The 50,979-nt window shown below is 35.8% G+C and overlaps 6 protein-coding genes across 8 annotated transcripts; 3 read left to right on the forward strand and 3 right to left on the reverse strand.

Moving 5' to 3' along the window:
* Window positions 1-3,436: 3,436 nt before the first annotated feature.
* Window positions 3,437-7,830, forward strand: LOC127807623 (uncharacterized). The gene is made up of 5 exons (XM_052345629.1): window positions 3,437-3,944; window positions 4,260-4,697; window positions 5,361-5,972; window positions 6,219-6,350; window positions 7,426-7,830. The coding sequence occupies exons 1-4, from the start codon at window positions 3,477-3,479 to the stop codon at window positions 6,348-6,350; spliced, it is 1,650 nt and encodes a 549-aa protein (XP_052201589.1). The 5' UTR covers window positions 3,437-3,476; the 3' UTR covers window positions 7,426-7,830.
* A 3,564-nt stretch (window positions 7,831-11,394) lies between these two features.
* LOC127807687 (glycine-rich cell wall structural protein 1.0) lies at window positions 11,395-12,410 on the reverse strand. Its single transcript, XM_052345725.1, has one exon. It carries the CDS (start codon window positions 12,408-12,410, stop codon window positions 11,919-11,921), a length of 492 nt encoding a protein of 163 aa, XP_052201685.1. The 3' UTR covers window positions 11,395-11,918.
* Window positions 12,411-15,718: 3,308 nt separating this feature from the next.
* Window positions 15,719-18,850, reverse strand: LOC127807625 (uncharacterized TPR repeat-containing protein At1g05150-like). The gene is given in 2 exon segments (XM_052345630.1): window positions 15,719-16,519; window positions 16,522-18,850. Coding segments are annotated over 2 exon segments (2,376 nt in total). The 5' UTR covers window positions 18,239-18,850; the 3' UTR covers window positions 15,719-15,860.
* A 1,567-nt stretch (window positions 18,851-20,417) lies between these two features.
* Window positions 20,418-23,550, forward strand: LOC127807626 (pentatricopeptide repeat-containing protein At1g25360). Its single transcript, XM_052345631.1, has one exon. It carries the CDS (start codon window positions 20,703-20,705, stop codon window positions 23,136-23,138), a length of 2,436 nt encoding a protein of 811 aa, XP_052201591.1. The 5' UTR covers window positions 20,418-20,702; the 3' UTR covers window positions 23,139-23,550.
* A 3,203-nt stretch (window positions 23,551-26,753) lies between these two features.
* LOC127807688 (kinesin-like protein KIN-7C) lies at window positions 26,754-35,501 on the forward strand. The gene is made up of 19 exons (XM_052345726.1): window positions 26,754-26,973; window positions 27,597-27,686; window positions 27,787-27,887; window positions 27,997-28,110; window positions 28,231-28,312; window positions 28,383-28,450; window positions 28,545-28,610; window positions 28,740-28,864; window positions 29,751-30,087; window positions 30,697-30,801; window positions 30,902-31,822; window positions 32,751-32,855; window positions 33,029-33,133; window positions 33,296-33,400; window positions 33,571-33,675; window positions 33,859-33,963; window positions 34,117-34,212; window positions 34,518-34,798; window positions 35,044-35,501. The coding sequence occupies exons 1-19, from the start codon at window positions 26,754-26,756 to the stop codon at window positions 35,360-35,362; spliced, it is 3,450 nt and encodes a 1,149-aa protein (XP_052201686.1). The 3' UTR covers window positions 35,363-35,501.
* On the reverse strand, window positions 30,705-44,319 carry LOC127807627 (protein ACCUMULATION AND REPLICATION OF CHLOROPLASTS 6, chloroplastic). Of its 3 annotated transcripts, XM_052345634.1 has the most exons (7): window positions 43,656-44,317; window positions 43,130-43,354; window positions 40,986-41,246; window positions 39,901-40,870; window positions 39,299-39,432; window positions 35,939-36,234; window positions 30,705-31,209 (listed from the first exon to the last, which is right to left on the reverse strand). In XM_052345634.1, exons 1-6 carry the CDS (start codon window positions 44,193-44,195, stop codon window positions 35,944-35,946), a joined length of 2,421 nt encoding a protein of 806 aa, XP_052201594.1. In that variant the 5' UTR covers window positions 44,196-44,317; the 3' UTR covers window positions 30,705-31,209; window positions 35,939-35,943. The 3 variants fall into 3 exon arrangements, 2 of the variants coding, with proteins under 2 accessions (XP_052201594.1, XP_052201592.1); XM_052345632.1 differs by lacking the exon at window positions 30,705-31,209 and having other exon boundaries at window positions 35,788-36,234; XR_008024764.1 differs by lacking the exon at window positions 30,705-31,209 and having other exon boundaries at window positions 36,086-36,234; window positions 39,905-40,870; window positions 43,656-44,319.
* Window positions 44,320-50,979: the final 6,660 nt, after the last annotated feature.

Raw genomic sequence — 50,979 nt, forward strand, 5'->3', positions numbered from 1 at the left:
GGCCCAATAAAATCATCACAATGACTTGTAATTATATAATTATTATTATACAAATAGTATTATCACATTATTTTAATAATATTTATTTTATATAAAAGTTATATAGGACCATCATTATTTTATTTGATTAAAACGCTCGATATCCTAAGGTATGACCAAATTTTATATACGACATTCTTTAACTTTTAAAAATTACAGTTACTTTATTTATTTTTAAATTTATATAACATTATACTCCCATATAATATTTTTTGCCATTAAATAACTATTTATAAACCCTAAATCTTAACATTCTCTACTAATGTTAAGGTTGGATTTGTGTTTCCAAATAAGTCCAAGGAAGTGACTATTATATCAGGTAAGTTTAAACTTTATAGGTTTCAACCCATAATTAAAGCAACAACCAAGTCCAAACACCACTTATTGACATCCCATTTTAAAAATCGGACCATAAGCTCATCAACCATCTATTTTGGAGAAAAAATGGGCTCAAGCCCATTTGCTCAAGAATGAAAAGCCCTTATTTCTTGCCTTAGCCATCTCTTTATATATGTTACGAGGGCTCTTCCTTTCCTTCATTAGCATGGTGCCAAAACTCTAGACCCTTTTTGTTGTGTGTGACAACTTTTGATTTTTTTTCTCTTATTTTGGCCAACCTAATTGAAGCTCTATGCTTTACTCCATTTACTGATTCTCCTTATTTTCTCTGTCTCTTCTTTTACTTATGTTCTTCGAACTCTTATATCTTAGTGATATTGTTACTCCTTTATAGACTCTACTATTTGTAGAGAATTGTGTTTGGTGAAAAGAGGCAATTGGGGGGTTGGGCTTGTTCAATGCTCGGTGGTCTTATTCTTGGTGTTACTTAAAGTAGTATTTCGGATATTAAAATTTGGGCCTTGAATACTTTATCATTATAGCCATTGGTGGCCGAAACAATAAGTTATTTGTGTTCTTTGTATTTTTTATATTTTAATTATGTTTTAATCCTTGTACTAGTCCCTGTTTTGTAAATATTTTTGCTCACAATTAACAAAAAATATTTTTAACTCTTCAAAACACCTATTTTCGTTACAAATGTTTATTTTACCCTCATGCTAAGTGACTAAAGTACATTTTTTCCTTACAAATGTCCAGAGTATAACTTCAAGTAATCTTTAAACTTTCTATAATCATTCCCAACATTGTATCTTCATGTGCATGCAATCTGATCAGCAAGAAAAGTTTTGAAAGACGCCACGAGTTGATTCGAGTAAGAGTTCTTACTTAGAGTTTGAAACAATCTTTAGGGCATGAAGTTGTGGAAAATGTGTTGTGGTTGGATTGAGTAATTTTCATTGAAAACAAATGACAAAAAGGGAAGAAATTTAATATAATTATGTCTTGTTGTGTTTGAATAGACATTGAGTGAAAAAAAAAAAAAAAAAGGAGAAATATAAAAAAATGATGAAAAAAATCAATAGATTATGCAGATGTCCTCTTTTATTGAAATACTTAAATTAAAAGGGCTTCTGGTATATATTTTATAAAACTACATAAATCCTTTATGCTCACTTCTTTGATTTATAGGGACCTCAATTGCAACATATTTACCATATAAATGTAAATTTTCGTTAATGCATGGGCATATCGTAATACTATTTTTAATTTATAAAACATAGGGTACACCATGTAATTTAGTAAAATTTAAAGCTTTAATCTCATATTATTTCTTATATTTTAATTTATTTTGTAACAACCATTAAACTCTTAATCTTGTTAAACTCCATCATAAATTTGTGATGTAACAAATACACAAAATAAAGAAAAATAAAAGATATAGAAATAGTGGTTACCAGTGGTCGCTACCAATAACTGTTGTTACAGACCTAATGGTGAAAGAAATCACCACTGAGTTCTTCTGCTTATTTAAAAATTTGGGTTGTTTTCATTTTAAAGTCACTCATTCTCCAATTTTTCCACCAAATCGAATAGGCTTTTTTTTCTATGGACCAAAATTTGATTGTAAATATATATATATATGTATGTATATTTATCATTGTTTTAAAAATAAGACCGGACCGACCGATCGAATCTGTTTAATCAGGAACCGGTGGCCTATCTGATTCGGTTTAACTTAAAAAATTAAATTTCCTCAACTCGGTTAAAACCGGTCAAAATTCGGTTAGACCGGTGAACCAGGAACCGGGTTGACCTCGATTTTTTTTCATCCTCTCACTTATTTTATAAATTTTAATTATTAATTAATTCTTTAATAACATTATAACAATTATATATAAAATATTAGTTATATATTAGTTAATAATAACATTTCTCGTATTAATATATAGAATATGAGTATTTTAAATATATATTAAAATATATATTTAATATATATTATTTAATTATAAAAAATATATATATATATGATATTATCTGATCGGACCACTCAGGTCTAACTGGTCGGACCAACTAACCCGTGACCCAATTAATAGGCCGGTTCGCTTTCCGATCTGATTTTTAAAACATTGTTATTTATACAAAATTTTCAAAATGCTAAGGGATATTTTTTTTGTGTTTTAATTTTCAATTTTGAGTATTTGTTTTAAGATTATTGAAAATGCGTTCTTTTTATTTGTAACATTTTGAAAATTTTGAGTATATTTGTAATGAAAATAGCGAAAATGATTTTTTGTTGTTTTGAACTTTCTTTACAATTTTCTGTTTTGTTTTTGAAAATATATTTTTAAAAATATAAAAATAAACACGTTTTCAATATTTAAAAAAATTAAAAATTAAAAACAATAAAGAGAACAAATTCTAAGCGATTGGGGCGAACAATATTTTAGTTAAATCGAAATAATTAAATTGAATCTGTTGAAATTGATGGCTCGATTCGGTTTAAATTATAAGTTAATTTGATTCAATTTTTAAATTTGTGTGTTTTGATCTATGTTGTATGAAAACGAAAACGGGAAACGTTTCTGATAGGAAACGAAAACGTAGAAACGAACATTTTTCTAAAAAAATAAACATAAATTAGATTCGAAACGGAAATAGGAAACGTTTCGGAAATAAAGAAATGGCTCCTATAAAGTGTTTCCGTGCAACATAGATTTTGATTATTTTGTTTCAATTCCATATTTGTATTGAGAAAAATTAAAATAATTAAACTAACTAAAATATTAAAAATCACCTTTTTTTATTTTTTCAATTTTTTAGTTTTTTTTATTGGTTCAAATTTTTCATTTTATTATTAAGCATGAGTATTTGTTCTATTAGTTCAATTCGATTTTTAGAATGGATTTGACAACCATTGTTGCTTTTTATTTTTATTTTTCTTTCTTTTATATATTTTCTTTTTTATAATTTTTTTGGGTAAAATCGAACATTTATTATCGAGTATAAAATTAAAAAAATTAATAATATTAAAATAATATTAGGGTTTAAGGCCTTGCAGATCGCTAACTTCCGATACCGACATCCAAAGAGAAAAGATGGGGAAGAAGAAATTCATCGACAAGAAGAAATCGGCAACCTTTCAACTTCTCGCCCGCGATTCGGCCGATCCAAGCTACGGCGACGGGCCCTCCGGCGATCGGGTTTTCGTGAGAGTTGACAACAATCCTTATTCAGTCAGTGCCCTCTCCGATGAGCATAGCGACGCCGTTCCAGGCGAGGGGCAACTCGGCTGCCACGGCCTCGATTCGGTGTTCGCCGACGCTCCGGACGATGACGAGGAGGAAGACGACGCCCAGCACTTTGGGGAGCGGGCTCAATCGCTGCCGCAGACCTCGGCGGCGCCTTTGCCGGATCATATTAGGAGGGAGATATTGGAGCTAGGGTTTCCAGACGATGGCTACAACTACTTGATTCACTTGAGGGATATCAAGAACACTGGGGGCGGTTCGACTTTTTTTCAGAACAGTAAGGCGAAGCTTGACCAGCTACCTCGTGATGTTAAGGTTCGTGTTTGGCAGTTCTCTTTCACTCCTGCTTTTGGTTATATAGAAATCCAAGGAGACTGTTATTCAAGATTCTGTTGTTCAGCATAATTTTATGTAAAACACCCTAAAATTCAGGTTTTGAGGTGCTTTTCAGTTTTATTTCTAACCTTAGATATTTATTGCCGCTACAACCTTGTGAGTAGATTTTTTTTTTTTTTTTTTTTTTGTGTAACGGATCAATATTTTGGTTGATTTCATCCTGCTTTCTGGGTATAGCATTGACGCTGAATGTAATTCGTGTGATTTTTATACCTTGTGTTGTGCGTTTGTCAGGCATATGATGCATCAAGAGTGGATGTTTCTAAGGTAAATGATGATTCCAATGATAAGTCAATTTATAGTGTTGCATCGAGGACTGTAGGTGTGAGGCTCCAGAAAGCAGTTGATCCCGAAGTAGCTGCATTGCTTGACGATAGCGATTTGTCTCGTTTTGGTTCTGATGATGATGAGGACCTGGAGGAGGATTTTGTGGTTAAGGCCAACCTTCCTAATGAATTGGTGGAGACAGACTTTGATGAGAAGTTGAGTTTAGTTGAAAAATCTGTGCTGAACAGAACAGAAATTATTCAGTCTAAAGCTTCTGATTCTCAAGGAAATATGCCCGAATTTGTTGGTGCAGAAAGAGACAGAAATTACCCACGAGCTACCAGTGAATACTGCACTGATGAGAAGCCAAGAGTTCGCCGCCTTTTAGATGAGCAGTTTGATTTGGTGAGGATAATTTCCCTAGGTATTTTATATTTAGTATTGCTCTTTTCCATTTATACATCAAATGTTTGTTTTTAAAGCCAAGAGTTTGTCACCTTTTTTCTTTAGGTGATACCTTTTAACTTAATAAATTAGTTAATCTTGCTCCATGAGTGTAATGTGGCATGGACAAAATGTTTAAATTTATTCTTAGCATGCATATAAAACAGAGTTTGAAGTCCTAGGCTGCTAACCTCCTTCATGATCTCCTCGTCCTTATCCATGTTCATGTTGATCTGTCTTGTTTCTTTTACATTCTACTTCCCCCACCTCTCCCAACTTCCTTAATGAGTCTAATTTGTCCGTGATTGTATAGTTACGTTCTCATTGTGAAAATGTTTCTCAAATGTTCTTAGGCCCATGAATATGCTGGAAGACTCCTTGGTAACAATGATTTGCCCACATTGTCCCTTTATTATTTTTGGTATGTGAATAAATTTCAAAGAAATCAAAATATTGCTCAAAAAAAGAAGTTGGCAGTCAAATCTGGCTGTTGGAACATTCCTGTTATGGTTAAGCATATTGCTAGTTTAGTCTTAAAAAATCAAGATCCTTTGATTAGTTATAGTATCTTGTTCTCAATCTATGTAACTGTTTTTTTTTTTTTTTTTTGTTTCAATATTGCAGCTTGAACATCAGGAATATGGTACAGACAGTGGAAATGAATATGATGATTTCATAGATGAAGAAGATGAACATCCTGAATCCCTGGCAGAAAAGCTCAATCATGCCCTTAAAGACCATGTGAAGGAAGACATAGAAATTGATGGCGAATATAAAGTTCCTTCAGACTTGTTGCATAATAAAGAGAAACCAGGAGAAGACTCAGCAGACTCTGTTGCTGATGTCATTCACAGGTGTAGGGAATATGCTGAGAAGTATGAAAATGGAGAAGAAAATGAAGAAATGGCTGTTATACTGGAAAGCAGTGATGAGTCTGAAGGGTGGGATTGCGAGACCATCATCTCAACCTATTCAAATCTTGATAACCACTATGGGAAAATTGAAGCTCCAGAACTACGGAGAAGAAAGAAATTGGCTGAAACACTATCTGGAGCCCTGACGGCCCCGGGCCATGTAATATCTCTTAAAGGAAAAGAGAAGCTTCCAGTGGACTACTTGCCTGGCTATTTGAGATCTGGTACAGGAAAGGTGAAAGATGGGAATACCATGAGAAAGGAGCACCAAAAGAGGAAGCAACATGGTCAGGAGTCAAAGGAGGAGAAAAAAGAGAGGAAGGTATCTGTTTATCACAACTTATATTGTGCATGACAGCCATGAATTTTTGGTGGTTAAACATGTGATTTTCACTTCTACATTCTCTGTAACCCCCAACCCCCCCTTTTTGGATATTCACACTTATGAGTGGAGAAGAAAATATTGTTCACTTGAAATCTCACACTTTTGATAAGTTTGTACTTGATTTCCTTGTTTTCTTGAATTTAGTATCATACATTACATGATTTTAAAATTCCTTGCAAACAGGCTGCTGTAAAGGCTGAAAGGCGTGAAGCACGTCAAGTGAAGAAAGAAATGAAAGGGCTATACAGGTGTGAAGCCCAGCGTGCTCAGCGAGTTGCCGCCTCTACTGGTCCATCATCTGTTCTTCATTTGTAGGTATGATCATTCTTTGAGATATACAAATTTTTTCATGTGAATTCACATGCTTATGCTTCTATGAGTTACCATAATGGGCAATCTTGTTTCCTTGGCATGTCACTTATTTTTTTATTTAATTGCAAACATGGCTCATTCTCAATTCTACAATAGGGTTTTTGAGGATTGTTGTGATTTTTATGAAGGTCGATTGATCTTTTGTGGATTTGTTGATATGCCAGATTTGAATTTATATTATTGGTGGCTCAGATGGATCCTACTTTCAGAACTGGCGTGCCAATAATAAATTCCTTTGCACTTTCTATTCTGATAGTACAAAGGGTCCCTTCACAATCTACAATAGAGTAGAGTATCGAAATTGAGGATTGTTTACATTTGTTTTTTGCTGCCCTACTAGTTTGAACATTCAGTTATAAATCTTATTACTTCATTGGCACGGTTATGTTAGAACTGGTTCTTGATTATTTGGTTTTGGACATACCAATAATACCATCTCTCTCCATGCACTTCAAGAATTGGGACCTTTTTCAGCCTATTATGTCAATCTTAATTGTAGTGGTTCCCACTGGAAGCTGCTCAGAATTGTCTAACAAAACTGCTATGAGGAAGTAAAACTGGTGTAAAATGAAGTTTTATTAACTGGCAACCTATGAAAGAGAAGGAGCATTGTTTGATGAAATAACCAGGTCACACCACAGAAGTGTCCAAAAGAAAGAAGAATCATAAAATAATAAACACTAGTACAAGAAATAGACTGTGGCATGCACTTGGAGATTGTAAAATGTTTTTTTGTTGGAAATTCTGGTGATTGGCCATTATGTTGACTGCTTGCTGAATCCTTCAGGGCAAGCATGGTTTTTCTTTCACTGCCCCTGTACTTATATAAAAAGAAGGGTATGGTATTAAACTAGATCTTTTGAGCATGTATGGAGGACTAAATTACAAAAAGTTTGAGAAGTATTGTTGTAGTTTTTTTTTTAACCTTGCAAATCTTCCCCCTTCCCCCTAATGGAATGCTTCATTGTTAAACTAATGGCGACTTCTACTTCCTGTCCTCTTTCCTTTCCCGACATAGGTTATTTGGCTTCTGGGGCTTCTCAAGACAAGGTGGTCTTCCATCTGGATGTTTCTTTATGATTTATGAAGTATACTTGGCGACAACAAAAATCCACGGCCAATTTGCGGAACAGGGAAGCTATGATTGTTAGCCTTGCTCAACTTGTTTAAAATTTGGAATTTTATTTATGTGATAAATAGGCTGCTAGGAGTAGTATTTGTTGGTTTAGTGAAGCATATTTCTGAATTCTGAGTGCACATTTGCTGTTATATGTATGTAACCATCAGCTTTGTTGCACAACCACGGGCCAATTAGCCAGCCTTATACACTTGATAATGACCATTGCATGGGATTATAATAGTTTCTTTGACTTGTTTATTTGCTGAATTTAACTGAAGCTGAGCTGAAACTGATTCTGTGACTTGTATTGGTTCTTGGATTGCGCTTTCCCCTTGTGCTATTTGTTCTTTGAGGAAAAGAAAAGAGAGATTGCATGAAGTTCAGGGGGATAGCCTTTATTCAATCATTTGTATTTGCTATGAAATGGTACACAAGAGTCACTCCTTTTAAGTCTCAACTGGGCTGTAGATTGAGTCGGGAACTGAACGGATGGATGCTTCTGAATGAGGAATCGGAGCGAAGCTGCCTCCACCAACGTATGGTGAGGGGCTCCAGCCGCCATAATCTTCTTGGACGATCGCTTCTCTGTTTTGATTGTCTTTGTAACCACTGTCAGGCTGAATCTGGTTTTGTTTAAGATGATGGAGATGAGGAGATGGTGATGGCAATGGTGCCAACAACGGCTGCGATGAAGCAACTGCCATGATCATCATCATGCTCGTCATCACGCAGGCTGCATTCACAACCAGGTTCGTGGATGGCATGTTTAAACTGCTTATATGCTCTACTCCTGTGCTTTGTTAGTAAATTATACTTGCAATATTGATTAATTTATAGCTAATATGAGAGCATGAAGTTTAATTAGATGTGATTTCTGCAAGAAGCAGAGGTTCAATACGATTGATTTTTGTGTTTCACACTGGTTGGATGATGCATCATGGCTTTTGCATGTGTTTCAATGGAGGCAGAAGCAGCTCAACTGTCTTTGTTTAAGGGTGTGCCCCAACAACTAGTGGTGGACCAGTTTTTTAGTCTGGATGGGTTAGGATCGAAAGTCGGTTATGGTTATTAAATATTAATAATAATTAAGAAAATAATGCATAATACATAATACACAATATATTGCTTATACATAATTCATAGGCACGACTCATGTTATAATGGCGACAAATTTTCATCAGTATAGTTAACTTAAATCCCGTAATTATATGTAAAATTAACAGCTCAAATGTTTACCCTTTGGCTCTCTTAACAAGGGCTAAATACATAAATAACGATAATTCATTGCAATAACAAGATCCTCAGTGTTTTATGTTTGATGGACTATTTATTATGTCAATGTAAATTATATAATAAAATTCAAAGCCCTTATTAAGAGAGCCAAAGGGTAATATTAATTATTAAAATTATAATAATTAATGAGAGCCTCATCTCACCCCCACTTTAACCCTTTAGCTGACTCTCCCTCTTATAATTAATGGGTAATATTAATTATTATTAAAATTATAATAAATGCATATCGTCTTTGAACAAGATGGATTGTTTTCAGTTTTAAAATAATTTAATTAATTAATAAAATTTTATAAAGTGTGGTACATTCATTATTTATTATCAATCAAGAAAAGTGTTTTTAAATTAAAAGATACAATAAATACATCTTTCTTAGAAATGAGATATTTATTAAACCTTAACTTTTACTCTTTAATTAAATATAAACTCTTAGGGTGTGAGGGTGGAATTTGAGTGGAAAGAAAATGAATTACAAGGAATTGAATTGTAGGAAAAATGAATTTTTAGAAATTAAAAATTTAAGCTGTTTGATTGGTATAATTTTTTACTTAAAAAATGATGTTATTTTCTTTTTTTATAGAATTTGATTATTTTTCTGGTATTTCATGTTTGATAGGCATTATTTTTCATGAAAAATGACACATTTTTCATGAAATTCAATGATGAAAATATATTAAAAAATATTAAATCTTGTAAAAAAAATTTAAATAATAATGTATTTTAAATTAATTAAATTATTTTCTCAAAAAATGAAACTACAAAATTAATTTTTTTTGTTTTCTAAAGAAATGATTTATATATAATTTTTGGCATATTCACTTTTGATATATTTATTAATTATTAAATTTTTAACATATTCATTTTTATATATTTATATTTATTAATTATTAAATTTTTAACGTATTCACTTTTTATACATATATTTAATAATAACCCCCCCAAAATTAATAAAGAATGACCGTCAAACAATGTACAAGTTGAAAAATGAGTAAAAAATTTACCTTTTTCATGAAATAAAAATGACTATTAAACACGCCCTTAATTCTCTCTAGAATTTTCACAGAGTTAAACTATCTTCTAGCCCTTGAAAGGGGGAATTTGCTCGTGAATGCAATCATTTCCACGGAGTTAATCTCATCTTCTTCTAGCCCTTGAGAGGGGGAATTTGCTTGTGAATGTAGAATCAAAACCTTCTTTTGGTAGGTTATGAACAAATTAATGCCACCGAACTACAGCAAAGCTAATCAAATGGCTGTCATTGTTATACCATAACTGTCATTATTCTTGACAAATCATGTTTTGTTTTTATGTGTAGTATCCATCTGTTGTTAAGAAGATGCAGGCCTTGGCCAGTCAGCTGTTTGAACCTTTATTCTTCCATCTATGATCCTAATTTTGTTTTTATTTATGGGTATGTTCCCTTAATCTAGCTCATCCTGCTAGCTGCAAATGATGCCATTCTGAGACATTGGCCTCTGACCATATCAATAATCAACATTCCCCTAAACAAAAGCGAAGTGAACTAGAACAAGCAATCGAATCCTATCTTTTAACCGAGAATAGAAATCCTATAAAGGGGCCCTCAACATAGACAGAGAGATGTTAACCATCATGGCTGTCTTCTAGCCTAAAATAGGGTATTATGACCTTAGCCTGAAGGGCCCTCATTTGATTGAGGGCAACGATATAAAGAGAGAGAAACAAATCAATCATCCAAAGAGGCAATCTTGGCAAATGCACAAGGGCATGTATAGAAAATGCATTTTCTCCACTCATCAAGCAACTGAGTGTAAGCATAAACACAGCAGCAAGAGAATACGACACTGGCGGTTAAGGCTGTGTCTGGCTTACCCTTTTTTAAGATGCTTTTTTAAGCCTTTATGTGAGGTTTTAAAGTTTGTTAAGGTTTAAGTTGTATGTGTTTAGTTTGAAAAAGTTGATAATTTATTAGAATTTAATAAAAAGATTAAAATAAATATATTACTGAATAATATAAATAAATTTTTAAAAAATATTATTTTTTAATAAAACTAAATTATAAATTAATATTTAACTAATAAAATTTTTATCATTAGATATTGATAAAATTACAAAATTTTTACCATTAAATGTTAATATAATATTTTGTGTTTAAATTTAGATTTAATTTATAAAAATATTAAATATATTAATACAATAGACATTAATATATATATGTTAATTTTTATATAGAGAGAGAGAGAAGAGTGACGATGGAGATGGAGAAGATGGAGTCGACAATGACTGCGACGGGCTGAAGGCAACAATGCTGTAATGAAAGCTAGAGAGGGTAACGAATGAAGATGGAGACAACGACAATGGACTCGAAGCAGTGATGTCACAATGAAAGTTGGAGGCAACAATAGAGGCAAAGAAAGAGAGGAGATAAAGCGCGATGGAAGCTGGAGCCAATAATAGGCTGAAGAATGTTTAAGGATAGAGAGAGTTAAAAATATTAGAGTTTTTGAAGGGTAAAATTGTAAAATATTTAATCAATAAAATAAATTGATAATAATGTTTTGAGAAAAATTTAAAAGGAAATTTTTTTAAAATGCTGTTACAATAAACGTGTAGCTAAATAATTTTTAATGAAGAGGTTGACCGCCGAACATGCCCTCAATCTCTTTATCAAAGTCTACAAATCGTCCACAATCTTCCACCTTTCGTCGAACACGATCCCGTGATTTGGCGACGCCGCCAAGACCGCCTCCCGCTGTTTCTTGTGCGGCTCCGCCACCCTCTCGTCGGCTGTTGACGACGACGACACTTCTTCCGACGCATTGTCCGCCTTCAGCTCGAGACCCAGCGCAGAATGCACAATTTTCCCAGTGTTTCAGAAAAAACAAAAATCTAGCAGTAAATTACAGAAGACGCCATTTTCAAGCCCCAATATTCTATAATTTCTATTGCTAACCCTAATGTTCAACACAGCAGCATATTACAGGGAAGAAAACAAATAAAGACGATTCAAACCCGTCGGGAAAAATGTAAAGCAACCAGCTTGAAATCCAAACCTGAAAGTGAACTCTAGATTAAGAAACTGAAACGATGGAAGACGATCGACGGCAGCAGGAAAGAGGTGGTCAAGGTCGCCGGCAGTGTGCTTTACACATGAAGCGGCAGTCGTAGAAGCAAGGCCCGCCGCAGTGAAGCGGACAGTCTAGCCTCATCCCTCTGCACCTTCCTCTCACCACGCACTGCGCAAACTGCCCAACCCTGTAATCGTTCCAATTCTCAAGCCTCGTCTTGTCGAAGTACCGATTATGCCGCTTCTCTCCGCTCCCCCGGCCGCCGCCTCTTACTCGTTTCCGGCACCCCCACCCCCACCACCCGTCTCCCCCCCCGCCGCCGCCGCCGCCCCATCCCCACCCCCACCCGCGTCCACCTCCGCCGCCGCGCCCACCTCCTCCTCCTCCTCCCCCTCCCCCTCCGCCCCAGCCCCACCCGTACTCGCCGCCGATGTCCCCCTCGTATCCGCGCTTAACTGGAGCTAAGGTTGCGCCGCCGCCAAGGCCGGTCGCTGAGAGAGAGAAAAGCAGGAAAAGCCAGAAACTAATTGTTGCGGCGAATGCCATGGTTGTTTGTGGTGCCGAAGATTAATGGTTTGGGTTTATAAAAGGAGTGGAAATGCCAGAGACAGCTAGATTTGGGACACCATTGCTTTGGTAGCACTACATCTCCCATTGTTGCTCTCTGTTCGACGCATGCGAGAGAAGAAGTGTACAGTTTACTCTTCCAACCGCCCATCCTCGCCCACGCGCCGCCCCTCCCCACCGTTTGGACCACCGCAAAATTTTCATTTTTAAGTTTTTGTTGTCTTATCAACAAGATAAGAATTTCATAGTTTGGTATGAATGCATGGAGATGTTTCATCTTTTAAAGTAATTTTAATTAATTATATTATTTAAAATTATAATAAATGTGCTTAAACCAATTTTTTAATATTCATTTAATTAAAAAAGAGTTGGTGTAATTTATAAAATATATTGATGCGATATAAGCAAAACTTCATTCAAAAGCTTGAAATAACTATTCCATCTAAAAATATAATTTTTTTCTTATCAAATAAAATCCAAATATGATAATTTTTATATTTAAAAATCTCTCAAGAGTTTTACAAAAATAATAGATACTGTTCATAAAAAATTCTAATTCTAATGAATTTTGAAATATCATGATAGATATTATCTGTAAAAATTCTAATTTTAATATATCTCAAAAAGTTTCATGCTCCACTATAAATAGATGAACTCTCATTTAAAAAAAGGTAAATTTTTTATATTGATTTTATTATGATATTCAAATATTCAGTGTTTGAATTAAGTATCGAAGTATTTGAGTGGAAATTGTTCTTTGCTCTTAATTGTTCTCTTTCTTGCAGACTCCGAGTGAATTGCAAATAATATTTTCAGTTAATAAATTTATTATTATGTTCAAGCGATAACATATAATAGAGAAATTTTTTAAAAATTAGTCTTCATAATTCAGAATTTGTATTAATTTAGTGTCAATTTGATTTTTTTTTTTATATTTAGATGATTTTTTTATTATCTATTTAGCGAATACAAAATTAGTATAATCTTTAAGTGCCTACAAACGTTGTTACTTCGTTTTTTTATTTTATTTTAATTTTTATATATGTAACTTTATAATTATTTAGTAGTGTTAAGGAGAATTTTTGAAGAGGGATTAAGTTATAATAAGATTAAAAAATTAATAATGATTATAAAATAAATTAAAATACAAAACTTAATTTATTACAAAGTATAACATTAAAAGACAAATAATGTCATTTACCTTTTAAAACATTGGTAGTATGCTATAATATAACGATATTGCATGAATGTGAATAATATATATGAAGCTAAAAATTTATGAAGAAAATCCAAAATAAACCATCGACAAACCCACAGGACCAATCCAATCTGAGAATTTGTTTGGATTCAATCACAACAGGAGTGGAAATTTGGAAAGATGAAGAAATCTTGCAAAACCCAAAGAAATCAACCCCCCAAAAAAGGATGAAATCTGGTCTATGTATGCACATATATGCAAATCTAAAAGACCATTGCAACAAGAGGATGACGAAGTTGGATTGGGATTGTTGATGGAGGTAGACAATACGACGGCACGACGACTCGCAGAGGCGACCAAAGATGAACAGCATTGGAGGCGACACCGATGGGATGAAAGAAGGGAACTCTCGCCTATAAATACTAATAGTTGCCTTCGATCTTAAAGCATGAGCAAGGAAGGGTGAGGAAGAAAATGGACTTCGGTAGCAATAGCAATAGCGGCGGAAATAACGCCGGAGGATCGCCGGTAGTGAGCAGTAGACCGAAGAAGAAAAGGGCTCAAGTGGAATATTTTTTAAAGTTTGAACTTTGTCAAGTAACGATTCTACCTCAAAAGTTATAAGTTATTACACATAGACCTGCTATTTTCAATTTATTATGCATATGACCACTGATTTCGTTCAAATTGCACTAACACCTTGCAATTTATATTTTATTAGGCACAAGACTGTTTAATTGACATATATATTAATTAAAGTTTAAAGACAGTAGGTAACATTACCCATAATTAAGATAAATCTCTTTAACTTTCACAAGCATTTCCACAGAGTTAGCTCATCTTCTAGCCCTTGAACGGGGGAATTTGCTGGTGAACGCAATCATGGTGGCCACAACTCAATAATAAAGTATCAAAACCATCTTTTGGTAGATTAGGAACAAATCTTAATACTCTCAAAACCCATCAACAAAAGACTACCTCACATTTGCTGGTCCCATCTCTCAACAAATTAATGCCACCAAACTACAGCAAAGCTAATCAAATGGCTGTCATTATTATACTACTAACTGTAATTATCATTGACAAATCATCCTTTGTTTTTTTGTATATCCATCTGTTGTAATGAAGATGCAGGCCCTGGCCAGTCAGCTGTTTGAACATCTATTCTTCCATCTATGATCCTAATTCTGTATTTATTTATGGGTACGTTCTCTTAATGTAATCAATCTAGCTCATCCTGCTAGCTGCAAATGATCCCATTCTTAGACATTGGCCTCTGACCATATCAATCAACATTCCTCTTTACAAGCAAAGTGAATTAAAATTTTAGAAAACGAAACCGAGCAACCAACTGCTATTTTTTGTATTTGTTTCCAGAAGTAATGAAAACGAAAACAGAAAGCTGAAAATAGAAATCCTAAAAAGGGGGCCCCCTCAGCATGTTATATTTAGCTTGGCTCTTGGATTAACTAACATGGACAGAGACATGTTCACTATAATGGCTGTCTTATACCCAATTGTGGTTGCCATGACTGCCATACAAAATAACTATTTTAGTCATTTTTGGAAGAAAAGATCATAGACTTGTGCCAACTCTACTTCTTCTTACATCTCATTTCAATGGCAATACATTTCTGTCTATAGGACATGGGAGATAGCCCCATCTCTGACCTCACACACGTCTCAGCTATTGTGTCTTTTCTTAGCTAAGTATGTGGATTTTTGACAACCCAGAAAATGACCATGAACCCAAACCCTCCCCCCCCCCCCAAAAAAAAAAAATCTAGCATAAAAATAGGGTATGTCCTTAACCTGAAGGGTTCTCATTTGATTGAGGTCAAGGATACAAAGAGAAAGATAATGATCCGAAGAGGCAATGTTGGCAAATGCACGAGTGCATGTATAGAAAAGGCATTTTCTCTACTAATCAAGCAATTGAGAGATTGCATAAACAGAGCAGCCAGAGATTTAAACGCAGCAATTTTTACAAACCATGGACAGGGCATTTCATTTCAGAAGAGCAACTAAACAATGCTGACAAAGCCAAAAAGAATCTAGGGAGGCTGTTAGGAGGAACAAATGAATTAGTCGTTAACTACTACTGAGGATTTATTATACAGGGGCGAAAAAGAGCCCACTGGACACAATTTACTGACTATATATTTCACACGCAACTACTAAACTGAGATGTGGAATAATACAAGATCATGCCAAAACATAAGAATCACACATCAGGATGAGGTCTTACTATGCAAATTGAACCACATACACTTATCTCGCATTGCTTCTGCCTCACTTGTATACTCTTTGAATTTATACCCTTCCTGCTTGAAGGTAGGAGGCACTTTTCCTTCGCTGTAGCATTGACTGCACAAACTGAAGTGAGATTTCATCTCCTTGAAGCGGGATCCTATAATTGGGTAGCGGCAAACAGCACAAGCATGGTTACCATGACGATTTCTGTCCACGGTTTCAAGCTTTAGTAAAGTAGACATGATGCCAAAACCCCAGTCTGGATCATCAAACATCACAAGGAATTCTGTCAAGGACACCATGGAGGCATCAGTCTCTCCATGGATTTCCAGCATTTCACTCATACCCCGGGCTGGAATGTAGATGGCTCTCAACAGTTTGATGTATCGTATTGCATCAACCTTTCTGATCTGTGCAGAACCTTCATTTACAGGCCGCCACAACAGTGCATCAAATGCAACCTGTTTTCTCTTTTCAGGAGAACCACTGCAAATAGGTGCAAGGACAGCAAAAAACATGCCCAAATCCACCCTACCTGACTCTAATTCATCCAGAACAGATAGGATTTTCTGGTTTACTGCTTTAACAGATCCCACAAAAGTTTCTGGCTTCAGGAAATTAAGCAAGCGCTGAAGAATTCCTCCAATGAGGCCTTGCGTATGGATTTCTCAGGGACGCCACTGCCAGAATATGACACTGGCGTATCATTTTCAGTCATCTCCTTCTTTAGGAGTTCAACATCGCAGCGATTAAGCCTTGTGATCCTCTGAAAAGCCCTCACATCAAGAGCACTGGCCAGGTTCTGCCTCAGAGTTGTCTTCTCGCCAACTGTCTTGAATTTTGATGGTTCTATGATAACAAATGTCTCCTCTCCATTGGCAGCTCCATTTCCTTTCTTCTTTTTCTGGAGTTGCTTCAGATGCGAAATAGCATCGTGCAACTCAACTCTGTTTGTCATTTTCAGTGCTTCTTTCAGAGCCTTCTTGGCTTCGTCGGTTTCCCTAGCACCCAACAGCGACACAGCCTTGTTGAGCTGTGCACGCCAATGGTTCGGCCACACACCCAAAACTCTAGTGTACATCTCTGAAGCCCTCTGATACCTACCCATGTCCATATAAAGCCCGCCCAAATTATACAAAGCATCCACATGACCGGGCTTCAAATCAATAGCCTTCTGGAACTCCTTAATTGCATTCTCATCGTCGCCCATTGCATGCAAAGCCGAAGCCAAGTCGCAGTGGGCATCGGCGTAGTCATTTTTCAAGTAAATGGCCTCTTCCAAGGCTTTCACAGCAGCTTTATATTCACCTACTCCGAACAGTGCACTGCCCAAGAGTTTCAAAGCCCTAAAATGGGTTGGACAAAGAATTGCAGCCTCCCTATAATGCTCACAAGCACTAATGACCATACCTTCGCCTTCAAGAGCAATTCCAAGATTAACATGGATCTGAGGAAGCAAATAATACCACTGGTTTCCACCTGCCTCGGCCGCATCAAGAGCCAAGAGGAACTCTTCTTTGGACTCTCTATGCCTTCCAAGAATGTACAAGCAATTCCCAGCCCTAAAGTGCGGCTTCACATCGGTCGGTTGAAGTTCGCAAGCTCGCTTGAAACTCACCAAAGCCTCCTTATACAGTTGGTGATCATACAAGACCCTGCCAATGGCCATATGACCATCAAAAGCTTCTTCTCTGGACCTCGCCCCATCAGCCCTAGCCCTCAGAACTCCCAATTCTTTGACAAACACGGCATAATCATGCCCAGATTCTTCCCAGAAAACCCTCTTGTCCGAAATCTCCGAAGACGGCCCCAATTCTCTGGACCATCCAGGATCCGAATACAAATCAGAATTGTCAGCCTTCAACTTCCCATCCTTGGCTTGCTTTGCCTTCAATCTCTTTATCAAAATCTCCAAATCGTCCACAATCTTCCACGTATCGTCGAACACGATCCCGTGATTCGGGGACGCCGCCCAGGCCGCCGTCCGCTGCTTCTTGTGCGGCTCCGCCACCCTCTCGTCGGCTATTGAGGACGACGACGCTTCTTCCGACGCATTGTCCGCCTTCAGCTCGAGGCCCAGCGCGTCGAAGTCGCGGTCCACGTCGCCGGCGCCGTCGTCGTAGGTCCGCAACAGCCCATCGAACGTCAGCCCCTTCTCGCCGTCGATGAACTCGCCGTAGGTCCGGAAAACCTCGTCGAGAATCGCGTTTATTTGCTCGTCGCTGAACTTGACCCTAGGGTTTACGGCGACGACGAGAGCCGCCATTTCCTCCCTATTCAGCCCGCCATCTCTGTTGGCGTCGAATTGCTGGAAGATTCTCTTCACCTTCTCCGATCTGCTGCCTCTCGTCGCCATCCCCAGATCACGGTTACGAAAATTTTCCCAGGGTTTCAGAAAAAACAAAAATCTAGCAGTATATCACAGAAGATTCGGAACCCAAATGCAAAAGATTTCCAAAACAAAGACGCCAATTTCAAGCCCCTATATTCAATTGCCAACCCTAATGTTTAACACAACACCAGATTACATAGACTAACAAATAAAGAGGATTCAAACCCGCCTGCAGAAATTTAAATGAACCAGGTTGAAACCCAAACCTGAAAGTGAATTCTGGATTTGGGTTCCGTGAAGAACACTATAAGTAGATCTGGGAAGATTAAAAAGGAGGAGAGAAGAAAAAAGTGGAAGCCTTTTTTTTTTTTTTTTCCCTCTCTTCCTGATCCTGTCCTGGCTGTCTTCTCTCTGGTTTTCCTTTTCCCCTTCTTCGTTTTTTTTCCCCCTTCTTTCTACCTCTAATTGGTTTTATTTTCTCTCAGTTTCTCTCTTATTTTCTTGGCTATGAATATGATATGATGATGAGAGTGGGGCGGCCCAGGAGGAGAAGCCCCCACCACCATGGATGGATAATTGGACTCTCTCTCTCTCTCTCTCTCACACACACACAGTTTTTAAATTTTGGATTTATGTATGATTTGGTCTACAAATGCTTCCGATGATGACTTAATGCATCAACACAACTCTTCTATTTTCTCATCTTTCATTTGTTCTCTTCCAATATTCCACCGCCAATCGTGGAGATGTTATTTACATAAATTTTTATATTTTTACGTGATATATGTGATTTATGAGTTATTGTGTATCTCAAGTCACTTCCTTTAAAAGAATAATAATTATAAATCTTCTTTAACAAAGACAATATTTATACTTTCTTAATAAATTAAATGATATCTCGATTTTTTGGATTACGTTCCATTACTGACATCCTTAGCCACCCCATCCCTAGAATTATAATGAGGTAAATCAAAAGATGTATCTGAGTGACCAGAGTGGTAGGCTTTGGCACCATTAATGTCACTCCCAAAATCTTCCTCGAAATCATTTTGCTTTCCCCATAAATCGAATCCACATTAGGAGCTCTCAGACAAGCTTTCAGTCTGTCCATTTGCAGACGATATCTCAATTTTTTATTGATAAATAAGGAAGAATTACATTACACGAGAATAGAAAATTTCACCTCGACTTCTAAAATTAGTCTAATTATTTGAATTATTATATTCTCTGACACTTATTTTTAAAATAAAAAAAGATAGAAGATAATTAAAAAAATTAATATACAGAGATTTCTATCCCGAATCTAAAATCTTGACTCCGTCGTGCTTATAAGAGAATTACTAGTGATTGGAGGACACTACCACATTAGTTGCACTCGTGTGATTGACACGTGAAAAATTCAATATTAATTGGTTCATTTCAACAATTTTTATGTGTGTAATGAAATTCTTGCAAAATATTTTACATATTTTTTATAAAATCTTTATGTATACATCAATCACCCATGACCAATCACGAAAGTTTACAATTGTGTTTACCTTTGCCACCTTTTTCCTTACCTCACTCCATCTTTATTGGCTTCATTAAGGGGCTTGATCTCCTCTGCTATCATTGACTTTGTGTTCTTAATTTTAAAGGCTGATAGGGTAAAGTCATGCAATAATATGATTGAGATAATGCAAATCATCATTAAGTCAACTCTCTTTAAAAAAAAAAAAGTTATCAAATTTTTTCTATAATTTTAATTGAAAAAAGGGTATTTAAATATAACGATACGGATAAAATTATTTATTGTTAATTATATAATATATGATCGTATAATGAGAACATTTATTTAAGTAAATTTAAAAATTTTCATATCCTACGAACCAATTAGGCATTTTGGAGGAAACAAATGAGTTTGTCTTTACTAACAAGTAAATTAGGTTTATGTAAGAATTTTTTACCTCAAAGTGATATTAAATAAATAAGAGATGATAAGAATTCAAATTACGAACTTATTGTCTCAAGATAAGTAATTTAATGTTTATCACAATTTGAACATGAAATGATTATTCAAAAGTCTTGTTGTTGTCGATTTCTATAAGAATTAAACCTCCATTAATATAAAAGTATCTAACTCGATAACTTATTAATTAATTTTCTCATTTGAGTAATATCCATAAGCAAAATTAGAGAGAATCTTTGGTTACAATTGTAAACACACACTTGTAAATCCGAAACATTCATTGAAGATGTTGAAATCGACCAAATAGAGATGGTACCGTGTTCTTAGAATATTCGAACCAAATAGAAATGATATCATGCACTCCAAATGTTTGAATGTTAATTTTGTTGAAGTAATAGGTTAAGCGCCGGAAATAGGTTAAAACGTAATGGGTTCGTTCGGGCGAACGGTCCTAATAACGGTCGTTGAATGGAACAATATACTTCGCCAGCCAGTCTAATCTTCTTGGGAGGAAAAACATGATTTCTAACCGTTACAAACATGAGCAATGTCGCCGCCGCATCCTTAAACCTCACGAGAAACCTCCGCCACGCAGACACTCGAGGGGCGGCCAACCGTTACGCCGCCCAGCTTCAGCTATGCTGTCCACAGGGCCCCGCCTCGTATTCCCTTGCCCGTTGCGTCCATGCCCATATGATCGCTTCTGGGTTCAAGCCACGTGGTCACATCCTCAACCGTTTGATTGATATTTATTGCAAGTCGTCTGATCTTGTCTACGCCCACCGCCTGTTCGACAGAATTCCTGAGCCGGATGTTATCGCCAGGACGACGATGATATCAGCATACTCGTCTGCCGGTAATCCGGAGACGGCGTGGGAGATATTTAGAAGAACCCCCTTAAGCGTTCGCGACACCATTTTCTACAATGCCATGATAACCTGCTATTTGCATAATAACGATGGCCATGCTGCTATTGAACTCTTCCGGAACATGAGGTGGGACAATTTTCAGCCTGATTATTATACATTCACGAGCTTACTTAGTGCTTTGGCGCTAGTAGCTGATCAGGAAACGCATTGCCAGCAGCTGCATTGCGTGGTTGCAAAGTCGGGAACAGGGTCAGTTACTTCAGTGGTAAACGCGCTTGTATCGGTTTATGTGAAGTGTGCCTCTTCACCACTAGCATCTTCAACATCGTTGATGGCTGCAGCGAGGAAGTTGTTTGACGAGATGCGTGTGAGAGATGAGCTGTCGTGGACGACAATAATTACGGGCTATGTGAGGAATGATGATCTTAATGGAGCTCGGGAAGTTTTTGATATGATGAATGAAGAGGTGCAGGTTGCTTGGAATGCGATGATTTCAGGGTATGTCCACAATGGTTTTGCACTTGAAGCTTTGGAAATGTTAAGAAAAATGCATGTGTCAGGAATAAAGCTGGATGAATTTACATACACAAGTGTGCTTAGTGCTTGTGCCAATGCTGGACTATTCCTCCATGGAAAGCAGGTGCATGCTTACATTTTACGGACAGAAGAAAACCCTTCAGAGGATTTTTCTTTTTCTGTGAATAATGCATTGATGACCTTGTATTGGAGATGTGGCAAAGTTGATGAAGCGCGGAAGATTTTCAATAACATGCCCGTCAGAGACCATGTTTCATGGAATGCAATTTTATCAGCATATGTGAGCGTTGGGAGAATTGATGAAGCTAGGTCCTTTTTCTGTGAGATCCCGGAAAGGAACCTTTTGACATGGACGGTTATGATATCAGGACTTGCACAGAATGGGTCTGCAGAGGAAGGTCTGAAGTTGTTCAACCAGATGAAATTAGAGGGGTTGAAGCCATGCGATTATGCATTCGCAGGAGCTATTACTTCTTGTGCTGTGCTTGCGGCATTGGAGCATGGGCGGCAGCTCCATGCTCAGCTTGTCCGGCTCGGTTTTGATTCCAGCCTCTCAGCTGGCAATGCTCTGATAACAATGTATGCTAGATGTGGTGTCATTGAGGCTGCCCGCTCTGTTTTCCTGACAATGCCTTACGTAGATTCAGTATCTTGGAATGCCATGATTGCTGCTCTGGGGCAGCATGGATATGGTGCTCAAGCTTTAGAACTTTTTGAAGAGATGTTGAAGGAAGAGATATTACCTGATCGGATAACCTTCCTCACGGTTCTCTCTGCTTGTAGCCATGCGGGTCTAGTAAAGCAAGGGCGTAGTTATTTCAATTCCATGCATGCTCTATATGGTATAAGTCCAGGTGAGGATCATTATGCCCGCCTGATTGATTTGCTGTGTCGAGCTGGGAAATTCTCTGAAGCAAAAGACGTGATTCAGACAATGCCTTTCGAGCCAGGTGCACCAATTTGGGAGGCGCTGCTTGGTGGTTGCAGAATTCATGGCAATGTGGATATGGGGAAACAGGCTGCAGAACGACTGTTTGAGCTGATGCCACAACATGATGGAACGTACATTCTTTTGTCAAACATGTATGCCAATGTGGGCCGGTGGGATGAGGTGGCCAAGGTGCGAAAATTGATGAGGGATCGAGGGGTGAAGAAGGAGCCCGGCTGTAGTTGGATTGAGGTTGAAAACAATGTACATGTATTCTTGGTGGATGACACAAGGCACCCTGAGGTGCAAGCGGTGTACAACTATCTCGCAGAGCTGGGAAGGAAGATGAGGAAATTAGGATATGTTCCCGACACCAAGTATGTCTTGCATGATATGGAATCCGAACAGAAGGAATATGTTCTGTCTACTCACAGCGAGAAGCTTGCAGTGGCATTCGGCCTCCTGAAGCTTCCACCTGGAGCCACAGTTCGGGTTTTCAAGAACCTTAGGATCTGCGGCGACTGCCATAACGCCTTCAAGTTCATGTCAAAGGTGGTGGCGGGTAGAGACATTGTTGTGAGAGATGGAAAGAGGTTTCATCATTTCAGGTATGGCGAATGTTCTTGTGGCAATTACTGGTGATCCAGATTCCAAACAACTTACCAGCTCTTTGTCTAAGGGAAGGAATCAGCTTGAGAAGGAACGCTCACCAGCAGAATGATCATTCATTCCACAGATTGATTTCTTACAAAGTGTTTTGAAGATATTACTGCACAATCAGATGACTTTCACTTGATGGCCTTGAGGGTTATTAAATCTGGCTTTCATGCTAAGACGATATTTATTAGTTTAGGGTTTAAGGTTTCTCTTATCGTTACATTACCCAAGTTATCAAATAATCCAGTAACCAGAGGACAGGGAATTTTGTTTGTATATGCTTGGATATGTGACTGAAACCAAGGGGTTTCAAAACTATAATTACCCATTTGTGTCAATACTTTACTGTGGTCTGAGCCACTTGTTCTTAGTCCAAAATTTTCTGATATTGTTTCTAAATTCTTTTTCTGATATAGTTCTTAGTCCTTACACTTTTTATAATTTTTTTTATTTTAGCAAAATAATATTAAGAGTTCTAGATTAGTTATTGTTTATACAAAAATGTTTACTAAAAGGTATGAATCTAGACTTGAAAAACGTAAGAAAAAAAAAGAAATGTTGAAAAATTAATTCAATCCAAAAAATGTGTACTTGATAATTCATTTAAAAGGTCTTATTTCTTTTTTTAAAAGCTATTAAAAATGCGTTTAAATTAGGGATGAGGATTCGGTTATAACCAAACTGAACTCCCTAAAAATTTTTAATCGAACCGAATCGAATCAAACCGTTTGAAATTGAGTAACCAAATCGAATCAACCGACAAAACCCACCTAACCGAACTAACCGAAACCGATTTAACGGACCACTGTTGCCGCCGGCTGGCTATTCCGATGATCAAAACTGATCATCATATTCCCACATGAGCGATGTCTCATATATTAAAAAATAAGGTTGATCCAAAGACTAATATTTTTTAGATCTAAAAATTAATTTTATAGTGAAAAATATACAAAAAAAAATTTATAGAGAATTTACTTGACGAAGGGTTGAGGTGGAATGACTGGAGTCCACGGCATCGGTGTCTTCATTGGAGAGAGCGATGGCAGCCGCCTCCGCGATCACACCAGAGAGTTTGTGATGAAGAACAAAAGAGGAAGGCAGGGTCGAAAGGGGAAGGAAGGGCAGAGAGAGAAAGAGAGATAGGATGGGCTTATGGGGGGTGGGTTTCTGGCAGTGGCAAATAGAAGGTGGAGGTGTTGGCAGAGAAAGAGGGTCTGGGAGTTCGTGTTTGGGGGGGGGGGGGGAGTGCCGCATACAATTCGATTAATCGAGTTAACCAATTCTTTTATAAATTAATAATCGAACTAAACCAATTATTAAGAGTAATCGAACTGAGCCAATTAAATCGGTGGATTCAATTCAATTAATTCGGTTAATCCTAGTAGTTACTCACCCCTAGTTTAAATATTCTATAATTTTCGCCAAAGTTTTATTAAAAATGTATAATAAGAAGAAAGAAAGAGAAATAAATGAAATTATCTATTAAAGAATATTTTAAAATTAATTATTTTACGTATTTATTTTCTCTTAGGTTTGAACAATTTAAAATATCCAAAGATAATTTTGATTTCCTTTATAATATAGAAAAACTAAAATTGCTTGATAATGATAATTTGAAGAAAAATTATTTAAATTTTAAAAACTTTATAAAAATGAGACTGGTAGTGATGGTTTGGATTTATTTTCAAAATTAAAATTTTAAAATAAATTATAATCATGTAAACAAAAACACCACTTACAATACTAAATTTTATAAAAAGATAAAAAATATTTCAAATGCATTGATACCTTATATAAAACTATTAATTATTTCTATTACTGTAACTTCAGCAAAAAAAAATAATTAAAATTAAAATTAATAAAATCTTATTTATGTTTAACTATATCACAAGAAAAATTAAATAATTTGACTATATTGTCAATTGAAAAATATTTGCTTTCTAAAATTGAATATGCAAATTAATTAGTAATTTTGCACCTCAAAAAATAAAGAACTCAAATTTTAAATAATTTTTAATATTTATTTATATTATTAAAGGGCCATCAAAGTAGCTTTTTGCTTAGAACCATAAATATTTTTAAGCCGACCCTAATCGTCCATTGTCTATGAGGATTTCACCATTTTTATATGTTGAACTTTCAATGAATAAATAAGGTTTTCGACAAGATTCTTTTTCTAGATTACTAAACATAATCTTCAACAATATCATGCCTAAGATTTTTAAGAAGCAAAGCATGACATCTTGGGTGTGGGCGACCTCTTTAGACAAGAAAAGAAAGTATAGCACGTGACATTCTTTGATAGAAAAGATATTAAAGGCAAATTTATAAATAATTATGGTAACAATCATAGTCATTAGAAACTTTTTTTTTCTTGCTTTACTTCATATTATCCTAGAAACTCAAACGTTAAAAAAAATGATTTTTTTTTGGTATTTTTTCTTTTTGCAATTTTCACTAACCCAAATCTTAAACAATATTGCTTTTGTAAAAACTCAAACTAGAGGGGAAGTTATGCTAATATGTGAAACCTCAGGGGATCTTCATGATATTTTATATTTTATATATAAATTTTCCCTGTTCTTCCGTTATTTCTGGTTCGGTGGCGGGAGGTGGTGGTTTCATTTCAAACGAACTTTGTGAGAGAGAGAGAGATTTTCAATTTAAGCCTTTCTTTGAGAAGATTTCTGCCGGAAGATTCGGCTAGTTTGTGTGGAGGCCGTTCAGAGGCCTCCGAGCTCTCCGTCTTCTAACCCAATCCCGCCTTTCTTCACGCATTTACTGATCTTTCCAAACAATCGATCGTCAACTTCAGTCCCTCTCTCTTCTGAGCAATGGTACCGTTCTGTTTGGCTGATCCATGTTAGCCTGTCGGGATAGAAGGTACTTAAGGTAAGCCAAATTGCTGGATTCTGTGTTTGAATTGATTATGTGACAGATCATGAAATTGTTGCTGACAAATCTGAAAATTAAGATTTATCTGCTCAATATCATAGTTTGAACGTCAATGCACGCGTAGGAAATAGAAGAGGTATAGCTTTTTGATTTGGATGAAATGCGACGTAATCAGATTTGAGAAACAAGATAAGGAACATTTTAGAGAAACGCGTTTAGAGTTTGTAAATATGAAATTCATAAACAGTTTGTTTTTTGTCTGATGTAAAAAATGTCAGAGCTTCATTGGAGTTGCATTATTTCAGGACAGATTGGAAGGGCGTTAGGGACTGATTCTAGATCTAAAACAACAGCAGGCTGCGGCGAGAGATCGAGAGGGCAAATAGTACCGAGTTTTGTCGAGAACGGGTGAGGGTTCTGAGGTACAAGAATCATTTGTCCTTCAAATATAAGCAACCTAAGAGGGAAATGTAACAAGTTGCAGTGATTAATCTTTGCTGCAGAAAACTAGGAATTCCAAGGATTGGGGCTTGTTCACTGGTATCTGGAGAAACCAGGGGACATTTAAGTTTTAACATTCCAACACTCTCATGTTCCCTCTCATGTTTGCACATGAGAGGGAAGGTGTGGAGATTTTTACTTGTCCAATTTTTTAGTTGGGAGCACAGGTGTATCAGATTCTGGCAGAAAGAAGGGGGGTGACAAATGGGATCACTTTGTGGGGATGAGCTACAACAGCAATGGGATGTACATGGATCAGGTGACCATGAAGAGAAGATATTCGTTGCAATCAGGTTGAGGCCATTGAATGAGAGAGAAATTACAAGGAATGATGTTTCCGACTGGGAATGTATCAACAGCACCACGCTCATATATAAGAATGGCACGGCAGAGCGGTCAATGGCTCCGGCTGCTTATACGTTTGGTAAACAATTCTCAGCCTTGTATTTGGCATAATGTAGTTTTTCTTTCTTTGATGCATAGCTATGTATGGGTTTTTATCAACTCATTCATGCTTCACCAAAGGGGGAAGACTATATATAGCTAGCTTATCACAGTTTAGGCTTGCGTTCTCACAGTCTATCCATTTTGAATGCTCGTGTTTTTTTCCCCTTCACAGAGCACTGAAAAAAATGAAACTGCCTTGAAGAGGTTGACCTTGGATGGTCGTGTATAATTATTTTACGAATGCTTTTCAAATAAATCCATTTTTGTTTCTAGAGTGATTTCATTTTGGAAGTACTTCCCTCGATCAAATACGTTTTTAGAGGGTATCGTATTTGCACCAAAATCAAAGTTTTATGGGAGCATTCTAACCAAATATTTACTGAAATTTTACAAGATATATGTACATGAAAATGTGTTGAAAAGGTTCTTTTTTGCTTTCAGGATAAAATATTTTTCCTCTACTTGCCCAGTTGTTTTAGATAAGAAATGGTCAAACAGAAAACACTCTTCCTTTGAAGTTCATTTTAAGTTTCACTGCGCCCCCTATATCAGTTTTCCTCTTCCTTTATCTTTTTTCTTTGGTCAACATTGTGGGAACAGACAGAGTATTTGGGTGTGACTGCTCCACAAGGGAAGTTTATAATGCAGGAGCCAAAGCAATTGCTCTTTCAGTTGTCAGTGGCATTAACTGTGAGTAATTCCATTGTTGGTTTTCCTCTCTCTCTCTCTCCCCCCTACAATTTTATTATGGCTTCGAGTTGCAATTTCTCACCAGTGAAATGTTTCCCAGCAACTGTTTTTGCATATGGGCAGACAAGCAGTGGAAAAACATACACGATGTCTGGCATCACTGAATATACATTAGCTGATATATTTGACCACATACATAGGGTACTTAAAGATGTCATTATTCTCTGATTCAGATTTTGTAAACCTGCTGTGTTTTTTCATATGATTTCTAACTCATGGGCATTACATATTTTTCTTTTTGAACTTTTAGCATGATGATAGAGAATTTGTGTTGAAATTCTCTGCCATTGAGATTTACAATGAAGCTGTAAGAGACCTCCTAAGTCCTGATAATACTCCGCTTAGGCTCCTTGATGATCCAGAGGTGACTATTGTACTTCATAAGTAGAACTGAAATTGAAATTAGTGGTTGCGCTCCTAATGTCTTCTATTCTTCTTATTCTTCTTCTTCTTCTTCTTCCTTTTTTTATTTTCCTATCTATAGAGAGGGACTGTAGTTGAGAAACTGATAGAGGAGACTTTGAGGGACTGGAGCCATCTAAAAGAGCTGCTCTCTATCTGTGAATGTAAGTACAATCATCATTATCCTGTTTCCTTATATTAAATTGCAATATGATTGGTTTTTCAATTATGCAGCTCAAAGGCAAATTGGGGAGACCTCTTTGAACGAAATGAGCTCCAGGTCTCATCAAATTCTCCGACTGGTATGTTGTCATTTATCAAGTCGTTATTGCCTCCTAAACATTTTAGGCGTATGGACACTTATTGACTTCTCTACATAATACTGGATTCTTTCAGACAATTGAAAGTTCTGCTCGTCAACTTCAAGGAGCCGAAAACCCAAGCACTCTTACAGCTTATGTGGTACGGAGAAATGTTCTTAGCAGACTGGCGGCAAATAGAAAATTCCTGCCCAAAGAGCTTTTCTTATGATTTTAAATTTTAAAATACAAAAAATGAGAACGTAACGCATAAGATGGTTCATCTGTCCAGAATTTTGTTGATCTTGCGGGCAGTGAGCGTGCTTCTCAGACATTATCAGCTGGTGTAAGACTCAAAGAGGGTAGCCACATTAACCGCAGTCTGCTAACCCTTGGAACTGTTATTCGCAAGTTAAGGTTGCTCTTTCCTTCACATTTCTTTTTAGTCTTTCTGTGTGGTAAACATATTTACCAGTGTTAAAATCTTTAAAATAGACCTTCTGTCATACTCATACATTCATATTAATGAAAGGGAATGTATATATATTTCTTTTCACTCATTCCCTTAGCCTATTTGAAGCTGCAACATGAGCTATGCTTCTTAGTGGTTAAAATGTAAGTAAGGGATGATACTTCCCCAACATCCAATGGAGCAAAGGTCTGCTTATTAGCTTGAAGAATCACTGCAAAGATTATTCTAAAGGGAAATAAAGCGAAGTGTTTTCTCATGATTACGTCAAGCTACCCAGAAAAAAAAATTCTGAAAGGGAAAACAATAGTTATTGAAGTTTTGGCTCTTAAGAGAAGTTAATGTGCTTGGTATGACTTGGAAATCAAGGTTGAACACTTCAATTATCCCATTCTTACACGTGTCCCCCGTTCTCTTCATTAACAACAAAAAGGACCTGAACCTGCACTCATATTTTTCCTTTACTATCAAATTGAAGAGATGGAAAGCTTGAAGATCTGTCGATCGTACTTTACTCTCTGTTGTAATATTAAAAACAGGCCAATGGCGTTGTAATATTAAAAAAAGACAATAAGACGTGACCATGGACCAAGGGCTATTCTCAGTTGTTTATTCCATTACCAAAAAATTCAGATTCGCCATCTTTAGCTCCAACTTACTTTGCCACATATGAAAGAATTTAAGGATTCCAACTCAGATTATATAGAATCATGTGAAGAGAAGCTTTTTTTTGTGTGTGTGTGGCTGATGGTCTTTTTTTGAACAACGTTTCTGGATTTCTTACGTTTTGTTTTGTAACTTTCCTTGTCAATTTAATGCCATGATCGGGCACAGCAAAGGACGAAATGGACACATACCTTACAGAGACTCAAAGTTGACACGGATACTGCAGAACTCATTGGGAGGCAATGCAAGAACTGCCATCATCTGTACAATGAGCCCTGCACGAAGTCAAGTTGAGCAATCAAGGAATGCCCTTGTATTTGCTAGCTGTGCAAAGCAGGTAAATACCAATTCACGGGTCAACGTAGTAATGTCAGACAAGGCATTAGTAAAGAAGCTAAAGAGAGAATTGGCCAGACTGGAGAGTGAGCTGAAAGGTTTAGGGTCATCATCTACCATGCCCAGTTCTGTTGCACAACTGAAAGAGAAGGAACTTCTCATTGAAAAGGTAAACACCATGAAATCTAAAACTTTTCTGTTACACCATAGATTCCCTTTTTCTTTGTTCTTTTTTCTACTTCCCTTTATACGTAAACATCTCACTGAAGAACTTTATTCTAATTCATCTGGCAAGTAACATATTGATTTGATGATACCTAGAATCAAATTGAAAGTTAAATATTTTCTCAAGTAAACTTTACATTTAGCTACAAGGACCTTGTGTTCTCTTTGGAGTTCTGTTTTATGGTTGAAAAGTTCAATCATTTCAGACATGGGAATCCTTGTGAAAGAAACATGCTTTGATGCATTATATTTTAAAAATCGTGAATGAATGAGCATGTCTGTCTCTGGAATGAACTGCATGGAAAAGACTATCTTTCTACAGGTCGGCAATTTGTTTACCAATTTCATTGAAAATGTCATATAATGGTGAATAATATGGGGCCTAGTTCATCGCATGTGCTTCAACATTTGATATGGCAGCCATTGCACTTAGTATGTTAGCTAGGATTCATTTGCATGCGATCAAGAAGTTTAATGGTCAAAACAATGGTCAGTACCTTGCTCTCTTTTTAGTTTATTTAATCATTTTATTGATTATATTTTCAATGTGCAGATGGATAAAGAGATCAAAGAACTAAAGACACAACGTGATCATGCTCAATCTCGTATCGAGGATTTGATGCGATCAGCTAGTGATTGTCAAACTCCAGGGTCAATGGTATGCTGGTTACTATCTTTTTAATCAAGAGCCAGTGTCAAATTCTAATTTCCAGCAAATGTTAACGAGTATTATTCTTGTTCCTTTCCCTCTTTCCAAGGTGGAGCCCAACCAGCTTCTGAGACATGGTATCACAAATGCATGGTTAGATGAATATCCAGCGTCAGTATCATCAGATATGGTAGATCCTCTTCGTTCAGATATTACTTCAGTCATGTCTCATCATTCTAGCCAATATGATGTCCACAATTCCAACAGACATGATATTGAGCTTCTCGACTATTCTGATGATCACTTTCTGTCTGATGACATATCTCCACGACTGGTCATTGACAAACTTTTTGGACCTGACCCATCAAGAGGTTGGGAAATGACCAATGGGAAACATGGTGAATATTCTGAAGATCACTGCAAGGAAGTTCAGTGTATTGAAGTAGAAGAATCAAACTTAAACAGGAATTTCAAATCTGAAAAAATATCATCAGAAGATGGAAGTAAGAATTCAAATTATATCCATATGGAGCCTACTTATGAAGCTTTGCAACGGAAGATTCAGAGCATGCAGAAAACCATTGAACATCTTGTTAAGCCTTACCGTAAGAATCAGACATATGAAGATTCAGATGTATCCTCTGAAGCAGGTATGTCTGCCTCTAGAAGCACAGAATTAGCTAGAAGCAGAAGCTGTAGGGCAGTTCTCATGCCTGCGGCATCATCCCCTCGGTCCTACAAGGCAGAGTTCTACGAAAATTCACCTCCAAATGGTTTTGAGAAAGGTTTTCCTGGAAGACCAGAAAGCGGGAATCAACAGAAGCTCTCTAGATTCAAGTCCATTTCCAGCATCGGGGAGTTATTTGGAGAAGAGTCCGAAATTTCTTCTGTTAATGGTGCTTCTATGGACCAAAAGGAGCAAGACCCCAAGATTTCGAACAATGGTGAAGTTTCCAGTGTGCTCAACTCTGCTGCAGCACTCAATGACTTGGCAATATCTGAGCCCGAACAGCAATTTACAGATAGTCTGGTAAGCTAGTAATTAGCATTTTCTTTTTGTTCTTCATTTTTCCATCATTGCAGTCTGCAATTAATCTTTTACCTGTCTGTCTGTGTTTCTGTTTTTTGCTTTTTTCAATCTCATATATGTTGAATGATTATAGGTAATATAGATCAAACAACTAAAATAAGAATTTGATATTCAATTTCAGCATCTACTGTCTTATTCTTTTATGAAGAAAGGTACAGTATTATGCTTGTTTGACTTGTGTACCGCATGTCGGTTGACATTGCCATTTTTATTCCTTGCAGTAAGTCAGTAATACAACTTAGTATTTAACTGAATACAAATCATAATCTATATACATCTGTGATCTGGATTTTCTCATATAAGGATACTACCACGCATACAGTCTTTAATTGGCTGCAAATTGTAATCTATATGCATGTGATCTGAACTTGTTCCATACATGTAGTTCGGCATTTGATATGGCTGAGAGAACTGGTTCTGTTTTGGGGTTAACCTTTAGTGGCAGTTCTAACTCTAAGCAACCATGACATTGTGTGTGTATGCTATGACTCATATTTGTATGGAACTGACAAGTTCAATAGTCTATATCATGTTCAGTGCCTTACTTTCTTTTTAGTTTATTTATTTATTTATCTAGTGAGTATATTTATTTCTTTTATTGAATATCGAGACACAATGCGATCGTGCTCAATCCTGTACCAAGTATTTGTTGCAATCAGTTGGTGATTATCAAGCTCCCAGGTCAATGGTATGCTAGTGATTTTCATTCAGTGAGGGCAGTCTCAATATCTAATTTGAGACTCATTTTATATTTGTATCAGGACTCATTTTGTATGTAACCGATAAGTTCAATGGTCAAATCATGTTCAGAGCCTTGCTCTCCTTTTAGTTTATTTATTCCTTTTTTTTAAAACTTCTCATTGTGCAGATGGGTAATGAGATCAAACAGCCAAAGGCACAGCGTGACCATACTCAATCTTGTACTGAGAATTTGTTGAAATCAATTGGTGATCATCAAGCTCCCAGGTCAACGGTATGTTGTTTGTTATCATTTCAATCAAGAGGGAGTCTCAAATTCTAATTTGAGACTCATTTTGCATCACTCACTTTGTATGTAATCTACAAGTTCAATGGTCAAAATCATGTTCGGAGCCTCACTCTCTTTTAGTTTATTTATTTCTCTTTCTTATTTTTCTCATTGTGTAGATGGATATAGAGATCAAAGAGCCAAAGGGGCAGCATGGTTATGCTCAATCTTGTACTGAGGATTTGCTGAAATCAGTTGGTGATTATCAAGCTCCCACGTCAACGGTATGTTGTTTCTTATCATTTCAATCAAGAGGCAGTCTCAAAATCTAATTTGAGACCCATTTTGCATGTAACCAACAAGTTAAATGGTCAAAATTATGTCTACTGCCTTGCTCTCTTTTTATTTTATTTATTTCTTTTATTGATTATATTTTCAATGTGCAGATGGATAAAGAGATCAAAGAACTAAAGACGCAGCATGGACATTCTCAATCTTGTACTGAGGATTTGTTGCAATCAGTTGGGGATTATCAAGCTCCCAGAACAATGGTATGCTGGTTGTTACCATTTCAATCAAGAGCCAGTCTCAAAACCTAATTTGAGACTCATTTATATGTATATTAGAGCTCATTTGTATGTAACTGACAAGTGCAGTGATCATAATCATGTACAGTACCCTTGATTTCTTCTTAGTTTATTATTATCTTTTCATTGTTTAGATGGATAAAGAGATCAAAGAGCTAAAGACACAGCATGGCCATGCTCAATCTTGCGTTGAGGATTTGTCGCAACCAGTTAGAGATTATCAAGCTCCCAGTCCAATGGTATGCTAGTTATTATTATTCAATCAAGAGGCAGTCTCAAAATCTAATTTGAGACCCATTTTGTATGTATATTAGGAGTCATTTTTGTTTGTAACCAACAAGTGCAATGGTCACAATCATGTTGAGAGCTTTGCTCTCTTGTAGTTTATTTATTCTTTTATTGATTATCTTTTAAATGAACAGATGGATAAAGAGATCAAAGAGCTAAAAATACAGCATGGTCATGCTCAATCTTGTATCGCGGATTTCTTGAATCCAGTTGGTGATTATCAAGCTCCCGAGTCACCGGTATGCTGGTTATCATCGCTTCAATGAAGAGACATTCTCAAAATCTAATTTGAGGCTCACTTTGTTTGAAACCGACAAGTTCAATGGTCAAAATCATGCTCAGTGCCTATCTTTTTTGTTCATTTCTTTTATGGGTATCTTCTCATTGTGCAGATGGATAAAGAGAGCTTAAAGACACGTTGTCGAGCTCAATCTTGTACTGAGGATTTGTTTCAATCAGTTAGTGATTATCAAGCTCCCAGGTCGATGGTACGCTAGTTATTATCGTTCCATTCAAGAGTCCGTTTCAAAACCTAAGCAATATGTTCATGAGTCTGATTCTTGTTGATGATGTCTCCTTTACCACTTTGTTTCACTTTGAGGTTAGAGCTTCAAAGTTTTTACTGGTCAAATTCCTCAATGTGCTCAAGTAGAAACAGCTCAATTAGCACATGGATAGAAACACAAGAAGTTTCCCCTATACAGAACAGGACAATCGAGTCACCACCTTACCTTTCTTATTTTTTCGGTTAAATTTGCTTGTCAAATGATCATGCAGTGGTCACGCATTGCAGGCACAAGAGGCTAAGCAAACGGTTAATGGTTTGGGAAGATTCCAAGAAGATATGGGTTCAGACTCAGGGCAAGGTTCGCCAGAGTCACCTTGTAGTTGGCCCTTGAAATTTCAGACTCAGCAGAGAGAGATAATCGAACTCTGGGATGTATGCTATGTACCACTGACCCACAGAACCCACTTCTTCTTGCTCTTTAAAGGTGATCCATCAGACTCTGTTTACATGGAGGTGGAACTCAGAAGATTGTCCTTCCTTAAGTCAACACTCACACCTGCCTCCAGGTAAGAAAACAGAAGGTTGCTTCCTATCTATTTGTTTCTGTTTACATCCATTTTAAAGAAACTAAAGATGCTAAAGAATGATGTCCAAGTTAAGACCTTGTAGATTTAGCAGAATGCTAAAGAGGAAGAAGAAGAAGACAGTCTATCAAATAATGTTTGAATGATTGGTAGATTTAGCATAATGCCTCTGCCTCTACTGCCTACAATACAAGAGAATCCTGATGTTGTTATTGTGGCGATGACAGTAAACGCGCTCTCAACCACGAGAGGCAGATGCTAAGCAGGCGAATTTTCAAGAAGTTCTCGGCCAAGGAGAGGCACGCCCTCTATGAGAAGTGGGGGATTGGAGTGAAGACAAAGCAGAGGAGGCTACAACTGTGCCAAAGGATATGGAGCAACCCAAAAGACATGCTTCATATTAAGGAAAGTGCTGAGCTTGTTGCAAAACTGGTTGGATTTTCGGAGTCAGGTCAAGCCCCCAAGGAAATGTTTGGACTCAGCCTCTCATCTCAACCCATGAAAGAAAAGTCCTCCTTCAGTTGGAGCCTAATAAGCCTTATTTGAAAAATTGGCATCACAGAAAGACCACAAAATCAAAAAAAGGTATATAAATAGAACTAGAAGGATCAGAAGATTCTGAACAATACTTATTTGTGGATAGATCTAAAAACAGCCTGTTAACTAATGTTCTAATGGTGTTTGTGTAAAGTAGGAGTCCATATATTGTGGCTCCATTGTGACTGAACTTGATTTACTTTGTTCCTGTAGCCCATTATTGCATAAGATGCATAGTAAATTAATGCACCTATTATATGTACCATAAAGGTAAACCGTCTACCTTTCTGTTCTTGGGCATGCATTTATCCTGTTTAGCATTGCCATGAAATTTTTACTATCGTTGTAAACAAGGGGTCCATGCTGTAATTAAATAAAACATTGTGGGTGTGAAGTGCAATGCATGAAACAGAGAAGGAAAGAAACACAATATAGACAAGAAAATGGTAAAACAAAATTTATTATATCTGTATCCCATCCAGAGAAACCTGGACCACTTTAGAACGCAATTGACAAATAATTGATCTACTTATACTAGATGAGCAGAAACAAATGAGCTAATATGAACATCAAAGCTTCTCATACCGTGATTATGATTTGAGGACGGCTCCTTCTGTGATCTTCCATCCTGACTTCGTAAATGACATCTCATACCTTGTCGTGTAAGTTGAGCTGTATGAGTCATTATGCTCTGGATGGGACACATCAGTTAGGCTAGCAGACTCTTCAAGAGTCGCTTCCACAAGTGCCCGTCGCCCATCTACTGACACTGTCACGCTATCTATGGTCAAGTTCAAGAGAACATAGTCCCAGAACCAACCGTGTTGAGAGATTTCTGCTGCGCGTTCGTTCCAAATGTTCAGCATATGACCATCCAAAACCTGGCAATTTGATTAGTTAAATTGTCAGGATATGAGTTATAAGGCCTTACATAAAGTAAGCTAATAGATAGAAATGATTGGTGAGTTAAAACTCATGCAGCTGACCCACATATAGTGGGACAAAGACTTGATAAGCCGTTGTTTGTTTCCATGTGTATTTCAGCAAAACAACTAAAATTTAAGCAGGAACTTGGTGCATAGTGTTAAGGATAGAGCTAAAATTCACATATTATAATGGCCGAATTTTGCGCGTGAAAAAATAGGAAGAAGCTGTTAGGGCTTAGTTTCACACTTTCATTGAACTAAAAATGAGCATGATTAATTCACACACTTGTATTAGCTATTCGCATTATTAAGTGCAGTTTATTTTCTATCTATATACATTTACAGGCAAGAGATGTATAAAGTGATTCAATCAACTGACTGTTTGACAAAACTATACGGAATATCATAGACCGATCGCAGTGACTCAGCCCCCATGATGCATCTGAGGTGAACCAGAAGTCCAGAAGGACTCTGTGAGAAAACACAGAAAATGTGCAAGCTGGTCCTTGCCACGAACTTGGGGTTGTAAGTCTCGTTGACCACATGCGAAAGGCATTTTTGAACTGGGATCCTTGGGGTGTCACGTCCACCCACGATATGCGGTGGGGTATGTGTGGCTCTGTGGGCCACATGTAGTTGACACAGAGATCTGCCCACCACACTGTGTGGTAGTTGCAGACACTATATGCCCCTTTTGGCTGCTGCTGCAAGACCAGCCAGCCACATGTGGAGCTTTGCCTGGCTCGTGTGGATGGGGACGGTTTGCATGGGCTTAAAAGGATTAGTCGGGCTGAAGGCCCAAATACCTCATAACAACAACAATAATATATCCAATGTTTATCTCACTATGTGGGGTCGGCTACATGAATTTTAGACTTCCATGCATTTCTGTCTTTTGTCATATCTTCATTTAGGCGCTCATACACTTTATATCAAACTTTAATGTCTCTCCCAAAGTCTTCTTGGGTCTACCTCCACCTCTCTTTTTTACTAATTGTTTCATTTCATCAACTCGCCTCATGGGAGCATCTCTTGGTCTTCTTCTCACATGACCAAACTATCTTAGTCTAGTCTCTCTCATCTTCTCCTCGATTCGCACTACTCCTACGTTATTACAAATAATCTCATTCCTAATTTTATCTTTTCTTGTATGACTGCACATTCATCTTAGCATCCTCATCTCCTCTACGCTCGTCTTTTACTCATACTGGTATTTGAGTGCCCAACATTCTGACCCATACAACAAAACTGGTCTTATAGCTGTCCTATAGAATTTTCCTTTCAGTTTTAATGAGATTTTACCATCACATAACACCCCCGATACATTTCTCCATTTTAGCCAACCGACCTTAATTCTATGCGTGACATTCTCGTGAAATTCATCTTTTTGAATCATTGATCCCAAATATCGAAAATGGTCTTTTCTTTGTATGATTTGGTTTTCCAATTTTATTATAACATCCTCCACACTTGTATTCTTACTAAATTGACATTCCATATATTCTGTTTTCCTTCTACTTAATTTAAATCCTCAGATTCTAAATTATTTCTCCACAACTCAAACTTAGTGTTCACTCCCTCTTTTGTTTCATCCACCAACACTATGTCCAAGTGCAATCATATTCAATCTTTGACATAAAACTAGCCTAAAATTTATCATTTATTTCCATTTGAACACAGGTAATCTCCAAGAGAGTGTATTTGGAGGTACAAGTCCCCATAAACTATAAGATTTAATAGCTGTAGTATATTCAAATTATTGTCAAACATAAGCATATGCCATGCCAACATCCATAATGGATATTTGTACTCTTGGGGGGCGTTTGGTACAAGAGAAATTTTAAGATTCCTAAGAATGTTAGGTTGGGAATCTGTATTCCCATGTTTGATACAATATTTTTATAAAAAGAATCCTGAAAATAGGATTCCAGGGAATGATTTTTAAATAACTTTCCCACAAAAAGATTTCCATAGGGGGGGTTGGGAATCCAAGTTTCCCATGGACTTGGGAATGTTTTTAATAAATAAAAAGACTAAAGCACCTCTTACCCTTTTATAACCCCATACAAACATATTATATATATTATATATATGTAATATATTTATATTATTTATTATAAAATATTATATATATTAAAGTAGATATTCATACAAACATATATATTATATATATACACATGCATATATATACATAATGTGTAAAAAAATGACATTTTTTGGACTTTCTAAAGATATTGTGGGTCCCAATATTTTATATAGTAGAAAAAATTTATCATTTTTATATACAAAATTAAATAAGGGTAATTTTGAAAAAAGAACATGAATTCCCAAAAATGTTATATTTAAACCAAACATAGGAATATAACATTCTCAGAAAAGAATACTGAACATTCCTAAGAATATTTAAATCTAACCAAACATAGAATTGCATAAATCCTGGGAATCAAAAATTTCAAGAGCATTCCCAAGAATCATGAATCCCAGGAATTTAAAAACTTCTCCCGTACCAAACGCCCCCTTGGGGTTTGGCCAGCCCAAGGAAGTACATCTGTCATATTTGAAGGAGTATGCCTCCTGAATCATGTAGCACATAAAGGGGTAGAGGAATATAGAGATTCAGAGTATAGAGAGAGACACATTTTATCTTAGGGAACTAGTGTTGATTCCCTTTTCCTTTGTGGGGGAGAGGATCTCTCCTTCTCCCCAAAGACATTATTTCATTCTAATGTGACCTTCCCCTGTAAGTTTCAGTGCTTTACATATCCTTATATCAATGAGAATAAGTAGTCACTTTACCCTTTCAAATGTGTATTGGGTCTCATCAGACACACATAACAAGCCCACAGACCATGCAACTAGGTCACCACATAAAAATATGTGCAAACTCACCCCTAGGGAGGCTTGAACTCCAGTTGCAAAAGAGACCGCTATAACCTCTTACTACCACGGCCAAACCTTAGGAGTCACTTTATATACAGCTTTACTTTGAAAACAGCATATAAACAAGAAATGTTCTCACCTCGGACAACTTTTCAAGGTAATGATCAGGTCCTAGAGCCTGAGATTTAATGTTCTGCCACTTGCGAACCAAGTCTTCTGCAAACTTCGCATCCATTCTAGGCACTTCCTCAGAATTTTCAACTACAGAGGACCCTGTTTGTTGTGGATTGTATTAGGTCTAAAATTGAAAAACAACAAAAGCATAAAGAAATGAACTTTCTTGCAGCAAAAATAATCAACTAAGATGTTAAAATGATGACCACAGAGGCTGAAGAAAGTGGTCCAATCCAACCCCACAAAAATAAATAATACAGTAAATGTAGTGAAAGTGTTTTCCAGAAACATTATTCATGAAATGCAAAGTGTTTTCCAATTACCTCCATCCATGGCCATATCTTCTATATATATATTGCATTTGAAATTTTGAATGACATTTTCAACTAAATGAAGAGAGAAAGCAAAGGGATTTTCTTGGTAGGACAACTGCTGGAATCCAACATATGGCAGGCTTCTGTCATGTCTTAAGCTATGAATGATAAGGTTTCCTTCTTCAGGAGCAACACATTTTATGGTCCTCACAATTGTTCTACGGAAATGAAAAATCGTATAATTAGATCATACCTACATTGATAACATCAGAAGCCATGGCTGAACCAGCTTCTTTACGCATAATTGAAGGGTGATTCCGAAATGCTAAATATTTTAAGCCAGCCAAGGTCATCAGTCCAACTACAACTCCAGCACACATAATCTTAACACTTGCATCTTTTATTTTGTCAGTGATTGCTTCTTCCTCAGGAATCTCATCAGAGTTAAAATTGTCAGGAATATTAATTATGCTGGCCAAATCATCTTGCTCCTGTCGTAATCCAGTTTCCTCACGTTCTAAGGCATTAAGAGAACTGTTTTCACTGTCTTCTTGACTCTTAATATTCCCATCTCTTTGCCCAAGAGGAAACACCTTCTGCAACGCCTGCATTGCACTAACCTTCACACTGTCAAGGACAGCAGTAGCCTCAGCCCCAATTTTTACTATGGCAGCTGCTGCAGCTAATGGTGACCCCCCAACTCCCTCTAGCCTTTCCAAGTATCTCAGTACTGTTGGATCATCATAATAATCACCAAGCTTGAATGTTATATCTTTGGTATCTCTAAACCTGGGGAAGACCACCTCCAGCAACCATGTCTCCAACAATTTACAAAGTCCAGGAAGGAAATCATTGTCTTTTTCATCCTTGGAATGTTCCATGACAAAGTTAATAATAGAGGGAACTCTATAGGGTGAGTTGTCACTATCTAAACCCAACCATGAGCGACAATCATCAAGCTCTCCCAAAAGCAGCGAACAGAGACCTCTCTCCAATGCAAAGTCCATCTCACGGCTTTCTCTAGCAGTAGCAGAATTGACATGCAGTGGATTTGCTAGAGCTGTTACCTTGGTCTGTTGAAGTTGCTGAAACAAGTTGTCAGCATCCCGAATGAGATGCGGTTTCTTACTCACAAAGGCTTGAGCAACAAGTGCAAGTGCCACACCATAAACTTCAAAACTTTCTGCAGGTATGTTACTTGGAGTGGCAGCAAAAAGGTCAACCTTGCCATAGCATGGGAAAAGGGGAAAATCAGAGAGTAGTAAGGAAAAGGATGAATAAAGTGAACAGCAAGCATAATTTTACAAAAGGTTCTAACAAGCCAATCCAATTGATCACCTGCTCTGCCGCTGTCATACATAAGAAGGCCTCGTTCATGAAATCCTCACGGGTAAATCCCCCAGCAATGGCAGCTGCACCACCTCCACCAACAGCCCACAAAATGTTACGGACACCTTGAAGACCCTCTCCCCTTTTTGTTCTGCAATCATCTGTAAGTGGTAAAGCTAGAAGCTCCAGAACACAGCGTGGAGTGATCTCTTCCAATGTCTCGTCAATCTGTGCTTGTAGATCTGGTGCAAGGCTACTTGCACCTTCCTCCTGCATAACAGATGCTCAACATCAAAATATTTTTTCCATCTTCCATCTACCATCTACTTATGTCCAAATTTTAACAGTTGAATCACCTATCAAAAAATAAAAAACAGAATTCTCAGTTCTTCTATATTTTCTATTTCTCCCCCTTCTATACTATTTGCCCTCTCAAGAAGGTGCAATCAAGTTACAAGTAGTAATAATTAACAGAATCAGGGATCAGTAGATAAGCTTAAAGTGTCTCCAAATTTATACTTTATTATGTTACCTCCTTGCACTTCTGTTTTTCGGTTAAGTATTCCTTTATTCTATTACCAGCCAATTATTTAAAATTGAGATCAACAAGGCAGAAGGCTTAATATTAATGTACCACAGTTGGTTCGAAGAATCTAAAACAGGCATCATGCTTACTCATTTTATCCCAAAATCATATTGCTACCTTTTGGCAAGTACAAGTTCTCTAAGAAATTAGTCAATACTAAAATTACATGGCGGTATAATAAATCCTTAAACCTATAGTGCAAAGAGAAAAAATAAATAAGGCATCATTAATGAGTAAGCAAACAAAATATTCAAAAGAGTATCTCTACACATAGGACAAGTATGTAGTCACATATTTCCAAGGATCAAACCAACTTCAAATATGTTTAACATGTGTACAGTGTTCTGAAGTCCTGATCGTTGATAAATTTACATACACAAATTATAATAAACTAGCAGACCTAGAAAATACTTACCTTGGTAGGCTCAATGACTAATGTAAATCATCACAAACAAACTGCAAACCTAACTGCTATTTTTGAAAAGAGAAAAAAACAATGTACTAGGTGGTGTTGGTGGCGAAGGCAGGACTAATAATGCAATATCCAACCATTCCTGATTGACTTTTGTAGAAAACAGGAATCGTGGTTCTTGCATTACCTGTATTGATTGAGCAAACATTATATCAGCAAATGGCAAAATTGCACATCACATGGGCTTTGGGTGATCCAACATTATTTTATCAAACTTTCAAGCTAATTGTGAAGACATTTGTGTTAGATTAGTTTATGTACTTAGGTTCAATTTCTTGTATAAATCTGTTAGCAAAAGTTCTCCTATTGTAATGTTTTTCTTTTCTGTTTTTATTTTTAGCCGGCCATTAAATTAATGGGTTTCCGCTCAGTTAGGGCAGTCAGTTGTAACTGCCTTGCCCGCCTCTATCCTTTATAAATAGAGGCTGGGAAAACTCGGTTTTGCAAGGGTGAAATCTCGGGATATCTTGTAAGGGTGTGCGGGTGAGCTAGGCTGAGAGTTTTGTACTTCTCTTGGGGTGTTCTTCTCTTGGCAGTCTAGGGTTTTTAGACTCGGGAAGAAGAGAAGACTTTTCTAGTTCATGTAATTGCTGTAAAGATTGTCAAGATAGTGGAGATTTCATAGGCCTAAGGCAGTCTGGATGTAGGTCTCATTTATGAGACTGAACCAGGATAAATTTGGTGTGTTTACTGCTATTTTTCTATTCCTAGTCTCTGTATTACTATCGGGTGATTGTGTGTTCTAAATAAGAGATAGGGTAGTGAGATCTTGAGGGCTAGATTGCTGAGAGTGTGTGAGTGTGTGTCGGTCTTGAAAAGACTACACTAATAAAAAAAACCCATTCCATCTCATCCCCTCCACTTTTCCGTCTCCTCCCAGAAACTTCAAAAATCATGTAGAAAGGATTAGTAGATTTAAAATACATGTCTTTATCCTACTTTTCAACCGGAGCAGTATCAACCCAAAGCCAAGACATGAAACATTGAAGAGAGAATACAAATACTCCATGATGGTATTCCTGGACAATAAACTTCGAAGCAAGTACTTCAACAATTTGTCAATGCTAAAAATGTCAAGAGAGACAGGGAGGGGACCTGCAACAACTTCAATGCTCTCTCGAGCACTTCACAGCCTTTAATAAAATCTGGTGGGGAAAGTGCCATAACATCCCTTGATACATCAACATAAGCAAGCACCATAGCCAAGACAACATCTTGCTTAAATGACTTGGGCAACCTCTCTTGCAACAAACTCTCACCAATTTGAAGCACCACCTCAGTCTCTCCCGCTTCTTGTAAGACGCACAAAGCCCCAGGAACCTACAAACCCATCAAATTCACTTCTATAATTCACCACATTGAGTAAACAAATACTTGCTACATATGGAACTAGGATTTTCCAAGACAAAGACACAGGAACGGGAAGCCGTGTTAGTTGCTGCTTAAACAATTAAGGACAAACAATAAACTTTTTCTGACAAAAAGCTATTCATTTTTCTCTTCTCCTTTCGTTTACTTTTCTCTCGACTTATCCTCCCCATCAAACTTAGCAAGATTTGTTTCTCCAAAACAAATGTGATTGAAAAAGTACAATAGACACTGAGAAACGAACAAAAACTACCTTTTCCCAAGGGACTTGACTGAGGATAGTATCGAACTCATCTTCAGCGAGGCCTTGGTTGTACTCTCTTCTAAAACTAGGGTTTGCCAGCGTTTCACAGGCGGCTTGAAGAATCTGCCTGCGGCTAATCAACACGTCTTGGCTGTACCCGTACTGAGGCGGTTTCGAAACCCTAGCTTCGTAGGCTCGTCTGATGCCGTCGCCGAGGAAGTGCGTTTCGGCGCCCAAAATTCGGTAAAAGTCGAGGGGCACGGACACATGGCGCTCGGGAGGCACGGGGTGAGGCGGGGCGAGAGTGGCCGTGTAAGAGGGAAGCCGGTCCGGCGGTTCAGATGCTCCCGCGGTTGGGAGGAATTGGAAGTCGGCGAGGAGGCGATCGGCCCATTTGCTGCCGGAGAAGCTGTTGGGGACACTGCTACTGCTAGCTCCGCCGGTGACGGCGTGGAGCCTTTGGGGCTTCTTGCCGTTTGGCGGCGGCGGCAATGGCGGCGCAAGCGACGGAGTAGATATTCCGATTCTCAAGAATCGTAGTGCTTCCATTCTCGCGTGGCAGAAACTTGCAGTTACTCCAAACCCTCACTCTCTCACTCTCTAAATTTCACTTCGCATTCGCATTATTTGCTCTTGGAAATTTGCAAAAATAGGACTTTCGGTATTAAACTTTTGGAAAGTATCACACTTCAAAAATCTTTGCAAACCTATAACTTGAACGTGTGTTCGATAAAAATATCTCATTTTTCAGTTAGCTCTCTCCTCCTCCTCTTTCCTTTTCAATGGTGCTTCTTTTTCCTCGCTGATTAATTTGCTCAAAAAATTTCTAAAGTTTGCCATACGTGACGATTGTGCATCTTACTTTCTTCGTCTAAGCTACTATTCTATTATATTTTCTTTATTATTTTTTAATGACGTTTCTTCTTCTTTGTTGATTAATTTGTTGAGAATATTTTCAAAGTTCATCGCACTACAACGACGGTGCATCTTGCTTTCTCCACCTAAGTTGCTATTTTATTTTTATTTTTTTAATGGCGTTTCTTCTTTCTCGCTAATTAATTTACTAACAAAAAAAAATTAAAATCCACCACACACAATGGTTGTGCATTTTGTTTTCTCCACCTAAGCTGTTATTCTATATTTTTTTTATTTCTTCATTTTTTGCAAGTTCTCTATCAAACAAGCATAAAAGTTGTCAAAATATATCAATTTTAGATATCGATTGTAGATATCTGATGTAGATATCGGTTCAACAATATCGATTATTGATAGATATTTGATGTAGATATCGGTTTAGAGATATTGGTTGTAGATTTCTATGGTAGAATACAGTTGTCGTAGATATCTGATGTAGATATCGGTTATTGATAATCATATATTTGGATAATCGTATTCCTAACATAAATTTACAATCGATATTTATCAATAACCGATACCGTTGAACCGATATCTATAACCGATATTGTTGAACCGATATCTACATCAAACATCTATCAATAACCGATATTGTTGAACTGATATTTACATCAAATATCTATCAATAATCAATATTGTTGAATAGATATTTACATCAGATATCTATCAATAATCGATATTATTGAACCAATATCTACATTAGATATCTATCAATAACCGATATCTACATCAGATATCTACAATCGATATCTAAAACTGATATCTTTGGACAATAACTGTAAATGAGAATCGAATGAAACAATAAAGGGTTATTAAGACTTTCTTTTGTAAACGAGAATCGAATGAAACAATAACTGTGAATTGAGTGGTTATTAATGTATCATTTACTTAGAATAACTTCAATTAATTACATTTAATTCGATTATTTGATAAGAAATTAGACAAAGGAAACATTTATATACAATAATATTTTGATAAATTTTTAATGCATAACTGGACTTAACCATTAATAAAAAATAAATATTTTGACAAATTTTTAATATTTTAACAGATATATTTAACTTAACAAATATTTATTACGAATATCCTTAACAAATATCTATTAAAGATATCTGTCATGGCTATGGCAAGAAACTAAAACGATCATGGTGAAATATTGGTCACAACCGCAATCAGCGATGTCATGCCTGCCATTGTGGTCGCTTTTCTTTTTTTTCCTCTACATGGCCGCCATGTGTCTCTTCTCATCTCCCATCAGTGCAAATACACACAATACATGTATAATACATATATACATAATGGAGAGAGAATGAGAAAGACCCACATCTTTGAACTCAATCGTTAAACATGAACAATATACACACATATATTTAGGTTACAAAGAATAGTAAAAGATAAAAAGAATGATATGTGGATATATATATATACCTTATATATATAGAGTAATAGAGAGAGAATGAAAGATTTATTAAAAAAAATAAGGAAGAACACGGAAATAGTTAACTGAAAAGTTAAGGTATTTTTGTCTAATACACATTCAAAAGCCCTATTTTTGCAAAGATTCTTAAAGTGTTTTATTTTTGCAAAATTTCGTACTGAGAGTCCTATTTTTTCAAATTTCCCTTTGCTCCATTTGTATTTTCTTGGCTTACTTTACTTATGTACCCCTTCCATGATGTTAACATGGGAAACTTAAAAGGTAATTCGATTAGAATAGTCTTTCACCTCAACCAAGTTCATCCTTTTTAAAATAAATGATTTATTTATTTTATAATTTTAAATAAATAAATAAATTTATCACGAGTTAAATTTTTAGAGCCTGACTACTTAGATAGACATAAATAATTATATACTTTTACACAAAACAGAGTCAATCGCACAATCTCGTAGTATACAAACTCTTAGGCATATAATGAACCATTTATATTACCTCAAAAAAGTTAAGACCTTAATATTATTGGTTCCGTTAATTATTGATGTAGATAGATTAAGTAGTATTTTTTATTGATGGTAAAAGTCGTGTGACTGTTAACCTAATTTTATGAGTGGAACATCATTAATATAATTTATTTTTTTTATAAAGTTTGTGCATGGTTATTAAAATTAAGGGTGTCCATGTATTTAGATAAACTTAATAATCATATCCAACTAATATGATTAGTTTAGTTTGGTTTGATTTTTGTAGTATAACAATTCGACTTTGGATCTAAACAATGAGATTAGTTTAGTATTAGATCCAAGCCCTCAAGTTCGTGATTAGTTTAGTTCAATTTGATTTTTATAGCACATCAATTCCGTCTTAGATCTAAAAAAATATATTTTATTGAAATTAGTTCAGTTTTAAATCCAACCCTTCAAGTTCATAAAAGAAGAGACCAAAACTTGTCAATGTACAAAAATAAATAAAATATATATAATATAAATATTATATATAAAATATAGTATACGTGTTTATTATTTTTAAATTTAGAATTATCGTTCTTGCGCGGTTTCTCATCGGTTGTACTCTCAATTTCGACAGAGAAAGTAAATCGCAAGTAGAGGTTTTGTCTCACTGTGTAAAGTAAAGAATTGAACTCACGACCTATTGGTGCGAATCTCAAGTTATCGTGGGCCAACTATTTAAGCTATATCTTTAGGACTATCATTTTCAAACTTTAAACATGACATGTATTATTTCATATTTTATTCATAAATATAAATAAAAATTATCTATTGAGAGTTGATTGTTAATATCTGGTTAGAAATTATGTAATAAAAATTTTAAATTGATAAATTATTATATATGATTGAAATTGAGAATAAAATTGAACCAACCCTCTTTTTATGGGTTGGGTTAGTTCGACCCAAAATTCAATTTTATTAACTCGATTAAAATCTATTCAAACTTAGGTTAATATGAAATTCAAACTAACTCAACTCATGACACCCTTAATTAAACTTGAAAATTCCTAATTTTTTTCTCAGTAAAAGTCATCTCCATCTACAAATATCATAATCATTTTTAGTGTATTCTAATGATGATGTGATTTGAACATCTTAGTGTTTTTAATTAATTTATAATTATAAAGCTTCAACATTTAATTATAGTTGTATGTTTTTATGGTTTTAATTTATGATGCTAATTCTTAATAATAATAGATTTATAAAAGTTTAGCAATTATATTTTTATATTTTATATTAAACTAACAATTCAATTGGTGAACCATATTGAACTAATAAATTATATTGCGTTCTCTTTTGTGTTTCATTCTTTAATTTTTAATTTAGTTTTAATTTTATACTTTGAGTGTCTATTTTAAAATTTTTAAAAATATATTTTTTATTATTTCTTAAAACAAAAAACTAAAAAACATGTTTACTTTGAAATTTAAAAAAAAATATTTTATAAAATTTTATTCAATAAATTTAATTATTAAATAATAAAATTAACTCTTTTTAATAAAATTTTACTATTAAAATAAAATATTATATAAAATATTTTAAAATAATATTTTATTTTATTTTTGGGAGAGAGCTGTGTATGTCACGTTTTGGTGTTTTCAGCATGTTTCGGTGGAAAACACTTAAAACAACAAGAAGTTATTTTAGATTTTTTTATAATTTTTTTTATTTTTAAAAATAATAAAGTAAATACGTTTTAAATGTTTTGAAAATTTTAAAATTCAAAACAGATTAAAAACAATAAAAAGAACACAATTTTAGTATTTTGACTCATTCAACCAACAATAAAATTTTCGATACTATGCGCTTAAATTGTCGTTATTAGTAGATTTATTGTAAATTACATCTTTTTGGATGTTAAAATACTGGAGTTTATTATAATAATGATATGATATATGTATAATTAGAATGATTAACTTATAGTTATTAGATTTAAATAATGAATAAATAAAATCATATGCGTGAATTATAGCCCAAGTGAGTTGGCCCAATGGGCCAGTGAGTTGGGCCTTGTTCCTATACCAAATCCAAAGGACCACTCTGGTCAAGAAATCCATTGCTTGAAACATTTTTGTAAAACAACCTAAACTTTTAGGGGTATTTTTTAAATAATAAAAAACTGAAATACTAATGTCAAAATTAATACAAAAACTAAGAACTCAAATTTTGTATGACCAAATCAAATCGAGATAACCCCAAAGATTATAGCTCAATCAGTTTATTATTGTCGACGATAAATTTTTAACATCAAATATTTAAATATCAAGGTGTCACTTTCACTAAAATCAGTGTCTCCTATAACATGTTGGTACCCTAATCATATATCCCGCGAGGGGTTGAATGGGGTGAAGGTCTATGATGTCTTCGGGGAGGTCTTAATAAGAGGTTTGCCCGAGAATAATGTATAATCAAATATTTAAACTAAATTCTCGTATAAACGAACATAATGCTAGATTTTTATTTTCTCGAAATATGAATCATGAGTTATAATGCCAAAAAAACAAAAATTTTATAAAAAAAAAAAAGAAAAAGATTGATAGTTAAGTTGTAGGAGCAAAGGGCCCATAGACCATGGTTACATCAATTTTTTGTTGCAAGTCTTGTCCATAGTCCCTTTGCTGTCCGTCCGACAGGACAATGAACTCTTAACGATGCCAATTGACCCCAATAAATCATTTAAAAATAAAAAATTTCGAGATTTTTTATTTGACGGGAGGAGGGCGTTTTAAAAGAAATATTATTTTTAAATTTTAAATGATAGGAAGATGATTTAAGACAACTTTGTTAAAAAAACATAAATAGACTAAAATATATCGTATTTTAGAATTTGAGATGCCTATCCAATCTCATATGGTGTTAAAATTTTACAACATTTACAAAATCATTCACTCGTAACTACAAGCGATGAAATCGTTCTAGTATTAATATGAATAGACTTGTAATAGGATATTTTTAAATTATCCTACCACGAGAGTTGTTCAGATCTATGGTGGGTGGACACTCTTAATTGATTCATTTTTTTAGTTGTAATATAATTTTTTTTAAAATATGCATGTATTACTAATATTTAATATTAGTTATTATTATAAATTATAATTAAAAATATTACTATTAATAGCTTTTAACAAATTTTCTATCTCGGATGAGATTAGGCCACTCAATCTTGCATTAAACATTCAAACTAAGGGTGTATTTGATAACATTTAAGTAAAAAGAAAAATATTTTTCAATTTACATGGAAAACAAAAATTATCTCCCCCTGATAGAATTTTTCATGAAAAATAGACAAAAACATGCTTTAATGATTGTACAATAGAATTCAATTTTATGAAAAATATAGTGTATCAAACACTAAAGATGGAATTCAATTCATTGAATGTAACATTTTTCATAGGGGTGTTCACGGTGCGGTTTGGTTGGTCTGAATCATTTTCAGCACGCCAAATCGCTAGTGTGATTTTTCAACCAAACCAGACCGCGGTATGGTTTGGGTTCGGCCAAATCGCACCAAACCAGACCGCATTTGCGGTCTGGTTTGGTGCGGTTTATTGCGATTTGAAATACTATTTAAAATTACTAAAAAAAATATTTAAAAATGGTAAATAAAGACACAAATATTGATAAATAAAGACAATTAAATGTAAATAAATAGGAGCAAAAAATAAAGACAAAATAGTGTAAAAAATAAATAGGATGGGCTGCCAATTATTAGATTTTTATAATAATAATTTTTTTTATAATTTTTTTTATTATTTTCTTGGGCGGTTCGGTTTAAAACCGAACCGTAAACTGTCCAAACCGCAAACTGCAAACCGCGCGGTTTGGACAGAATCCAAACCGTTTTCGACCGCAAAAAAAAAAAAATCGATTGGATCGGTTTGGTTCGGTTCAGTTTGACCGGTTTCCGCGGTGCATCGATTTTTTTGAACACCCCTAATTTTTTATGTATTTTTCATACTATCAAGCACACTCTAAAATTTGAACACTCTTACTTATCATCCCATAATTATAGACTCGTAACATGATATATTCTAGTCGAGCTCTCCCATGACTAAACTACTACAAGGGATGCACAAAATTACACAATTTTTGGTCAAAATATAAAATAGATGAGTAATGATTTTAAAAAAATAATATTAAAAGTCATGATTAATGATTTTTAATTTATAATCCCAACCATACAAGTGTATGCTTGCAGAGGTCCAACACAAGAGGACATTAGGGAAAGTTTGTGCACTAAGCATCAAATGCATTGTATTAAATGTTGTAATATTAATTGGTCCCGACCAAGCCGACTGCATGGATAAAATATTGTGACAATCAAAACCATTGGCGATTTGGCCAAACTCATTAAATCTTAGTAATTAAATAAACGAATGGACTAATCCGAGTTTCTAATTAATTCATCCCAACTACAACCATCAAAGCTACATCTGCCATCCAACGCAAAGTATGCTTTGTGTTATGTGTGATG

The sequence above is a fragment of the Diospyros lotus genome, chromosome 8, assembly GCF_014633365.1.
Source record: "Diospyros lotus cultivar Yz01 chromosome 8, ASM1463336v1, whole genome shotgun sequence".
Taxonomy (NCBI): domain Eukaryota; kingdom Viridiplantae; phylum Streptophyta; class Magnoliopsida; order Ericales; family Ebenaceae; genus Diospyros; species Diospyros lotus.

Coding starts and splice junctions, on each gene's coding strand:
- LOC127807626 (XM_052345631.1), top strand. CDS start 20,703: ATGAGCAATGTCGCCGCCGCATCCTTAAACCTCACGAGAAACCTCCGC.
- LOC127807688 (XM_052345726.1), top strand. CDS start 26,754: ATGGGATCACTTTGTGGGGATGAGCTACAACAGCAATGGGATGTACAT. Junction 27,888..27,996: donor TATTTGACCACATACATAGG/GTACTTAAAGAT, acceptor TTGAACTTTTAG/CATGATGATAGAGAATTTGT. Junction 34,213..34,517: donor ATCAAGCTCCCAGGTCGATG/GTACGCTAGTTA, acceptor CACGCATTGCAG/GCACAAGAGGCTAAGCAAAC.
- LOC127807687 (XM_052345725.1), bottom strand. CDS start 12,410: ATGGCATTCGCCGCAACAATTAGTTTCTGGCTTTTCCTGCTTTTCTCT.
- LOC127807627 (XM_052345634.1), bottom strand. CDS start 44,195: ATGGAAGCACTACGATTCTTGAGAATCGGAATATCTACTCCGTCGCTT. Junction 40,871..40,985: donor GTATGACAGCGGCAGAGCAG/GTGATCAATTGG, acceptor TGCTATGGCAAG/GTTGACCTTTTTGCTGCCAC. Junction 39,433..39,900: donor TTCTGATGTTATCAATGTAG/GTATGATCTAAT, acceptor CACAACAAACAG/GGTCCTCTGTAGTTGAAAAT.
- LOC127807623 (XM_052345629.1), top strand. CDS start 3,477: ATGGGGAAGAAGAAATTCATCGACAAGAAGAAATCGGCAACCTTTCAA. Junction 4,698..5,360: donor TAGATGAGCAGTTTGATTTG/GTGAGGATAATT, acceptor TCAATATTGCAG/CTTGAACATCAGGAATATGG. Junction 5,973..6,218: donor AGGAGAAAAAAGAGAGGAAG/GTATCTGTTTAT, acceptor CCTTGCAAACAG/GCTGCTGTAAAGGCTGAAAG.